The 72089-nt window shown below is 45.0% G+C and overlaps 3 protein-coding genes across 3 annotated transcripts in view; 1 reads left to right on the top strand and 2 right to left on the bottom strand.

The window, feature by feature from the left end:
• Positions 1-14882, bottom strand: part of LOC308302237 (cyclic nucleotide-gated cation channel-like) — a gene marked incomplete at both ends in the record, with an annotated part of 22730 nt that extends 7848 nt beyond the window's left edge. Inside the window, 6 exons of the mRNA XM_080746495.1 lie at positions 1300-1603; positions 2148-2254; positions 11429-11533; positions 12035-12229; positions 13947-14057; positions 14791-14882. Coding sequence (XP_080602621.1) covers positions 1300-1603; positions 2148-2254; positions 11429-11533; positions 12035-12229; positions 13947-14057; positions 14791-14882 — 914 coding nt within the window. The remainder of the gene's footprint in view (positions 1-1299; positions 1604-2147; positions 2255-11428; positions 11534-12034; positions 12230-13946; positions 14058-14790) is intronic.
• LOC308301885 (ubiquitin carboxyl-terminal hydrolase 32-like) lies at positions 3089-7870 on the top strand (the record flags this gene model as incomplete). The annotated part of the gene is made up of 1 exon (XM_080746035.1): positions 3089-7870. The coding sequence occupies one exon, from the start codon at positions 3089-3091 to the stop codon at positions 7868-7870; it is 4782 nt and encodes a 1593-aa protein (XP_080602161.1).
• A 14105-nt stretch (positions 14883-28987) lies between the features above and the next one.
• Positions 28988-66146, bottom strand: LOC308302613 (plastin-3-like; the record flags this gene model as incomplete). Its single annotated transcript, XM_080746869.1, has 17 exons — positions 66059-66146; positions 53577-53645; positions 50060-50211; positions 49116-49245; positions 47879-48011; positions 46761-46842; positions 46299-46464; positions 43515-43657; positions 41928-41954; positions 40902-40997; positions 35291-35477; positions 34742-34820; positions 34037-34154; positions 33049-33182; positions 32025-32148; positions 30881-31005; positions 28988-29120 (listed from the first exon to the last, which is right to left on the bottom strand). The coding sequence occupies exons 2-17, from the start codon at positions 53635-53637 to the stop codon at positions 28988-28990; spliced, it is 1890 nt and encodes a 629-aa protein (XP_080602995.1). The 5' UTR covers positions 53638-53645; positions 66059-66146.
• Positions 66147-72089: the final 5943 nt, after the last annotated feature.

Here is a 72089-nt window from a genome sequence, read left to right as displayed (position 1 = left end):
CATGACATCATTGTCCCCTATGCTCGATAACAAGCTTGATAAGCCCGACGATAAGTATTGATACCGGCGGATACTCGATAAATGTGTTATCGAGTTTGTAGCGGGCCCTTCTGTTGAGCTCCATCCCTTCCTGTAGTGAATGAATGCCTTGGAAGACTAACGTAATTTTCTCTACCCCACAATTCCAGTCTGCATATTCTCATCATACTCGTCGGCAAACTAACACCAGAGGTTTGGTGAATAACATTGGTGTCTATCAGAGCCGACTGGACAACTTATGAATAAACACTATTTCTGAACGATAGAGACCTCTATAAAATACTTGGCTCAGGAAAATAAAAGAAAACATGTCACACATTGTTTTCTGCTGTGTTGCTTTTCGGTGTGTACACTGTATACTTTTATAGAGGTATAAGAGCACAAAGTACGTTTCTGAACTAGTTAGTATCGCGAGACTGTCCACCATGTCCTGTCTGGAAACCAAATCTTGCGAGACAGAAACAACCCCTGCCCTGCCCCGTTTAGATCCCTCAATAAAATTATGTACTGTGCATGAAAAGCAAGTGATTGTAAAAATACCTTTGATATGTATTCTTTTATATTCCTGAAGTGATTATGTGGCAAAGGACTCAGTCGTTCATAAATAGTGTTTGTTCATGAGCTGATCCAGCTGTCTCCATTCACTGCCATGTATTCATCCAACCTCTGGTGCGAGTTTTGCCATCGAAAGTGCCATGGTGTATCGTCGTGGTCACGTTGTGTGTCTTTTCCTTGTGTCTTGCAAGGTATATAGGGAGGTAGGGACATCACGTGACAACGGGGATGTGCCATCGCCATGTCCAGCCATGAAGCTCACCATGGGTGCCAGTATCGCGAGACTAACCACCGTTTCTTGTCTGGGAACCAACTCTCGCGATACTTCAGAGACAGAAACGATTATTATTTACTGTTATTATTATTATTTAATTATGCACTGTGCACATAGAAAAGCAAGTGATCGTAAACATACCTTTGATATATTTTCTTTTATATTCATGAAAAGATTATATTACAAAGGTCTCAGTCGTTCATAAATAGTGTTTCTTCCAAGGTTTGTTCATGAGGTGATCTCAGCTGATCCAGCCGGCTCCATTCACTGTCACAAATTTCAACTCACTTCCGTTGCGAGTTCTGGCACCCATGGTGAGCTTCATGGCCGGACATGGCGCATCCCCGTTGTCACGTGATATCCTTTCCTTCCTATCTTCCTTGGTGTCTTGTTCCTAGCCTGTAGTATCATTAGAAAGGAACCCGTCCTACCTGTAGTATCCGCAGGCGTTCCAGTGGATGATGACCAGGATGTAGAGGACCAGCTTGCAGATGCGGAAGGCGTTGGGGTATCCTGTGCGCGTCTCCGTGCGCTCGAAGAGCTCGAAGAGGCGCGGCAGGCGCAGCAGGCGGTTGAAGCGCAGCGGGGCGGCGTGCGCGGCGCCCCCGGCCGTGGCGAAGGTGAGCAGGTCGGTGGGCAGCACAGATGCCAGGTCCAGGCGGCACTGCGCCGTGCGCACGTAGCGCTCCCTCAGGCGACGCACGTCCTTCACCAGCAGACCCTGCTCCAAGAAACCTGACAGTGATGGAAAAAGTAGAATTATTGAATGCTTTAACCAGTGAAAAATAGCAGATATACAAGCTCACAGCACGGCACCGAGTGCCGCGCTGCGAGCTTGTAGATCTGCTATTTTTTGGAAAAAGTCGTGAAAATGTGTGCAAATCTTTGAATATATCTATTTTCAAAGCGAACATTTGTAACTCAAATTTTGCTTCTGGGGGTGGTCCCAGAGTGATTCTCAACCTTTTCAGGCCGTGACCCCCAAAACAATCATATTTTAACTGGGGAGCCCCCCACCCACCCTGACGAGCACTAAGAGTTGAGGCATTACATTTTGTACAACTATTGTGAAAATACCCGATCTACATGCTCGCACCGCCTCGCCTCAAGTTTGGACAAGGCATGGCATGGAAAGAGGGGGCATTTGCATTTTTTTCACCATAGTAAAAACTGCATTCATGGTCTAGAGAGGGCTTTTTTTTTACAGACGGGTAAAAAGGCAGGGGCTCAAGCCCCTTTGATGTCTATGTGTGCACGTGCCTGGCCTGTAGCGTTATACCTGTGCGGAGGCGAACAGCCATGTCCAGGATGTAGACTCCATCACAGAGGTAGTCCAGCACCATCCACACCAGCACGCCTTTCCTCTGTAGCTCGTCAAAACAGGCCCTGAACGAACACACACACACACACACACACACACACACACACACACACACACACACACACACACACACACACGTGCACACACACGCGTGCACACACACACACACACACACACACACACACACACACACACACACACACACACACACACACACACACACACACACACGTTAATATACTTGGACTCGGACCAAATATCAGAAAATACTAGAACTGTTCCTACAAAACAGTGTGGGCTCGCATGTAACACCATGTATGGGCACAAAGATCTACCCTTTGGCTGCACCTCATTGGCTAAGGGCCCTGCCTTTGTACTGTCGAGGAGAACTTGACTGATGGATAAATAATGAAGATAACATGAAGATAATATACAGGGGCCCCTGTACAAGATTTCTGTTAAAATGTTTTCGGGAATATTCAAAATGTGATGCAAATAGCAGATCTATAAGCTCACGTCGTGTCGCATTACAGCTCGTTGTGAGCTTGTAAAAGTATAGACAGTAGCGTTAAAGTGGTTAAAGTGATTTTGATGCTAGATCAGCACATTTAGCTGGGGACACCCTGGAAGCCACTAAAGGACGGGCCCCTTGCCGGTCCCAGGGGCCCACTTTGAAAACCACTGGTCTTTCCCAAATATGGAGTCATGAGGACATTTAAGATGTCATGGGTGATGGCATAAAACCAAGAGGGACACTCGCGAACAGCGATTCTTTGACGTCATACATATCAACAAGGACGGCTTTCACAATAGACGGATACCACACATCGTTTTCCTCCTCGATTCAGCCCAACGACATCCCCCCTCCCCCTCACATCGCAATGACATGAGGGGACAGCATGGGCGCCACAGAGTCGCGGATAGGTTTCCTGTCGTACAAAGAGGCCACCAAGAGAGTCACGCAAGAGGAACTGCGGAGGCTGAAGGATGCCTTCAAGAGAGCCAGTGGCAACTGCCACTACATGACCCAGCAGTGCTTCTACCGGGACATCCTGGGGGTCGGCGTTCCTCCTAAAGTGGCCGAGGTGATCTACGCGTCGTTTGGAGGCTTGCCCGACAAGGGCCTGCACCAGGCCGACCTGATCGTGGGCCTGGTGCTGCTGATCCGGGGCCAGGACGACGAGAAGGCCCGCTACCTGTTCAGCCTGTTCGCTAGCCAGCCGGGCGGCTACGCGGGCCGCGACGACATGGAGGCCGTGCTGCGCGCGCTTGGCGGTGAGGTGCCGCCGTCGCTGCGGAAGTTCTTTGCGCAGGAGGTGAAGGTGAACTACAGCTGCTTCCGGGGCTGGCTCCTGCACAACAAGGAGGCGCTCACCTTCTCCCGGTGGCTGCTATCGGGATACATGTGGGCAGCCCTGACTGGCGGCGATGGCGGCGACGCCGGTCCCACCTTCTACCAGATTCTCACGGGCGTCACGCACCTCGAGGAGTCGGCCATCCTCGACTTGGAGAAGGGTTACCCCACGCTGCTGAAAAGCAGCAAGTCGGCGACCGGACGCTTGGACTTGAAAACCTTCGCCCCGCTGGTCTCCCCGCCCGTCCCCGCCTCGCTCAGCGAAGGCTTGTTCAACGCGTTTGACGAGACTCGGGACAATCACATCGACTTTGAAGAGCTCTCATGTGGCCTGTCCGCGTGCTGCAGGGGGACCCTCACGGAAAGGCAGACATTTTGTTTCAAGGTGTTTGACGCGGACCGAGACGGGGCTCTGTGTCGAGATGAGCTCCACGGGATGGTTGTGGCGCTACTGGAGGTGTGGAAAGACAACCGCACAGATCCACCCTCTGATTTGCAAGGCAGCGTGTCGGACACGGCGGAGGGTATCCTGAAGATGCACGACACCACCAAGTCGGGTCACCTGACCCTGGGGGACTACCTGACGTGGAGCGCGAAGAGTGCTCTGGCTAACGAGTTCCTCAGCCTGCTCTTCCGGGTTTGCCACATAGTCCTGTGGTTTAGGCCTGGGACCCCCGAAGAGGAGGGGCAGATGATCAGGGGTTGGTTGGAGAGGGAGAGCAGGCACGGACTACAGCCAGGTCAGCACTGGTTCCTCATATCCATGCTCTGGTGGCAGCAGTGGAAAGACTACGTAAAATATGAGCATGAGGGCTTTGTGTCAGAGCAGCCGCCCATTCTGAACTCTCCGAGGAGCCTGATGGCTGTGGCCAGCGTGGAACAGCAAGTCTGTTCAGGGTTGGGGAAGGGAGAAGGTCTTGGAGAACTGGGAAGCCCCTCCGAGGAGAGGTCCCGGGATGCCATGTCCAGCGCTTCTGTGGCAGCTCTGAGCAGCCCCCAGTCATCTCCCCCGGCTACAGAGAGCTGCTGTGTTCATAACCACGTGTCGGACAACAACAACAACCAGTGTTCCCCTGGAGCCACCGATCACCTGCCCTGTCGTCTCGCAGCACAGAAGCCCGGGGTCATCGACAACCGGCCCCTGGTCAGCGCCGACCCGGTGAAGGCCCCCCATCTGACCGGTCACGGTGGGAGGCTGAAACGGCAGCTTGTGCCAGGCAGAGACTTCGAGACGGTCCCGAAACCTGTTTGGAATGCGCTGCACCATTGGTACGGTGCCAGCCTCGGCCTGCCGCGGGTGGTGATTCGGCAGAGCAAGACGGGCCAAGAGGAGCTGGAGCTCTTCCCGTGCTACCTGATGTTCCTGCGGCAGCAGGAGCAGCGGCACTCCCAACCCCACGCACGCGTCAACATGGCGGGCAACGTGGCCTCCCGCAACAACGCCCCTCTGAAGCGGGTGCTTCACTCCACGGGCTGTTTCAGCCGCATGGCCACCGTGAAGCAGATCCACGTCCACCTGTCCCAGAGGATCTGCATCAAAGAGGAGGACATGAGACTCTGGCTGTACAACGGCGAGAGCGACCTCGCCCTCCTGGACGACGAAGACCACACGCTGGAGAGCCTGAAGATCCGGGACGAACAGTACATGTTCATCGAGGAGCGGAACAAAGACATGAGCTGGCCGGAGGAGATGATCTTCATCGCCGGCAGCCGGAAGATGCAGAGGCACAGCTTCCGGCCCACGGAGAAAGGAGCCACGGGCCTCAGCAACCTGGGCAACAGCTGCTTCATGAACTCCAGCATCCAGTGCGTGAGCAACACCAGGCCTCTCACCGACTACTTCATGGCCGGGAGGCACCTGTACGAGCTCAACAGGACCAACCCCATCGGCATGCAAGGGCACATGGCCAAGAGCTACGGCGACCTGGTGGCGGAGCTGTGGAGCGGCACACAGGCCAACGTGGCGCCGCTCAAGCTGCGGTGGACGCTGGCCAAGTACGCGCCACGTTTCAACGACCTGCAGCAGCAGGACTCCCAGGAGCTGCTGGCCTTCCTGCTGGACGGCCTTCACGAGGACCTGAACCGCGTCCACGACAAGCCCTACACCGAGCTGGAGGACAGCGACGGTCGGCCCGACCGCGAGGTTGCCGCAGAGGCCTGGGAGAACCACCTGCGCCGGAACCGCTCCGTGGTGGTGGACCTGTTCCATGGGCAGCTCAAGTCCCAGGTGGAGTGCAAGATGTGCGGCCACGTCAGCGCCCGCTTTGACCCGTTCAACCTGCTGTCGCTGCCCCTGCCCATGACCAGCTCCGTGCACCTGGAGATCCTGGTGGTCAGGCTGGACGGCTCCGTCCCGGTGCAGTACGGCCTGAGGCTGAAACTGGACGAGAAGTACGCCGGGCTGAAGGGGGAGCTGAGCGAACTCTGTGGCCTCGACCCGGAGCAGATCCTGCTGGCGGAGGTCCACGCCTCCAGCATGAGAAGCGGACCCCAGGACCACCAGAAGGTGTGTCTGTCCGACAACCGATTTCTGCACGCGTACGAGATCCCAGTGCTTGGCTCGGCCACCTCGCTCAACGTGCCCACAGCGATAGATATCGCCCACGTTGGCACCAAACCGGTCCTCATCCCCAACAATGTGCCCAGCAGCCCAGAGAGTCCATTGGCTAAATGCGTGCCCAGTGGTCATGTCACACCGCTCCAGGAGAGACCTTTGGTCGGTTACGTCGTCGCCATGCACAGGAGAATGCGGATGCATAACTACCTCCTGTTGTTTCAGAAGAACCGGCCCAGTCTGTTTGGAACGCCGCTGATCCTCCCCTACACCGTGCACACCAGCAAGAGGGACCTCTACGACGCTGTGTGGATCCAGGTGTCCAGACTGGTCAGGCCCCTGCCGCCGCAGGAGGCCGGCGGAGGCAACCACGTCCAGGCCTGTGACGGCAGCGTTGGTGGTGCGGGCCACCGTTATCCCTTCACGCTGCGAGCGGTGGACAAGGACGGCAACCTGTGCGCCTGCTGTAGCTGGTTAAGGCACTGCCAGGGCTGCACCATAGAGTGCACGGAGGACAAGGCCTCCGTGGGGCACGGTGGCTCCATCGCCGTGGACTGGGACCCCGCGGTGCTGCACCGCCGCTACCTGCCCTCGCAGGAGAGGGCGCTGCAGGAGCACTGCAGCGTGCCGCAGTCCCGCCGGGCGCAGGCCGAGCCCGTCACCCTAGACAGCTGCCTGAAGGCCTTCACCAGCGAGGAGGAGCTGGGTGAGGACGAGCTCTACCACTGCTCCAAATGCAAGGCCCGCCGCCTGGCCACCAAGAAGCTGGAGCTCTGGAGGCTCCCTCCCGTCCTGATCGTTCACCTGAAGCGCTTCCAGTTCGTCAACGGCCGCTGGATCAAGTACAACAAGATCGTCAAGTTTCCCCACAGCAGTTTCAACCCCGGCGCCTTCCTGGCACCCAGGGATCGCGCGGAGGAGCGTCGGCGCGGTCACCTCCGCTCCTCCTGCAGTGATGCGGAGGAGCCGGCGGCGAAGGTCGGGGAGGACGGCCCACCGCCGGTGCCCACGGTGCCTGCCCCGGCTGGCCTCAGCCACCACCTCCCCGAAGCTTCGGGCACGAAGTCGGCACGTTCGCAGCGTTTGCTCAGTCGGAGCCCTCCGAGAAGCCCTCCAAGAAGCCCTTCCAAGAGCGGTTCTGGAGGAGAAGGAGGAGGAGTAGGAGGTCCCAAACGGGCCCGGCTCCACTTGCCCCAGCCCAGCAGACACCGCTTCTCCAGGTTCAGCGGCAAGCGAAGCCTGGACGGCGGCGCTAGTCGACAGGCATCAGCGTCATCTACGGGGTCCGCCAGGGCTTCAGACGGACCCTTCCGTAACTCTGACCACGAACAAACAGAAACTCCTACCCGGTGCTCTGGTGACGGGTTGTCAGGGTCGGAGGCCCCCGCTGCTGCTACTGCTGCCGACCCAGACGTTTCTCCGCCGCGGCACAGGGACGACGAAGGTCCGCGAGAGGAGGAAGAGGAGCAGGAAGAGGAAACCACGTACAACCTGTACGCCATCTCCTGTCACTCGGGGATGATGGGACGAGGCCACTACGTCACCTACGCCAAGAACCCCAACGGGAAGTGGTACTGCTACAACGACAGCAGCTGCCGGGAGGTGCGCGCCGAGCAGATCGACACCGACTCGGCCTACATCCTCTTCTACGAGCGCCAGGGCGTCGACTACAGCCGCTTCCTGCCGGCCACGGACGGCAAGCAGGTGGCCGACACCGGCGGCATGGACGAGGACTTTGAGTCCGACTACAAGAAGTCCTGCGTTCTCCAGTGATCGCGCTCTGTCGTCCGTCGAAGCCAGCGCTGAAAGGCGCCGGTTACATTTCTGTCCTCTCATTTTCGGCTGTCATGCAGACATCATAGATGGATGATTATTAATCGTTTGAATTTGGAGGACCCTCGGTTTGATTTATAGGGCCCTATATTTTCTCAGAGCAAAACTTCTCTGCCTTTTTTTTACTTTCAGTTCATATAGCTGATCTACAAGCTCACAACGTGACATTGTTTTTCGGCTATTTAAAGTATTTTAAAATGTTTTTCAAAATAATAAAACAAAGGCAAAGAGGTTTAGGGGTTCAGGGTTTAACATGGGACGAAAATATGGCCCAACTGAGCGACGTGTACCGTACCGTACCGTACCGTGTAATGTAATGTGTATTTAACAGGTTATAGGTTTGTTTTCCATACATGCTTTTGCAATTTCATCACATCCTTGAAGTCATTTTTTTTCCCCCTTTACATCACCCGCTTCGACTGGTATCTTCGCATTCAACCGGACTTTATCACCCTTTTTCAGACGTTTGAACGCAGATAGTATCCACAGTGTATCCACGGAGGAGTATCTACTTTGAAGTACGCATGCGCCGATATCTCTCGCCTTGAATATTAGTCCCCTCAGGGGAATCGAACCCAAACCGTGGGTTTGTTGCATCCGTGCTCTACTGACTGAGCTAATGAACGGATGAAGTGACTCCTTTTTTGTGCATTTATCTATGACGTGGATATCTATGACGTGGATAGTGGGGTAGATGTTGATAGTGAGGGACTGAATATTTACTATTCTGTCCATAACGGCACATAACTCGGTAACGCGGCTGAGTGGGATTGGGCGCCGTTCGCACCGCTCGTCGCGGCAACTCGGCTCGCTAGCGCTCGCCTCGGTGGCGACTCACGGGGCTCATCGGCGCCCAATACCGCGCCGCTCCGTCAGGGTCAGTGGCGTGGAGCATTACACTGGGGAACAGAGCACACTTGGCATCTGGTTCGAGGCTGGGAGTCACCTCAGGTTTTATTTTTGCGCTCCTCTGAGGTTGACCACTAGATGTCGTCATTTTACTCTGCCTTGGTGAGATACTTCTCTGCATTGGTGAGATACTAGTATGCTGTATCTATGGATACCTCTGCATTGAAGAGTCTGAAAGCACGTGAATATTTCGCATTAAGTGCGTTGATATCATTAGAAGCAGGTGTTTACATTGTTCCATTGTGCGATCACTGGAGGGCAGAGATCGCACTTTTGGATTTCTTGATGTCAGGCTCAAAAACAGAACTAACTAGAAATGCTGTTCCTACGAAACAGTGTGGGTTCGCATATAACACCATGTATGGGCACAAAGATCTACCCTTTGGCTGCACCTCATTGGCTAAGGGCCCCGCCTTTGTACTGTCGGTACAAAGTTTTGAGAGAACTTGACAGATATATAAAGAAATAATGAAGATAACATATGTGAAAGATGCATTTCTGGGAAAGTGTGGTCCACCTGTTTCTGTGAGAATTTACTGTAGCATTATCTATGGGACACTTCCGGAGAACAGCAGACATACAAGCTCATGTCGCGTCGCAGATGCAACCGTTGTGAGCTTGTAGATCATTCTCGGCTGCGGCGCCGGGAACTGCCGCACAACTTCAGCGCAATGCACGACGGGACGTGGGAAAGTTGTGGATAGAGTAACTTTGGGCCAACGAGGAAGCAGAAAAAAAAACGTAGAGCAACTCTTGTCACAATGTCATGCGAAGCTTGACCAATCCTTTGGAGTTTATAGAGTGACATTTAGCCTATGAGGAAGCAGCGAAAACTACTTTCAGCCAATGAGGAGTCACGAGAATGCTGGCTAAATGTTACTCTACAAACTGGAACCGACAACAATGGTGTGTCACCCTTCAGGCAACCACACTAACTAGAAAGGTGGAATTCTGGGAAATTGTATGTGGACGCGAGACGTGAGCCAATAGGGCGATAGCAAGAGGGTGGAAAAGACCCGTACTTCCCGTTTCTGTGTGACGTAGGTAGATATCTTTTTAGGAGGCGGAAGCATGTTTGGAGTCTATTGGAGAGCTAACGTGAACACAGAGCAAAATAATAGTTCAGAAGCTATGGTCACTGAACTAAATATTGGACCAGATCATCACAAGCCACATAATATTAACAAAATTGTCTTACTAAAGTGGCTTTTTTCAGCGACACAACAACTGAGAAAATCTGCTTTATTATTGCTCTTTAGCTGTCCCACAGTGTCCCAGCAACACACTCTCACGGGATCTATAGCACCAGTAAACAGGACGTGCGCGAGATTTGCCGTCAGAGCCGGCGCCCACTTAGGAGTCTATTTGTAGGCTTTGTGTACCATGTCGCACTCTAGTGGATCCAATGAGGATGAGCTATCTTCATTAATTAAATATCTTTGACATGAGGACTCCGTTGGGAAATTAATCTGTCTCACCGTTTATATCAGAGGTCTTCAACAGGGGGTCCGGGACCCCTAAGGGGTCCTCAGAGTTAATACAGGGTTGGCCGCACAAATCTTTGTGTGATAGGATCATGTTTTTTTACATTAATCACCGGAACCCTATAGAAAAATGCAGATCTACTAGCTCACAAACGACTCGCAGCGTGAGGCGTTGTGAGCTTGTAGGTCGGCAATTTTTTGGCACAGAGGATTGGCCTCTGTGCCAAAAAATAGCTGATCTACAAGCTCACAACGCTCCCGCGGTGACTCGGGGAAACAAAGAGCAAACTAGTAGGTATTGACAGTTCAAGTGGTTAAATGTATGAAAATACACAATACTCCAAACTACACAGATGATACTGTGCAAGTTCTCCTTTAAGAAAACCACTTACCCTAGCTTTAAACCAATCAATCATTCAATCAATCAATCAATCAATCAATCAATCAATCAATCAATCAATCAATCAATATCGATCAAGAGCAAATGCAGTTGTCACATTACTACCAGTAAGACTCCCTAAATCGGGAGATAAGTGACCATCAGGTCACATACACGAACTTTAGATGGTAATGGTAATGGTATAGCCAATCAGGAGGGAATATGGGAAATGGGACAGATCCATGTTGATGACATGACTTTAGAGATACTGTGTACCGCTGTGTGTGATTTTAGGGCAAAAGCTGTAGGAGCAGTGTCCAAAAATGTGTTTTGCTAAAATCGGCCTGATGGTGGCGCTAGATGGGACAGATGCATGTTGATGACATGACTGTAGAGATACTGTGTACCGCTTTGCATGATTTTAGGGCAAAATCTGTATAGGAGCAGTGTCCAAAAATGTGTTTTGCAAGAATCGGCCTCATGGTGGCGCTAGAATAGGGCCATGTGAGACATGAGGGGTGGAGGTTGTGGTTTGGCAGCCAAGGAGTGTGTGTGCAAAGTTTGGCATCGATTGGGGCAACGGTGGCGGAGATGTGAGTAGGGGAAAAGTGTGACACGACATGATGTCGTGGCGTGACGTGACTGACAGACAGCCGGTGGAGGTTTTGATAATAACTGCGACCTGACAGTCGCAATCATTACTATTGGTGGCATGCAGTTACTGACCTCACCACCAGGAGGCTCCAGTTATACAGAACAGCAGCACCAATCACCATCAGCCAGTAGTAGTACGCATCATCAGAAGGGGACAAAACAAGCGCCTTAGACCAGCTGCACTTCCTGAGACAAAACAACAGCAAAAAGGTGCTTGTAGGCCTGTCACGATTATTACATAATCGTCTAATCTCAATTATTTAACATAATCGCAATTATTTTTGTCATAATCGTCATAATCGTTTCCATGTTGAAAAATGAACATTTTCAACAAGTGGCAGTAGCAGATCTACAAGCTCACTAATGAGTCACATCGCAACGCGTTGTGAGCTTTTAAATCGGCTATTTCCACTATCAATGTTCTTGTTTTAAGTATAAAGTTGTCAAATATGTCAGTAATTTCTTTGTATTTAGGTTATGTGTCATATCTGCCATGTGCAACTTCAAAGCCTACAAGCCAAACAGAAATGTAATTGTCAACGACAAAAAACACAATTCAATCGCTAATCTCAATTATTTGAGTCACAATTAATCGTCACGTAAAATGTCACAATTGTGACAGCCCTATGCTTGTGTGCATGTGTGCGTGCGTGCGTGCGTGCGTGCATGCACTCTCACGTGTGTCTGGCGGGTCTGCTGTCGACGTCCGCGTCAGAGTCTGTGTGGGCGTGGCTGAACCTACTGGGAGGGGCTTGCATGTCCAATAAGGGGGCGGGGCCTCTGAAGCGCTCCAGGAAGGAATCGGGCCTCTCCGCCTCTTCCACCAGACCCTTATGGGCCCATTCCCTCAGTGTCATCACCATGCTAACTATCCTGTAGACACAAAGATAATAAAAACAAAGATATCAGCGTCATCACCATGCTAACTAACCTGCAGAAACAAAGATAACAAAAACAAAGATATCAGCGTCATCACCATGCTAACTAACCTGTAGATACAAAGATAACAAAAACAAAGATATCAGCGTCATCACCATGCTAAGTAACCTGTAGAAACAAAGATAACAAAAACAAAGATATCAGCGTCATCACCATGCTAACTAACCTGTAGAAACAAAGATAATAAAAACAAAGATATCAGCGTCATCACCATGCTAACTAACCTGTACTAACGCACACACACGCACGCACGCACGCACGCACGCACGCACGCACGCACGCACGCACGCACGGAAACAATGATCTGCTTTAGGGATGCAACAGTTAATTGGACTAATAAAATCTATGTATTAAAGAAAGAAAAAACGTTTCCACAAGTTTCCTGTGTCCCATGAGCCCTTGCGTGAAAGTTGTGCATCACTTCCTGTTCCTCTTAGCTGCTTCACTCATAGTGGTTGCTGTTGCTGCTGCTGTAGAAACAAAGATAACAAAAACAAAGATATCAGCGTCATCACCATGCTAACTAACCTGTAGAAACAAAGATAACAAAAACAAAGATATCAGTGTCATCACCATGCTAACTAACCTGTAGAAACAAAGATAACAAAAACAAAGATATCAGCGTCATCACCATGCTAACTAACCTGTAGAAACAAAGATAACAAAAACAAAGATATCAGCGTCATCACCATGCTAACTAACCTGTAGAAACAAAGATAATAAAAACAAATATATCAGCGTCATCACCATGCTAACTAACCTGTAAACAAAGACAACAAAAACAAAGATATCAGCGTCATCACCATGCTAACTAACCTGTAGAAACAAAGATAATAAAAACAAAGATATCAGCGTCATCACCATGCTAACTAACCTGTAGAAACAAAGATAACAAAAACAAAGATATCAGCGTCATCACCATGCTAACTAACCTGTAGAAACAAAGATAATAAAAACAAAGATATCAGCTTCATCACCATGCTAACTAACCTGTAGAAACAAAGATAATAAAAACAAAGATATCAGCTTCATCACCATGCTAACTAACCTGTAGAAACAAAGATAACAAAAACAAAGATATCAGCGTCATCACCATGCTAACTAACCTGTAAACAAAGATAACAAAAACAAAGATATCAGTGTCATCACCATGCTAACTAACCTGTAGAAACAAAGATAACAAAAACAAAGATATCAGCGTAATCACCATGCTAACTAACCTGTAAACAAAGATAACAAAAACAAAGATATCAGCGTCATCACCATGCTAACTAACCTGTAAACAAAGATAACAAAAACAAAGATATCAGCGTCATCACCATGCTAACTAACCTGTAGAAACAAAGATAATAAAAACAAAGATATCAGCGTTATCACCATGCTAACTAACCTGTGAAAACAAAGATATCAAAAACAACGATACCAGTGTCATCAACATGCTAACTATCCTATAGAAACAAAGATAATAAAAACAAAGGTATCAGTGTCATCACCATGCTAATGCTAACTAAGCTGTAGAAATAAAGATAATAAAAACAAAGATATCAGCGTCATCATCAGGACAGAGACATTGAGAATGTCATCAACTGGACAGACACATAGATTTAATGACATCACCTGGACAGAGACATTGATATAATGACATCATCACCTGGACAGAGCTCCTCGTCCATGTAAGGAGTTCTGGGAGTTGTTTTCTCTCCTGTCGATGACCGCCATCCTCTGGAGCTCCGAGCAGGTGTCATCACACATGGACTGGCCCCTGTGCACACACGCACACACGCACGCACGCACACGCACGCACGCACGCACGCACGCACGCACAGAAACAATGATCTGCTTTAGGGATGCAACAGTTAATTGGACTAATAAAATCTATGTATTAAAGAAAGAAAAAACGTGTCCACAAGTTTCCTGTGTCCCATGAGCCCTTGCGTGAAAGTTGTGCATCACTTCCTGTTCCTCTTAGCTGCTTCACTCATATTGGTTGCTGTTGCTGCTGTGAGCCTGTGACACCTGAATGGTGATTACTTGGTGCTTTGTTAAGTGATTTGAATCAGCTGTGTGGACGAAGTGGAGCACACATTAACACATCCCCTTGTCCCCTGTAAGCTCACTGGGAAACTTGTGGATAAGCAATGTTAAAAGAATAATCAATTTTATTACGACATTATAAACACGTAAACTAGAGCAGTGGTTCTCAACCCTTTCAGGCCTCGACCCCCAAAGTAATCGTATTTTAACTAAGGACTCCCCCCCAGCTCACACAACGCCTCGTGCTGCGAGGCGTTGTGAGCTTATCGGCTATTTTCGGCAAAGAGGTTTGGTGTAGAGGGGAAAAAGAGCAGACCAAGTACAGAGTAAAAGGTCAAGTTTATTAAGTATTGATGGTTCAAGTGGTTAAATATCTGAAAACCCCTGTATTAGTGTATATGGGGCCTCAGTAGAAGCGGCCACATGGTGGCAGCAGAGAGAGGGGAGGGGTTTAACATTACCTGCTGAGGACCACACTGTCAGCTCTGTCACTCTCCTCTTCTGTCCATGTTCTGACAGACAGCCTCTGGGAAGCCTCTAGCGGAGCACTCATACTACACGCACGCGCGCACACACACACACACACACACACACACACACACACACACACACACACACACACACACACACACACACACACACACATACAGGTCACCGCGGTCTACATCAGTAATCACAACATGGCCATGGAAGCCAAATAACAGCATGGCAACAAGAATTAAGTGGCCTGGTTGTCATGACGACGGATGATGATGATGATGGGTCAGATGAAACATGAGTGAAGCGGATCTACAAGCTCGATCTATTCTACAAGCGGTAGATTTTTGAAAAATCTTAAAAATGTACCTGTGCAAATCTTTGAATATATAATTTTCAAAGCAAACCTTTGAAAATGAGTCTTTGCTACTGGGGGCAAGTCTTACTGGGGGTCCCTGGAACAAGATATTTGAGATGGGGGTCCGCGGCCAAATACCTATAATTTTGGCGGTCCTTGACAGGAAAAAGTTTACTGATGATAGAAACATAAGTTTAAAATAAAGAATAATATTAATTCGATAATATTCAAAGACAATAATAGCAGATCTACAAGCTTGCAGCATGCCACTGTGCTTGTATATCTGCTATTGTTCAATAGTTAAAGCATAAAATAGTGGTTTAAGTAATAATGCGTTCCCAGTCTAAATGGCTTGCTAAAACAGCAGATCTACAAGCTGTAGTATGTCTGTGGGCTTTCAGATCCATTGGAACACGACAGAGCGTATGTTTGGCTTCACAGAAAGCAAAGAAAGTAAGGAAAGGCAACAAACCTGAGAATTCTGATGTCAAATTAATGTCATTCAGCTTTTAATCATTAAATAATTCATCTGTCAACTTCTTTCTTTCTTTCTCTTTCTATTTGCCCATCTATGTATTCATCCATCCATCCATTTACAGTACCTACAGATCAATCTCGAAACATTTGAATATTTTGTAAAAATAAATCTTCTTGAAAATGTCATATATTCTAGTCTAGATCCATTGCACATGCATTGAATCATTCCAAACCTTTTTTTAAGAATTGAATTTTTATGGCACACAGGCATGACATGAATATCAAAAGTCCATATACACACATACAAAATATTACACGAGACCACTCAAAACAAGGATTTATAATAGAGAAATGTCAACCTTCTGAAGTCAGAGTTGCTTGAAGTCCAGTGGGAAGTTTCCTCAGTCAGAATATGATTTGGGGTGCTATGGCAACTGCAATGCTTTTATACACAATATTCTAATTTGTTTTAGATTGATCTGCATCTACAGTATCCATCTATAGTATCTATCCATCCATATCTCCCTCTCCCTCTCTCTCTCTCTCTCTCTCTCTCTCTCTCTCTCTCTCTCTCTCTCTCTCTCAATCTCTCTCTCCTGTGCCTCTGTCAGTCCACTGTGTAGGCGGCAGTCGATAGAGCCACATAAGATTATTAACGATGGATGGATGGATATCGATGGAGGGATGGATGGATGGATGGATGGACGGACGGACGGACGGCAGTGAACAAACGAACACACTCAGATAAAAGGAATGGTCACATGGCACTCCACACAGGCAGCTTCCTTTTAATTGCAAATAGCCACTCTGTGTGTGTGTGTGTGTGTGTGTGTGTGTGTGTGTGTGTGTGTGTGTGTGTGTGTGTGTGTGTGTGTGTGTGTGTGTGTGTGTGTGGGGGTGTGTGTGTGTGTGTGTGTGTGTGTGTGTGTGTGTGTGTGTGTGTGTGGGTGGGTGCGTGTACCAGCTAAAGCTCATCTGAATTCAAAGAGCTCCGGTGAAGAGCCCTCATCCTCATTATGCAGTGTTTTATGCCGTGTTCACATCTCTGATTACTGAGGTGTAATCAGAGACACACACAAGCACACACACCCACCCACCCACTCACACACACACACACACACACACACACACACACACACACACACACACACACACACACACACACACACACACACCAATGGCAGAGGAAACCATGCAAGGCACCAACAACCTGCTCACCGGGAGCAACTAGGAGTTCAGAGGGTTTGCTCAAGGACTCTTCCACACTAACTCTATGGTGGAGCCCAGGATCGAACTGATGGGAACCCTTCGGGAACCCTGCGTGTTCTAATGACGGTTTCTCTACCCCTGAGCCACTGCCGCCCCTAACGGCTCTCTTCTTTATTCCAGTGCACACATGGGGTGGCAGCCTGGATTACAAACCATTGTAAACAATGGAGCGATGGTCCCAAAATATGAGTTCTGTTCAACCAATTTCTTTTGACCAAATTGACAAATGGGCAGATGACAACATCAACATCCCAAAATGATTAAATAGAAGGGCTACAGTAACTGGATTGATTACATCCATGGTAATGATATTCAAGGTAAGTTCGGTTGCACCCTTACTGTGTACAAAGAAAAACTTCAGAGTTCACAGGTCGAAGAAGCATGGTCTGGTTTTAAAACCAAATATAATGCTACTTTAGACGACATGGCTCCCTTGAAAACCACCAGGGTTAAAGCCCGCCAAGAGCCATGGTTTAACTCAGATATTGACGAATCAATTAAACTCAGAGACAATAAATACGACGAAAAACTAAAGTGCTGCGTTAAACTAAAAAAAACTATGACCACATGACCTATGGAAGTTGCTTTACAACCATGGTTGTAATTGCAATTAGGCTTAAAACCTAAAACCACATGCCACAACATAAACATCAAAACAGACGCCGCTTTCATTTCTGACAAATATGAAGTGGCTACCCATCTTAACAAAACCTTTACCACCACAGCCCATTCACTGGTCAAAAGACTGGTCGCCCCATCTGGGCAGTTTGTTCTTTTAAAAACATGAACTTGCTCAGCCATGGCCTTTTGTCCCTTATTAACTGATTATAAGTCAGTTTGTAGCAGGATTTTATTGTAGTCGTCCAGCAGAGGGCAGTAGCCTGAAATGTGTGCACATGAGAGAAGAGGAGAAGAAGAGGATGTTGATAGATGGACAAGTGAGCATTTTAATCATGTCCTTATTGATCAAATACTATTTCTAGCTGTTGATGATAAATGAAATGAAATATAACTAGCCATCTATAGCTAGCTAACCAGCCATTGTGTAAGCAAATTCACCAACCCATTCACCATTAATTCCTCCAAAGAGTGTGTTATTGACAATTTTCTCACTAAATATGTACAAACATAAATAAATGTATGACATACTACCAATATACACTTACATATTCAACGTGGTATGTTTATGTGCTACAGGATTGTTGATACAGTAAGATACAGTCAAACCAAACTGCAGCGACGACAGAGGTCATTAGAAGAGGTGGAACAGTCTGTAGTATCCAAAGTTCACACACAGTCTGCTCACAGCCATGTCAGTACTAAAGACCCTGTGTGCTTCTTCTGCGACAAGCCCAGCAGGCTCTCAAATGCTAAATGAGGCATCAACTAAACAGTTGGACTTTAATGTTAGAAAAGCTGCTTTAGAGACAGAAGACACTGAGTTGCTAGCAAAACTTGCACCTGGGAACATGATAGCACTCGAGGCAAAGTATCATCTAAACTGCCTCCAGATGTTGTACAACAAAGCAAGACAGGCTCATTCAAAGGATGGACATGAGGAAGAGACTCAGCTGCATGGTATTCATGGGTTGCATTTGTAGTCCTACACCAGCCATGTTGAGGACCAACACAGGTGTTCTGATTGGCGTAGAACATTAGTTCCATGCCAATCAAACAAATTGAAACACCTTTGTTGGTCCTCAACATTAGCCTGATACTTCAGTCCGCACATCACCACCCCCTGTTGGTGGGTGGTGTGTAGTGTGGACTGAACCCGGAGATATTTTATTTTATTTCAAGCGGGCGCATTGAATGGGCCAATCAGGGCTGTAGACTTGAGGCACGTGGTATGCTGGTCCGGTCCCAGCCCCCTCCCTTCGGAGCTGTTCTGCCCACGTGAGATTCCGTATAGTGGACTCTGATTGGTGCTCTTCTGCCCACGTGAGCCGCTAGTGGACTCTGATTGGTCCGTGAAAACTGTCATGGCGGAGTCAGACTCGACTCGAATTCTTTTAATAAACAATACAATAGTGCCGTTTCATTACGTTTTAATACCATTTTGCACTAAAGTAAACATGCAGTCATATAATATGTTATGAGAAATAACGTATTTTTGCAATGTCACGCCGCGTCGCCGTCGGCGACACACGGGGCTGTATGTGTGTGTGTGTGTGTGTGTGTGTGTGTGTGTGTGTGTGTGTGTGTGTGTGTGACGTCAATAGGCTTTACCCCGCCCCCGCTGAAGTAGAATCTCCGTCCCCAGGCTCAGACTCAATCCCAAAACGAAGTGTGTGATTGAGTCTGGCGTAGAGGTCTTCACGGGTCCAATTGTAACTACCCGAACCCAAAAGGACCCGGGGAAAATGGAGCCGGACCCATTTGGACCCGTCTATAATTTGGAATTTCAGAACCGTTACCCGTCTCGCCCCGAAACGTGACGGACCCGGTCCGACGGCCCCGTACTATTAATAGGCAAATTAGATCCGATACCCGTGCAGAACGAGAGGTCCGAGACCCGAACCTGTGGCCCCGAAATGAGGGAATACCAACGTTATTATTAAGAGTTGTATGAGACTTCTTTCTTACCTAAACGTCGCCATGGTAATGGTTGCAGCTGCTGCTGCTGTCAGCGCGGCGCTGCGTCTCGTCACAACATGATCTTTTCCCAGACCAGTAAGTCAATCAATGTGGACAGTTTGTAAATACAAATAAATCCATGTCTTCTTTATTCCTTCTTCTTTGGCTAGCCAATGATGCTAATGCTATCATTTTCTGTCGCATGTTGTTGATAATAGTTAATTTGAAGTTTCCATTATGCTTTGCAGAGCATGACAAAACGCGATGACAACTCCATTGTGATTGTGAACCACAAACCAACACGTTACGTTAATATCTTTGATAATAATAATATAACTGCCCCAGACATGGCAGACAGTGTCCTCCTCCTGAGGCTGAGTTTCTAAACAACTTTATTTCACTATCTAGGCTTAAGATTACCTGCTGTATCTTTTAGGGCCATCTTGTGGCGAAATCGTTGTAGTGCACTTGTATGCATCTTTTTTCAATCTCGGCTGACTCGGTTCCCCTCGGGTATCAGGAACCGGCGATTTCACTATCAAATACCCAGGACCCGTGACATACGGCGGCGGCTCCGACCCGGCCCCGACCTCACTGTGCATAAACGGCCCCGTTACCCGGCTCGGGGCGGGTCGGACCCCGGGTAATTTCGGATCTCGGGCAGGTCCGAAGACCTCTAGTCTGGCGCTTGCAGTCAGGCTACCTCAACATGGCCGTTTAGGACTACAAATGTAACCCATGAATTGCTTTGCGTTTTTTGAGTTATTGGCCTTTATAGAGGAAAGCAAAGGTGATGGCTGTGCCCCAGTATTCAAGCTGGCAGACCTGGGTAAGCTCTACCTACTCTATATGAGTTACCTAATCAGGTAACTCAGATAGAAGCCTGTTCTTCAGTCTGGTTGAGTGGGCGCGATTCTCTACTGTAGCACCTAGCCGTTTAAAGGACCTACACCATGAAATTTCACTTTTTCTATTTTAAAACCTTTTTTTGGGGTCCCACTGGCACCTTCTATCCTCACAAAGTCCTATTTCTGACCATTGTGTCTTTCTCTGTTTTTGGGAAGGCAGAGTTGAAAAGCTTTCCACGGATTCTCAGAACAGTGCTGTTCTGAGAGTTGATCCGTGTGACCCCCCCCCCTTCAGGTAAAAACCAGAGCTACTGTTGTAAACCCAGCCCCTCATTTGTTTCTAATTTGCTTAGCCTCCACCTCCATCTGCAGCTGGCTTACTGTTCTGGGGCTGCTCACTCAGTGCTCTCACTCTGCCTCCCTGTATAGTAGACAGAGTGATTTCCTTCTTTTATTCTATCAACATTTTTGCTATCAACTTGTCCAAGGAGAAGTCTTAACGTTCCTGGATTGCACTATATATGTGACGTTATAGACTGCGAGGACCCAAGCTTCGTCCCTTCTATCAAGGAAACAAAATACTATTTTTAATGGCGATGGTCCTGTCTGTGGCTGTGAAGAAAAGCCCAGATCAATCTTGGCTTTGCCTTTGCCACAAACCACAAACAAGCCCCGGCCCACGCCGTTCCCCCGTTGCCCAGGTCTCTCTCCCCGGGCAGGGAGCAGACGGTGTCCCCGCCGCCCATGGAGCTTCCCTCCTCCCCGGCCGCTCCGAGTTCCAGTGCCGCTAAGCGGCCGCCGCTGGCCTCCTCCTCCTCCTGCTGCTCCCCGGCCCGCAGGGGGTCCATGCCGGTCGGACCCCCTTCCCTCCTCCTCCGTGTCCGTGATAGACCGCCTCTCCTATCGCTGTCCCACCCCCGGTTTCCCCCTCCCTGTCTCCGGCTTGAGAGAGCTTCACAGCCCGCCTCTTGTCACTGTCCGCGGCTAGAGTGAGCTAAAACACCCCGGTCCTTCCTTTCATTATCCCCGGCTATATAACAGCCCATTTCCAGGCTATATTCTTTTCTTCACTGCATACTACGTATCTCTCACGGTAGAACAATGTTTTTTGGCGATAATTAACCATCTGCGCTGCAGATGAAAACGCTCCAACCAGGAGGAAGAGGAGCGGGTCGAGCGACCAGACCGAGCGTAGGTGCCCGACGTAGCTGCACCATCTCGGGCTGCGCTCGCGGGGCGCCCCGCGATCCCCGGAGCTCGCGTGGCGAGCGAGCCGGGCTCCCGGGCCCCGCGAGCGGCCCACGAGCGCAGCCCGAGACGGTGCACATACGTCGGGCAACTACGCTCGGTCTGGTCGCTCGACCCGCTCCTCTTCCTCCTGGTTGGAGCGTTTTCATCTGCAGCGCAGATGGTTCATTATCGCCAAAATAAATAAATAAATGGGCCGTTATATTTCATACATTTTTATACATTATACATAAATGCGGGTGGGGTTGATTGTCTAATGTAGATTAACGTTCTCTAATGTCTGGTCTAGCAACGGTCGTCCTGTGTCATTTGACAGTAGGCTTATATCATACAACATAGGCCTACAGTAGGCTATAATCAGAGCTGCAACATTGTCCTATTTTTAATTGGCCCAATATATTTGTTGTCAACGTTGGAGAGGAGAGGAAAAAACCCCACTAGATGCGCCCCTGAGCAAACAAAGGCCGTTTTGGTATTGCAGCTAGTAGAAACAAAAGGAATGGTCAGAGTGTGTGTTTGAGGGTTAAGACCTGTCTAAGACTCAATTTTGAGCATATATTTATACAAAAAATATAGTTTTAAAAGCATGGTGTAGGCCCTTTAAGTTGGGCATGGTATCGGGCATTGAATCCTTTGAATGAGCCTGTCTTGCTTTGTTGTACAACATCTGGAGGCAGTTTAGATGATAGCTTTGCCTCGAGTGCTATCATGTCCCTAGGTGCAAGTTTTGCTAGCAACTCAGTGTCTTCTGTCTCTAAGGGGGTCTTTAAACGAGTTCGCTTGGAAACGCTGCCGGTCTCGTTTTTGATTTATTACCCAAAAAACGGCGCGTTTACACCTCGTTGTTGGTTCGTTTTTCTGCGTTTAAACGACAAGTTGACAACGCATGAATTCAAGCAAAATGTGTCATGTTCCCACTCCAGCCTACATAGGCCTAGCCTACTGTGTATTTACCCTTCAACTATAAAATATATATTGTTTTTAATGAGACATACTTTGTAGGCTATGCTCCCAAATCCATATTATTATCGTCTGTTCGTATATTCAATGAGTCCCGCAAAAGGAGGTTTTTTAGCGAGGTGAAGTGAAACACCAACAAAAGTCACCTGGAAGATGAAGGTCGGAACATTTATAGCCTATGGAGCATAGTTCTGGACATTATCTACGGGGATGGGCAATATAAAGTGAGTTCTGTCTTCTATCTGCAACACAGAAGTATAACGCATCATGCGAGGCAGCGAACGGAGTAGCCTACAGAGGCACATATGGGTATGGTAGTCTACCATACCTTGATTACAAGGGAAAATAATAATATGTACTTCTTAAAATAAATTCATCATGCCTGTTGCTAAGTATTGGCAACATGACTGTCTTGCAGCGTGCCTTCACATGTGCAAGACCAGATAACAGTCATGTTACCATACCTTAGCTCTTACTGAACTGACGCACTGGGATGCGGCGCACCGTTTCAAATGTTTTTTATTCGAGCAAATTACAGCAGAGATAAATGCAACAATGCATGCTTTTTATGATGAGCCGTCGCAAAATAAACTAACGGAATAAATTAATGAACTGACGCCATACGCCACTGGCAGTCTGTTATTTCACTTGCGTTATGGCTTTAAGTAAATTGCCTACTTTCTCTCTCTCAGTCTTAAACAAATGTCAAGTTTACTGAGTCTGATATTGATTAGTAAATACATTTGTTTAATTTCGCTGTTTTAATATTTAAATGGTTAATGGTATGATGATGATGAAAGCAACATGCGTGCCTTAAGAGGAGGCTGGACGCACTGGAGAGAAAAAGCGAAATAGCCGATCTGCAAGCTCATAATGAACATGATTTCTTTGACTGGAGGAGAGGGAGCGAGGACAGTAGGTCTAACAGTGGACTGACACACTGGACAGTTTCTGTTTATTCTGTCTGTCTGTCTGTCTGTCAGCAAGACTCAGCATATTACAATAACTCACTCATTACCTGAAGTCCGCTGCTTCTGTGATGTGATGCGGCGCATGAAGAATTAATCCAGTATTTGTTGGTGAGAAGTTGAAAAAGGGGAACGCAAAATATTAGTTTACTTTGCTTAGAATGGAATACCAATCCATAGCCTAATGGTTTAATTTAACTTTGCGGAGAGGAGAGCTGTTGCAACTCCGTCAGGCCAGCTATCCTACCAGGTGCGACTCATGCGTAATTATTGATCTGACTACTTCTGCGGGCAGTTGTAATTGATTATGTTGTCTAAACCAATAAATGTTTTATAGGCATTTTTAAAAGGCTTTCATATACTCCTGACATTTTTCAAATGAGGTTTGGGCTAATAAATCGCTATGTGTTCAGTTTGGGCTATTTTCTGGGTTTTAATTAGGCCTACAACAACATAAATAATAATAATACATTTTCGGTTAGTCTGACAGACTGACACTGTTATGCAGCAGGGGAAGGGGAGCAGGGGGGTGCTATGACATCATCGCACTCTCGATCCCTCGCTGCCGATTTCCTTTATTACACCGTTGCGAAAACGATGCAAAAACGCACTAATCCACTTCCAGAGCCGAATTCTGAAGAGTATCGTATTGGTTCATGAAAACGCGTCTCCGTGTGTCAAAATGGCCGAATCAATAGTAAAAGCTATCGTCTTACCTAAGATTCGTCCTCATGTAACAGCCACCTAAAGCAGCTTTTCTAACATTAAAGTCCAACTGTTTAGTTGATGCCTCATTTAGCATTTGAGAGCCTGCTGGGCTTGTCGCAGAAGAAGCACACAGGGTCTTTAGTACTGACATGGCTGTAGTACCTACGCGTACCCCTAGGGGTACACGTACCCCCATTTGAGAAACACTGATCTATGCCATTCCCATCATCCATCCTATTCAGGTCCAGCTCAGCAGGTATCTGTCCAAATTCTTGAAATTCAAGAAAATCCCTCACCAATGACACATTACTTGAGCGGGCAGTGCATTGCAAATCTTCCTTTTTTCCACTTGGCATAGAGCACAGAGTTCAAGCAATGAGGGCCTCTCCAACTCTTTTTCCCGGGCTGAATCAGGGGCCCAGCATGTCCCTGGCACGCACGCACACAACACTCACAGTTTGTCTGAACATAAATGAGCATCAAACCTTTCAGTTTTCAGGTGGAGCACAGCAGTCTTTATTTGGTGATAAAGTACTAATACCTTGTTGAGTCTCAGCTACCTTAGCAGCATGGCAGAGATTACACCATCTCTATATCTCACTTTTTTATTTGTTTTACAATCAATATTAATCGATAGCCGTTCTTTATGATAATGACAATAACAACAAAAAACAACAACGAATCAGTCCAAATATTCAGCCGAAGCATTTCATTGGTCTATATCCCCCACTTTAAACCAAGCATTTCATTGATCTACCCCTCACATTAAACCAAGCATTTCATTGGTCTAGCCCTGAATTAAATTCCCGGTTACTCATGACTCATGGCTTTGGTCGCATCGATAGTAACAGCTGTACTAAGGGTTGGGATAGTGTAGGATTTTAACAATTCCAGTTACTTATCGATTCCTACTGGGGGCTCCAAATGGACCCTTACAGATCTCACAGTTATGTTTGGTCCTTGACATGGACCCTTCCAGTAAAACGGAGTGCAGTTCTCCAACCCAGGACGTACAGTATAAGGGTGACGTCTCCGAAAAATAAAAAACAGTTAAAACGACGGAGGTGCTCTGTCTGCCATTTAAAGCAAAGAACCGCAATGAGCAATGAACTAAAAGATAAGTCATTTCATGTTTGGTCGCGCTCAAGTGTTGCGCTCTGAAAATAGCAGATCTACAAGCTCACAACGCGTCGCAGTGCGACACGTCGTGAGCTTGTAGATCTGCTATTTTCAGCATGGAGACAGGTGTAAAATCTGCCCTCACGGCGCCACGAAGGCACCGCCAAAATGCATTTGCGTCGCCAAAATCTACATTTTAGTCGACCGAAATCCTATGCTATTTAGTCGACTCAAACTGAAACATTTCAGTTGAAACTAGATGCTATTTATTCAAAAGACCATGACTATAACTAAATAAACATTTGCTGTCAAAATCATCAAAGCGTCAGTTTGATGACAAAATGCAGTCAGTGATTTATTTGCCTGGTCATTTTCGGACCCTATGGTTCCCTATATGGGTCGAAGTCCACACTGACACCGTAGAGGAATCCACGTCATCAGTCTGGCTAATGCCAGCCTAGCTAACATCCCCCTATATAGTCAATATGTGACTTTTCAGTCCCCCCTCCCAGTCAAACGCTTGACTTCTGGGGACGGTCTGCCCTCTTGGGAGCGAGAATTGGTCGATAAACCAGTTGCAGTTCCTCAATAACCTGAACGGCTACGGTCATAATGCATAGATCAATGTTATTATCATGGCATATTAAGTACAGTGAGTCATATGCTGATAATACAGGCGGCTGGCACGTTAGAAGGCACGAGTATAGTTTTCATTCTGCACGTGTCGGTTACTGCACGTGTCCGGTTAAACGGCACGTCTGAGGCAATAAACGTGAGGAATATATCGTCACTGTCGGGCAGAAACCTCGTATCTCCAAGTTTCAAATGTGTGTGTTATTTCGTAAAGCAAGGCCCTGCTTCATCACACAAGGCTGTCGCACAAAACTAGTGAAAATAGCGGATCTAGAAGCACACAACGCCTCGCGGTGCGAGGCGTTGTGTGCTTGTAGATCGGCTGTTTTCACTAGTGTTGAACATTTTGAAAATGATGAATACAAAACTAACGGTTTTGGACGTACAAGGTTTCAACCCGACAACGACGATATTCAAGGGGAGTGATCGGAATGAAGATTTTTCCCAACATCAGTGGTGTCCGTGAGGTGAGTCCTCTTACAAATCCGAAATAAAACAAAATGATCAAAAATAAAGATGAGAATAAAAATAATCACATATTAGGGATGAGTCCCGGTGGGGGAAACAAACCGTGAAGAAATACTACTGTGTATGGTGGAGGAATGTCTACATTTCAATACAATGCAAATATCAAAAAGAAAATGTACTTAAGTTTTGTCAATGTTTTAAAAGAAAGTGCTCCAGTACTTTCAATAATGATAATAATAATATTCGACCACGATGGGAGTACAGTATCTATACCTTTACTCAAGTAATGGAGTGGTTGAGTATTCAGAACCAACAGAAAATAAAAACACAAGGGGGCGCTATTTAGTTTCTTTTGTATGCAGTACACGTTATGTATATTTAATTTCTTTTATGCAGTGCTGCTAATGCAGGACAGGCAAATATAGCATGGACTTACAGTATACCCCGGCTACCCGCTGTACGTACGTATAAAAAAATATGTTCAATTAAAATGTATATTGTATCGTGTGTGTGTGTGTGTGTGTGTATTAGGGATGGGACGATAATCGCAATTATCGTTTATCGTGGTAAAAAAAAACATAATCATATCGTGGAGATTTAATTCATCGCGGATTCGCCCTCCATCGCACTGGGATCAATTCACCTCATATTTGCGGAGCTGCATATCCGGTACCACTTAAACCCTCTATAATTGGTCAAAACGTACCTGTAAATAACATACAAGTTGATAAAGTATTTTTTTTCCCCTCGCTCTACCAAATCGCTTTGCCAAAAAATAGCCGATCTACAAGGCAAATGTTCTGCCCTCAGGATAATGGATGTTGGGGATATTTAGATTATCGTGATAATATCGTAAATGTTTTTTGGTCGCAATAATCGTGATATGAAATGTTCATATCGTCCCATCCCTAGTGTGTGTGTGTGTGTGTGTGGTAGGACATTCACGAATAGTGATTTTTAGTGTTCGAATTATTCGACCTCAAAGTATTCGAATAGTCGAATATTCTACAGGACTGGCCAAACTGTCAAATATTAAAGTGATAGTTCACCTATTTTTGACATGAAGCTGTGTGAAATACTTGCCATTAAAATAGTGGTTACAAATGTATTAATCCATTACCAGAGTCCCGAGGTCAGAGTTCTGGTCAGTTTTAGATGAATATAAAGTAGTTCCGGTGATTTGGCTGGGGCTCATGGCCCAATCATTAAAAATAGATGAATCCACAAAACTAGCTTCATTTGTATTGTTGACCTATTTCTACCAAATAGACCAACTTTCGTTCAACTTTGACCCCTCTGTCACATGGTACTATTTTTTGTGTCCAGTATCACTACGCCGCTGCAACGTATTTCCCCAAAACAAGGTGCTTTGCAGGCAGCTGATCAGAACGAAACCTCGCTCTATATGGTAGAAATAGGCCAAAAATACAAATTACGCTAGTTTTGTGGATTAATCTATTTTCAATGATTGGGCCACGCCAAATGGCCCCCACCCCATTGGAACTACTTAACTCATTAACTGCCAAAAACGTGAATCCCTTAAAAATCCCGTTGTACCACCCTGCCACGCCCGTGAATCCCGTAAATAATTTTTTTTTTTTTTTTTTTTTTTTTTTCCAAATTTTTTTTTTTGGACCCCAAAAACGTTAGTAGGCATGATAGCGATCGCGAAATTGCTTGTTTAACCCCCATACAACCCCCATACAACTCAGGTAGCAGACCTCCAAGCTCACAACAGTGTAAAACATAATGGCTGCTATCTCATGAATGCCTGAACGGATTTCCATTCGGATTTTTTTGTTTGAAAGCTGTGAGCAATGTGGACACACGTGGTGCATTATCTAGGCATGGGTGTGCATGATCCGTGCACTATGAATTACATGGAAGTCTATGGAGACGAATGGCAGTTAAAGAGTACGAAGGTATTGTTAAATGGCAGCATATGAGTTAATATTCATTAGAAACTGATCAGAACTCTGACCACGGGACACTGGTAATCAATTAATACATTTTTAACCACTGTTTTAATGGCAAGTATTTCACGCAGCTTTATGTCAAAAATAGGTGAACTATCACTTTAAGTAAGCAAGAGGCGAACATTGAAAATAGCCGATCTACATGCTCATGTTGCCAGGCGTTGTGAGCATGTAGATCTGCTATTTTCACAATATTTATCTGTGGAACCAAGTCACATTAAATGTAATACCTACAATTCCAAGTGCCTGTCAGGGTGGGGGTCCCCAGTTCAAATACGTTTATTTTGGGGGTCACAGCCTAAAAAGGTTTGAGAAACATTGACACCTCATTCTTATGACTTCCTATCTAGCCAAGCTTTATAAACTATATCTTTTTTTAAAGAGAGAAAAAAAAATAAGCGAATATTCGACTTCGGTGAACAACGTAGAATAGTGACTTTGATATTCGAATATTCAAATATTAGAATATTTGGTGAATGCCCTAGTGTGTGTGTGTGTGTGTGTGTGTGTGTGTGTGTGTGTGTGTGTGTGTGTGTGTGTGTGTGTGTGTGTGTGACGGGACGGGGGTGTCTCTAAGCCCTCTTCATGCCCCGGCCCATCAAACAGGCGAACACGGTCATGGCCATCTTGGGGTTGACCTCCACCAGGTCCTCGGGCAGAGCGTACACCCGCGCCCCGATCTTCCTGGCCATGGAGACGGCATACCTGAAAGACACAGGGACGTGCAGAGGATGTTTAGTAGGGCATTCACGAATAGAGGGTATGCGCGTGACATCATCTGTTGCTGGAATCTATGTGGAAACGCCTACTGAGTGGCAAAAAACGAATTTCTGCCATTGAAATCCCATACATCCAAACAGAAAAGTCCTATCTGATTGTATTAAACAAAGTTAAACTCACCAACAGTGCAGCTGTACTGCTTGAATTCAAGCTGTAAGCTTGAATTATCCTCTTTCTATCAGCAAAGTTTTTGTTTCATAAAAATCCACCAAAGGCATGTTATGAGCTACTTTCTGTCAAGGCATTCTGTGCAGGTTTTTATTTTTCCAAGTGTCAGAGTTTGGAAGCACTTGTTTTCAACAACACAACATCCTGCTGCCTCCTGCATTATGTGCAAATTAGAAACAGGTGGTACGCAGGGCTGTTGAGTGATTTGCAACTAGCACTTCCAAACTCCAATGCTCCATGCTGCTCAATGTTTTGCCACTCAGTCTAGATTAGGGGGGCGGGTCCCAGTGGACGTGCATACCCTCTATAGTGATTTTTAGTATTCGAATGATTCGACCGAAGTATTCGAATAGTCGGATATTCGACAGGACTGGCCAAACTGTCAAATATTAAGTAAGCAAGAGGCGAACGTTGTGAAAATAGCAGATCTACATGCTCACAATGGCGTTGTGAGCATGTAGATTGGCTATTTTCACAATATTTATCTGTGGAACCAAGTCACATTAATACCTACAATGCCAAGTGCGTGTCAGGGTGGGGTTCAAATATGTTTATTTTGGCAGTCACGGCCTAAAAAGGTTTGAGAAGCCCTGGTATAGAGCATTAAGAAATGCATCCACCAGGGGCATTGAACTCATTCTTATGACTTCCTATCTAGCCAAGCTTTATAAACTATATATTTTCTAAAGAGAAAACGATAAATAAATAAAAATAAGCAAATATTCGACTTGGGTGAACAACATCGAATAGTGACTTTGATATTCGAATATTTGGTGAAGGCCCTAATGTTTAGAGAGGCAGGGGCTGAACTTTCTGAAAAGGGCCTTTTGGTGGAAAATATCAAAAATGGCAGACCTCCAAGCTCACAACGCGTTGCACTGCGACGCGTTGTGAGCTTGGAGGTTGGCTATTTTCGGTGCTTGATCCCACACAAAACTAAGCATAAAAAAGGCAATACTGGCGATGTGGAGTAACGGCAACGACAGAGAGGGCAATTCTTTCAACATAAGATGCTGCATTCAAGTTCAGGAGATTTTGGACGAGGCAATTCTTTTGAACGCTGCCTTCAGGTATTGCATGGAAAGAGGGGGCATTTGCATTTCTTTCACCATAGTAAGAACTGCATTCATGGTCTGGAGAGGGCACTTTTTACAGACGGTTAAAGGGCAGGGGCTCAAGCCCCCTTTGATGTCTATGTGTTCACGTGCCTGACAGACAGTGGTGAACAGCAACTAAGTATATTTACTTATATAGAAAAACTCTGTTACACGTAAAAATGTACTTAAGTAAAATAATGAAAGTGTTGGCATCAAAACGCCACATACTTAAAGTACCAAAAGAAAAAGCACAAAATGTTTGAACATGGCAGATCTGCAAGCTCACAAATAGCAGATCTGCAAGCTCAAAACGCAGCGTTGCGTGAGCTTGAATATCTGCTATATGCTCAAATAGCCATATATAACATATATAGATATACAATAGGGCTAAAGTGGTTTATGTATGTTTTATAATATTACTTTGCGTTGTCCAGTTTGTCCTCCTCTGACAGACTTCCTGTTTTGACCAGGTCAAAGTTCACGCTCTGCGGCTGCAGGGCGTCGATGAGTTCCAGGACCGGAAGACTGGTGCCGATCTCCCTGTCCTGGAGAGGACAAATACAATGAATTAAACCTTAATAAGAAGACTGGTGCCGATCTCCTTGTCCTGGAGGGGACAAATACAATAAAGGTTTATAGTGCAAAAAAGTAGATCAGAATAGCAACGTGGCGAGCTTGTAGATCTGCTATTTTCACTAGTTTGGGTCCTGGGCAAACATCATTTTCTCTCTTTCAGCTAAGGGGTCCCTGCTTCATCTCTCTCAGCTAAGGGGTCCCTGCTAGAGATGGGATTTATGGCTCTTTGAAGTGAGCCGAATCTCTGGGATCTGTTCCTTTCAAAGACACTGGCTCATTATAATTACAAATCACTTCAACCCAATATACATTTCCGCCATATATACATTTCCACCACTTGAAAATAGCCGATATAAAAGCTCACAATGCGTCGCGTCATTAAAAAAAGGAACAGCTCCCTACTGCGAACCGGATCCCATCGTTCATTTCAAAGAGCTGTTCAATCGACTCGATTCATTCGCGAACGTCCCACCTCTAGTCCCTGTTTCATGTCTCTCTCAGCTAAGGGGTCCCTGCTTCATCTCTCTCTCTCAGCTAAGGGGTCCCTGCTTCATCTCTCTCTCTCTCTCAGCTGAGGGGTCCCTGCTTCATCTGTCTATCAGCTAAGGGGTCCCTGCTTCATCTCTCTCTCTCTCTCTCTCTCTCTCTCTCTCTCTCTCTCTCTCTCAGCTAAGGGGTCCTTGCTTCATCTCTCTCTCAGCTAAGGGGTCCCTGCTTCATGTCTCTCTCAGCTAAGGGGTCCCTGCTTCATGTCTCTCTCAGCTAAGGGGTCCCTGCTTCATCTCTCTCTCTCTCTCAGCTAAGGGGTCCCTGCTTCATGTCTCTCTCAGCTAAGGGGTCCCTGTTTCATCTCTCTCTCTCTCTCTCAGCTAAGGGATCCCTTCTTCATCTCTCTCTCAGCTAAGGGGTCCCTGCTTCATCTCTCTCTCTCAGCTAAGGGGTCCTTGGCCTGCAGAAAGCTTGAGGACCCCCTGTGTCCTGGTCTCACCTTGAAGCTGCTGATAGAGGAGGTCTTGCCGGCCTCTGCCAGGGTCTTGTTGACCCAGCTGATGATCAGTTCGTCTCCCGCTGCCTCTCCGTCCCCCAGGTTCTCCAGGAGGTTTAGAGTGTACCTGCACACACACACACAACCAGAAGGTTAGACGAAAATGGTCTGTAGAGAGAACAGCAAAATGTCATTGCGTTCTTACATTTTAATCCAGTGTTCAGACGGAGACTCAACGTTGACTAAAACGAAGTAGTGTGCACACCAGGTCGCTATCTGGCAGTTACTAGTTACTATAGAGTGTTTGGACCATATTTGGACAAGGCGGCAGTGAGCAAACGCGATTGACATAACGTGAGTTTTTCTTTTCTTTTTTGCACCGACATTCACGCTGAAAAAACGCAGCAGTGTGCAAAGACCTTATTTGATCTAAAAGAACACAGGTTGAACACAAAAACAAAGGATTGTGTTTATTGTGTCCCAGACAACAATAAAATAAGATCTGGATGTCTCAGGGGTGAAATGGCTCTTTAACACAGTTAACACTCTTTAACAGTAGCTGCCAGGTATTAATTAATGATAAGGCTAAACCTTATCTCCCGTGGGGGGAAAAAAGCTGTTTCTGTTTTGGTGGAGCCCCTCCACCAAAACTGTTGGGTGACAAGCTTTCCTCCAATCATGGTCGAGTGCACCTTACGTGCCCCAAAGCCTGCCCCCACTTGATCATGATTGGTCACAATGATCACAATATGAATTATCATATCAATAGGCCGTGTGTTGCGCCCCAGCAAAATAAATAAATAATAATAATCTAAGTACAGTATGAACTTGACACTCAACACTTTTGTTTCAGTTCTGCTTGTGTGCGTGTGCATTAGAACTGGGATCAGGCTGATCTTATCAGCCCGGCTTCAGTCGGGTGTCCCAGCTCTGTGTGTGTGCGTGCGTGTGTGTGCGTGTGTGCGTGTGTGTGCGTGCTTGTGCGTGTGTGTGTGTGTGTGTGTGTGTGTGCGTGCGTGTGCGTCACCTCCTCATGAGCTGCCACACCAGGGCCAGGGTCAGCGTCTCGTTGCCGTCCTTCAGGTCTGCTCCAGCGATGCCCACCAGAGAGAACCCTGCTGAGGACTTCCCCAACTCCACCGCATAGTTACAGTTCTCTAGCTGTGGGGAGACACACACACACGCAGTCAGTATTACTATGAACCTCCAATCACACTAAGGAAAAACGTACAGTCTAAGCGCATAGGAACGCAATTCTGTGCGCCTCCAGTCCGCGATGGCTGTTGTCGGATCACTTCCCTGTCATTTCCCACAGCCACACCTACACGCAGAGCCGCGCTGCTTTCATTGGCTCACGCACGCACAAGATTTGAATAATGTTGGTTGAGACGAACTTCATTCAAATTAAATGTGTCCCGCCAGTCGGTCTGATGTGTGTGATCAGCATGAAATTGGGCGTATTTTTTCGTATCGCACTAGACGGGCTGCACGCAAGCCTTCATTGGAAATGAATGGGATGCGTGCGCTCACACACACAACACGTGAACAGTCTGAATGAGGCTTTAGAGTTGCCACCCGTCCCGCAAACGGTTTGTGATGTCCTGGCTATGGCCGTTGTTAACCCAAGGAGTGTTTTTCATGCAAATCAAATGCTTGCAATGGATTCAGAATCATGAAAAAACCCTAGTTTGATCCCTCACTTAAAGCAGATTTAGTTTTGTGTTTTTTCCTGTATAGTAAAGATAATGGGACCCCAACTTTCAGCAGCTCATATCACAGATTCCCCCCTAGGGAAACTGAATGTCAGTCTTTGAGAGATGTGTTTCTGGATACCTTCAAAAACACAGTGGTGAAGATATGTTTTGGTAAGGAATTTATTCCAAGATGTTTTTAATATCTACTAATTTAGAAGTGGAACTTGGAAGGAAGCCCAATATCAACTAAAGTTTAGGAACCACCGCTCCACCCGCTTGAGAAGGACAGATTGAATCCGTGCTCCGTCCATTCCATCCCACCTTTTTCATGTTGGCTCCCAGCTTGGAGTAGGGAGGCATGTTGACCCGGTGATCCCAATCCACTGGAACTCCACTCCGCTCGAACAGCTGGAGGATGACCAGCGCATCCAGCAGGTCACTGTGTACACACACACACACACACACACACACACACACACACACACACACACACACACACACACACACACACACACACACACACACACACACACACACACACACACACACACACACACACACACACACACACACACAAAACGATCGTCGAGTGCCTTTTCTCACCGACACAGCTAAAGTATGATAATATAATATTGGGGAAATTAATAATAAATTATGAAAATAAAATAAATTAAAAGATTATTACAAAATATTTTTCAATTAGTCTATCGTGGTTGTTTTAATGTTCTTCTGTTTCTGTCCCAAACTGAAAAGCAATAAAAAGTATTAATACAAAAAAAAAAAAAGAAGAAAGAAAGAAAAGAAAAAATCTAAATACTGAATCAAGCAACTAAAAACTGTCTGGGGTGCTCACAGAGAAGAAGATAAAATGATGCCAAACATGTCTGAAAGTGAAATATCCTTTTAGCCATTTAAGCCCTATTTGACAGAAACATATACTGATAGTGTACAATACATAGTAGTGTACTAACAGATGTGGTTGACTTAAAAGGTACAGATAGTGTACATGTTGTGTAGAGTACTAACCCATAGATGTGGTTGACATAAGGGTTGACTCCTAGAGAATTCATCCAGTTACGGAACGTTCGCTCCTCTCTTGTCTCACCTTAGAGAGAGAGAGAGAGACAGAGAGAGAGAGAGAGAGAGAGAGAGAGAGAGAGAGAGAGAGAGAGAGAGAGAGAGAGAGAGAGAGAGAGAGAGAGAGAGAGAGAGAGCGTCAGAGAGACAGACAGTTGGTTGGGAACTTCTGATGTGTAATACCAACGCTGCTCACTAGATGGGGGTAGAACCATGTCTTGTGTTGTTCAGCGTGTACACTGTGCTGGAAGTTGATTCAATGCAACACATTGTGTGTGTGTTCCTCCTTACTGGCCAGGTGGAAGTCCTGATTCTCTGGTTTCTCCAGGGCAGGGAACTTGTTGAAGAGGTTGTGTGTGTGTGTGTGTGTGTGTGTGTGTGTGTGTGTGTGTGTGTGTGTGTGTGTGTGTGTGTGTGTGTGTGTGTGTGTGTGTGTGTGTGTGTGTGTGTGTGTGTGTGTGTGTGTGTGTGTGTGGGTGCGTGCATGTGTGTACGTACTGGCCAGGTGGAAGTCCTGGTTCTCTGGCTTCTCCAGGGCAGGGAACTTGTTGAAGAGGTTGGCCACGAAGGCCAGGTTGAGCTTGGGGTTGCCGCTCACCACGTCTTGGGGCGTCACAAACTGCCGGCAGCCCAGCCGGTCAGCCTGGACCAGCATGCACTCTGCTCTCTGCAGGTCCTCTCTCTCCTGGAGGGACAACATGACAACTATCTATCAGTAAACTGATCAGAATGAGCTAAGATTAAATCCATTTGTGACCTTAAAGATGCAGTGAAAGGAAAAATACATTTTTTCACACATTTAGAGCAAACATGATTATCAGGTATTATGATTATACTAGGAGGAAGATTTTTTCAAAAAAGAAATGTACAGAAAGAGTTATGATTATATGATGTTACTCTATCTGTGTTTTTGGATCGGCACTTTTGACCCACAAGTTGGCAGCCTTCAGGAAGAAACCCCAAATACAAAGGGAAAACATAATTGCTCATAACAACCACACCAGGGGGTATAATTAGGTACTGCCAACCTCCTAGACACAACCTGAAAAAGTACAAAACTATGGCACCACCTCTTTAATAATTCATGAGGTAAGAATGATTGACAGGTGCCTGTGTCAATCAACTTCAACGTTTTTTTTTTTTATCTAAAAATATGTTGTTCCTTGGACTCTGAGAAAGAAAGATTTGAGTTATAAATGTTTGCTTTAAGAAAGATATATTCAAAGAAGAAAAAATATGATTTTCCCAAAATAGCGGATCTACAAGCTCGCAGCGCCGTGCTGCAGTGCCGTGCTGCGAGCTTGTAGATCTGTTATTTTTTAATCTATCTATCTATAAATGCGAGAAGTCTCTGCGTGTGTGTTTGTAATCCACGTATCTCGAGAACCGTTCGTCCCACCGGCTTCAGATTCGGCACGCGCGTTCCCCGCCGCGGCACGGAGTGCAGTGCCGGGCCTCGACCCGACCCGACGCGCGGTTTTCCCGAACCGGTGCGAAACATTCGGAATCTCCATATGCGGGCTGATTGTTGACATCAGGCTTTTCCGGAGGAAATCAGCGCAAGCGCTGACTCATTGTGACATCACTTCATAAAAGGCTCTGACATCACGTACGCCACATGAGTCAACAAAAAATGGACGCATAGTGCAGTGCTCTGCCTCGACCCGACCCGATACACGATTTTCTGCAACCAGCACGAAAGATTCGGATTCTGATGTCTGACATCAGCATTTTCCGGAACTGGCACTGTGTCTGCATAGATCTCCATATATGGGCATAAAATGGATGCAGACAGACAGAAAAAATGGACGCATAGTGCAGTGCTCGGCCTCGACCCGACCCGATACACGATTTTCTGGAACCAGCACGAAAGGTTCGGATTCTGATGTCTGACATCAGCATTTTCCGGAACTGGCACTGTGTCTGCATAGATCTCCATATATGGGCATAAAATGGATGCAGACAGACAGATACATATATCTCCATATATGGACATAAATGGACACAGGCAAACAGATGGTCAAAGATCTCCATATATGGGCATAAAGTGGACGCAGACAGACAGATACAGATATCTCCATATATGGGCATAAATGGACACAGGCAAACAGATGGTCAAAACGGGTCCTATGACAACAGGTATAATGGGGTTTGCATTAAAGGGGGAACCGGCACTGTGTCTGCAACACAGTCGGAGGCACAGACATATACTCCATATATGGGCATAAATGGACACAGGCAAACAGATGGTCAAAACGGGTCCTATGACAACAGGTATAATGGGGTTTGCATTAAAGGGGGAACCAGCACATGTGTCTGCAACACAGTCGGAGGCACAGACAGATACAGAGATCTCCATAATGGGGATAAAAGGGACACAGACAGACAGATACAGAGATCTCCATATATGGGCATAAAATGGACGCAGATAGACAGATAACTCCATATATGGGCATATATGGGCATAAAATGGACCCAGAACTATATCTGCAGTGATCTCCATATATGGACATAAAATGGACGTCTAGCGTCTAGTAGTATAAAATAATGGTTAAACGTGTGTACGTGCTTGAGCAGAAACACGAGACAACGTGACGTATCATTTGATGTGTCCTGCTCTGCCGACGGCGCCTCGGCCCAAGGTTATCGATTATTTCATAAATAAGCTCTCAAGTGTCCCAGTGTAAAATGAGACAAAGTAACCACATGTACAGCGTGGGACATTTGCGGAGCACTTAACTCTAAAAATATCCCTGAGCGCAACGCTGATGAGTGCACATCAGAAACAGCGCGCATCGTTCAAAGGTTCCACTGGGGCCGTTAACTAAGTCCTGTGTTCAGTGTGTGTTGTTCAGTGGTGCACAGAATACACTGTGTTAGACTATATTGGCATAGTATTTGGATTTTGGATTATTATATTTTTACGGAATTACATAAAATAACTAGAAATACTGTTCCTACGAAACAGTGTGGGCGCGCTTGTGACTATACCCACTCCCACTCCCACTCCCAGATTTTCCACACCTCAATTGCACCTCATTGGCCTTTGTACTGTCGTGGCGGAACTTGGGCTGTCGTGGCGGAACTTGGGCTCGCCTGATTTTCCACTTTTTTTCAAACCTGTAAGGCCAGCAACCTTTTTGAAATGAAGTACCATGTTTTTATTTTCTAGACAGTCAGTGTGCCATGTCAACTTACATTTTAATGACACGCCATCAAACATTCTGACATTTTGATTGGCAGGACATTGTTATAACGATTATTAGACTCAGAGCAATATCTCCATGACGGGGAGGGGAGGGAACAGGTGGTGGAGATTAACGGTACCCTGTCCCCCCCCCTCCCAGTAAGCTGTGGTGTTCCTCAAGGTAGCATACTGGGACCTCTGTTGTTCCTAATACGTGAACGACATGGCATCTGCTTGCGACTGCAACCTGTTCCTGTTCGCCGATGACTCGGCTCTCCTAGTCTCGGGCAAGGACCACTTGCAGGTTGAAAAGACACTTAACTCTGAACTAAGTAAGATCTGCACATGGCTTAACGACAACAAATTATCAATTCACCTGGGAAAAACGGAGTCCATCCTCTTTGGATCAAATCATAACCTCAAAAAAGTCGAAAACTTCACAATCAAAGTGGGTGACAAGGTCATAACACGAAAAAACGAAATCTCTTACTTAGGATGCATCCTTGAAGCTAATCTTTCCAGTGAAAAGATGACTTCTAAAGTAATAAATAAAATCAACCAACGAACTCGTTTCCTACAGAGGATCGCCCCGATGGTCAATTTCAACACACTGAAGACCATAGCTGGTGCAATAATCCAGCCCCTCTTTGACTACGGAGTCCACGTATGGTATCGTGACGCACCACAAGCCCTGAAAACTAAACTCCAAACAGCCCAAAATAAACTAATTAGGGTCCTGCTTATCCTTCCCTATCAGACTCACCTCACCGCTACTCACCAGTTAAGAGTGGGGTGGCTCAGAGTAGATGACAGAGTACAGCAACTTGCAATGGGCCTGGTGTACAAGATACACTACCCCACTATGATACCCAAGTACCTTTCAAAATACTTTATAAACATTAAGGATGTCCATAATTACAACACCAGAGGCAGCGCCACAGATCACTTTCAACCCAGAGTCAAAACCAACAAAGGGTCAAACTCTTTTTTCTGCTATACCACCAAAATGTGGAAAGCCTTACCGAAGGCCATAAAGGAGTGTGGATCACTAGCATCCTTTAAAATTGCCCTGAAAAACCACTTACAGGCAGCAGCCGTTCGCAACTGGTAAAAAATGAACCTAGCCCAACCCTACCCTCCCCTGCCCCTTCTTTGTATATACTGTTTGTTTTAGACTTACTGTCTTTTTTTTTTTGTTTTTCTTTACATATCTACTGCATAGTACCGTGTTCTATTTGTCTGTCATTCAATGTTATATGAGATACTTCAATGGTTTCCAGTGGAAATAAGCTTAGTCTTTTCATGGATCTCCTTTTAGTAGACCGTGTACCAGTGAACTGTACCGTCATGAAACTGTACCTTTTCCTATGCAAACTTCTAATAAAGTCTTCAATCAATCAATCCATGACTCCCTCCCCAGTCAGAGTTCAAAGTTTTAATGAATGTAGAATTATGTACACAGGCTGTAATATGCTGTAAATAGGTGACTTCATTTAATTGATGTTAAAAAAAAGATTTGATTTTAAAATATTAATCCTCTCTCTCACACTTCTGCCAGTGTGCCAGTGATCACCCTCCCCTGTGCCAATGTTGGCACCGTGCCTAAGGTTGCCTGCTGTAAGGTCAAAAAAATTACATCACATGAGCGGAAAACCCGCACGCACACACGCACGCACGCTGTAAGGCCAAAAAAATTACATCACATGAGCGGAAAACCCGCACGCACGCACGCACGCGCGCACACGCACACACACACACACACACACACACACACACACACACACACACACACACACACACACACACACACACACACACACACACACACACACACACACACACACACACAGCTGTGCAAGTGTGCATCCTGCTATTCAGTGCCAGGATGAGATGATGTCACGATGCTAAAACAGGCCGGCAGGAAACAGGAAGTCAGCTTCCATTCTGTCCCAAGAATGAATTCACCTTCCATGTGTCCATCTGTGCTGACAGAGATACCTTCTCCGATTTTAATGGGTTAATATGGCATAAAGTATCTGTTTTTTTCTGTGTGTCCTCCTCAGTGACTCCATAAAGCACCTCTCCTCTTCAATAGGTGCATTCAAAAGTCCACAGAAGCTCCAACCTATGCTAAATGCTCATTTGTATCTTGTACATTCTATTCTTTTTAGATGGATGATCTGTAAATCCCATTGAAATGAGGGGTCATACACTGCTGACAATTTCCCCTTTTTCTATACTGTAGCTATTGATGAAATGTAATTGTGACTGTCAGGTCACAGTTACTGTGAAAAGCTCCACCGGCTGTCAGTCAGTAAGTCTGTCAGTCACGCCACACTTTTCCCCTACTCATATCTCCACCACCGTTGGCCCTATCCATGCCAAACTCTCCGCCACCGTTGCCCCTATCCATGCCAAACTCTCCGCCACCGTTGCCCCTATCCATGCCAAACTTTGCACACACACTCCTTGGCTGACAAACCACAACCTCCTCATTTCTCACATGGCCCTCTTCTAGCGCCACCATGAGACAGATTCTTGGAAAACACATTTTTGGACACTGCTCCTGTACAGATTTTTCCCTAAATTCACGCAAAGCGGTACACAGTATCTCTACAGTCATGTCATCAACATGCATCTGTCCCATTCCCCATATTCCCTCCTGATTGGCTACCATTGCCTTCTAAAGTTTGCGTATTCGACGTGACGGTCGCTTATCTCCCGATTAGGGAGTCTTACTGGTATTACTGGCTCTGTTGCTTCATTGAATACATATCAGGATCATGGAAACAAGTCCTTTTTTGTGTTATCCTTTTAGCGCAAGTGTGTTACTGTATCCCCGTGCTGCTTACATCCATCGATCAATCAATCAATCAATCAATCAATCAATCAATGGGTTAAAAGTGTTACGTTTGAACTTACGTTCAGACCGTTCATGTCGATCTGGATCCGGGCGACGCCCTCTTTGCTGCCATCTGGGGCGATCTGCTGGAGGAGATGGTAGTACGCTCTGGAGTCCTGCACACACACACACACACACACACACACACACACACACACACACACACACACACACACACACACACACACACACACACACACACACACACACACACACACACACACACACACACACACGTTACTATCCACTTCAAACCGCAGATATGGTTGCTGTCAGGCTGAAATCTCCATATATAAACTTTTTTGTGTTTAATTTTTCGTAAATTAAACCAAAGCAGCAGATCTACAGGCACGAAATGCGCCTTGATCTGCTACTTTTGCTATTTATTTACTTGAATACTGAAAAGTATCAGTTTTTGGAGGTTTCCACGTGACAGAGACGGTATGCGGAAGAACAGAACGGTTGCCTAAAAAAACACCATATTTTATTTTCATTATGTTTTTTCTGACAATCGTTTTCTGAAAAGCCAAATGGTAAATAAATAATGACGCATTTTGACTTGCATTCATTCCAGTATAGGACGGATAAACATAGATCGGTGGTTTTCAAACGGCGGTCCGGGGACCACCAGTGGTCCTTGAGGGGGTTCCAGGTGGTCCCCAGCTAAACGATGTAGAGTTGGTAACCAAATGGACCCTTGTCGATTTTTAACTCTTGAGAGCATAACCGTAAAATGAATTAATTTCACGTTCTCAAGAGTAAAATTATTGTTGTACATCTGCATCACTTCATTTACCAGAAGTCCACACAAAAAAAAAAAATGTTATTTTGATAAACGTTTTTCCTGTTCTCTCTGCTATTGCTACCAACATCAATACAGCATGGAATTGTGGTCAAAATCTTATCCAACGATAACGAAATATTCTTTTTGGTTTCGCGTCTGAGTGGCTAAATCTCATCAAATGGTGATCCGCGGCTCAAGTGTGGAATAAATAGAGCATGCATTTAATGAAAAGACTGAAGAAAGATTGAAAGAGATGCGATACCTTCACCGAGTTTGAGAAGTCAGCTATCTGAGGCAGAATAGAAGAGAAACAGAGTGAGTTTGTCATAAAACAGAGAGATATGGAAATTCTAAATAAAGGTATGAGATGAGGACAGAAACACAGTCACACACGGTAATGAGTCAATAGCATGCACAGTATACATAATAAGTTAGTAGGTATTAGGGCATTAAAGATTTTTGCAAGTCGACTCGACTCAGTAAAAAGTTGAGTTGAAGTCGACTTTATCGCTTGATGACGTCCTCACATCACACACGACCCCCCAATTATTTTGGGGGGTCCCCGGATGATTAACTTAATGTGAAACTCAACTGTAAACAAACCAACATAAAGTTTAAGTGTATAGAGGGTATCTTCACATTTCTAAAGTGACAATTTAAGGACTTTTTAATACCTCTAAAATGGCAAATTAAACATTGGCCAAATTGTCAAATATATAGAGGCAGAAATTTTGAAAATAGCAGATCTACATGCTCACAACGCCTCGCATGTAGATCTGCTATTTTCACGATACTTTTTTTTTCAACTTCGACTTTCAACTTTCTCTGGTGGGAGTCAACTTAAATGAAGTCGACTGAGTCGACGTGTCGACTTTTTCGTTAATGCCCTGGTAGGTATACTGGAAAACCACAACGATACATGTGTAGATCCGAGTCCTGCAACGGGCCGGGTACCCACAGATACCAGCAGCAGGACACACAACACACACAACCACAGCACTCAGTAGCACCTTATCTAAAAGAATTAAGAGTGGCAGCCGACCCGGACCCGTGCAGGACTCTGGGTGTAGATTAGATTAGAAAATATAGACAGATGTGGTTAAGGACACAATCCCACAAATATAGGCAAATCTGCCTTTTGTCATTAGTAGAGGTGGAAAGAGTACTGAACAATCCTACTCAAAGCAAGAGTATTATTACCTTCGTGAAATACACAAAGTAAGAGCAAAAGTACTAGTCCATGAAATTACTCAAAAGTATGTCAGTTTATGGTCATGGCAAGTTTCCCAGTCGGTGCAAAACCGTCTGAAGATGACACGCTCTCTATGAGAGTAAACAGATTCTGGTATCAGGCAAGAAGGGGATATCCGCACTCTCTGAAGTAATTTCTTTCTTGTAGTTTTATTTCATTATAAAGCACAACAGCAGTCTCACCGTATGGCCTGTGGCCTTCCTCAGCGTCAGTAAAAACTTTTTACTGACAAAACTTTTTACTGACGCTGAGGAAGGCCACAGGCCGAAACCGGTCCGTCATACTGTGAGACTGCTGTTGTGCTTTATAATGAAATAAAACTACAAGAAAGAAATTACTTCAGAGAGTGCGGATATCCCCTTCTTGCCAGTTTATGGTCATGGTCATGGTGGATCAAGGTATTGTTTTACCTTATCATCAGAGCTCAAGTTGTTGATAGGAGTTAGGGTTAGGGGTTTTAGGATCATAGGGTATTTTTTACCTTAACGTCAGAGCTCAGGTTGTTGATGGGGTTTTAGGATCATAGGGTATTTTTTTACCTTAACGTCAGAGCTCAGGTTATTGATGGGGTTTTAGGATCATAGGGTATTTTTTTACCTTAACGTCAGAGCTCAGGTTGTTGATAGGAGGCAGACCAGCCCTGCTGAGGTGGAAGTTTGCCCAGCGCAGCAGCAGCTCCTCTGGACTGAGCTTCATCAGCTCCTCAAGCTCCTCCCCCTCTCGCAGCAGAGCCGCCAGGACTGCGCACGCACACACACACACACACACACACACACACACACACACACACACACACACACACACACACACACACACACACACACACACACACACACACACACACACACACACACACACACACACACACACACGCACACACGCGCACAGGGACGTGCAGAGAATGTTAGAGAGGCAGGGGCTGACATTTCTAACGCACAGGGACGTGCAGAGAATGTTAGAGAGGCAGGGGCTGACATTTCTAAAGGGGCCTTTTGGTGAAAATATCGAAAATAGCCGACCTCCAAGCTCACAACGCGTTGCAGCGCGACGCGTTGTGAGCTTGGAGGTCTGCTATTTTTTCAGTGCGTGATACCACACTGAACTAAGCATAATCAAGTCAATACTGGAGATGTGGCGTAACGGCATGGATTTCTACACAAGAGAGGGCAATTCTTTCAACATAAGATGCTGCGTTCAAGTTCAGGAGAGTTTGGACAAGGCAATGCTCTTAAATGCTGGCATGGAAAGAGCGCATGCATTTGCGTTTCTTTCACCATAGTGAAAACTACATTCAGGGTCTGGTGAGGGCACTTTTTACAGACGGATAAAAGGGCAGGGGCTCTTTGATGTGTACACACACACACACGCAAGCACGCACGCACAGGAAGAGGACTAGGAGTCTGTCTTTGGGAGAGACATTGATGCTGTTGTTTTTAATCAAGATAAGAGGCGGACAAGGCCGAGGTAAAGCTTATATTTGTATAACACATTATGAACAGCGAGGCAACGAGACGTGATTTACATAGATAGGACATTACGCTAAATAAACACCACATAAAAAGGACATTTGAATACAACAAAAAACAAAAAAAAGAAGTACAATTTAAATAGGAAAATAAAATGACAGCCCAGGAGATAGTAGCACAGTAAGGCAGGGGTGTTTCAAAGGGGGCCACATTAGAAAATATTAAAACACCCAAATGCCGACTACAGGGGTTAAAGCCAAAACAAATCCCAAGACTGAAATTTATTTTCCCTGAAGTTCTGAACTGCCTTCACTGAATGTGTGTGTGCCAATCCATGCTTCATTTAATAGAAGTATCTTCTGAAGCTCTGTTGTATTCTATTGCTAGTCTGGCCGATTCAAATACTCATATCTTGAAATCATAACCGCTTTTTAGTTTGGAGATCACTTGACTAGCGCTTTGTCATTCACGACTTTGTCATTCATGACTTTGTCATTCACGCCACTACCATCGCTACACCTCCCCCTGATTATTATTATTTATTTATTTTTGCAGATCTGCATTCTGCACTGATCTCAGAAATAGACCCTATGGGTCCCCAGGACTGAGAACTTTAACCCCTGCGACTACATCTCCTGACAACATGTAGCCTACTTTTGGTCGGACCATAACAAAGTCACATACATATGCATCGCAATATACTGTATATTTAACTATCATCAATATTTAATAACTAGAAGGACTTTTGGAGTGCTGTCTATTCTTGGTTTCTGACATTTGTGAGCGCTGCACTCGCTGCATGACGCTGGCGCTGACGCTGATGATGCTCGTTTTTATTTCTAACGCTTTCTTTCTCTCCCGTAATGAAGTTTGCGTGGCTCGGTTTCTGCAGCTAACGTTATCTCCTAATGACCACTGCCATAGGCGTATTTAGCCTCTGCTAATTTCAGCAATTTCTCAATTTTTTAAACGTGGAAACGATTATGACGAGTATGCAAAATAATGTGCGATTATCTCAAATAATTGCGATTTGACGTTTATGTAATAATTGTGACAGGCCTATGCGTGTGTGTGCGTGTGTGCATGCATGCATGCGTGCGTGCGTGCATGCATTTTGGGGGTCCTTGACATGAAAAGGTTTGAGCACCACTGACAGAAACATAGGTTTTTCAAAAAACCTTAGAAGGATTTGAAATATTCAAAAGACACTCTGTGTGAGCTTGTAGATCTGCTATTTTTCAATAGTTAAAGCACAAAATAATGCGTAATAATAATGCGTTCCCAGTCTAAATGGGTTAAACCTCCTCCCCCTATGAAGAACATTCATGGGGGGCCCGCAGTGAATCCTTATACCCATGGCTAGGGCATTCACCAAATATTCGAATATCAAAGTCACAATTCGACGATGTTCACCGAAGTCGAATATTCGCTTACCGGTATTTTTATTTTTTCATTGTTTTCTCTTTAAAAAAATATATAGTTTATAAAGCTTGGCTAGATAGGAAGTCATAAGAATGAGTTGTCAATGGTTCTCAAACCTTTTTAGGCCGTGACCCCCAAAATAAACATATTTGAACTGGGGAACCCCACCCTGACAAGCACTTGGAATTGTAGGTATTACATTTAATGTGACTCGGTTCCGCAGATAAATATTGTGAAAATAGCAGATCTACATGCTCACAACGCCTCGCAACGCGAGGCGTTGTGAGCATGTAGATCGGCTATTTTCAAAATGTTCGTCTCTTGCTTACTTAATATTCGACAGTTTGGCCAGTCCTGTCGAATATTCGACTATTCGAATACTTTGAGGTCGAATAATTTGAATACTAAAAATCACTATTTGTGAATTTGCCCTACCCATGGCTCAGAATTTGGTGCAACACCCCTGCGTGCGTGCGTATGTGCGGTAGCGTACCTTCGTTGCGGCTCAGCTCGATGTCGGCGAACAGGCCGATCTTGATGATCTGCCACAGCAGGCCCAGCACCAGGTGAGGCTTGCCCTCCCGCAGATCCTGGGCACCGATGTTCACCACGTGGCAGCCGATGGCGGAGGCAGAGTTCAGCGCCAGGTTGAGGTTCTCCTGCACACAGCGGAGGATTAAACACATTAAGACATGGAATTATTCTATGCTTTAGCTATTGGAAAATAGCAGATATACAAGCTCATAAATCATGAAAATGTGTGCAAATCTTTGAATATATTCGTGAACATTTGTCACATTTAATTTTGGAAGTCCCTGATATGAAGAAGTTTGACACTGATTTAGAAGAAGGATTTAGAAGACATTTATAGAATCTGGTCAAAAATATTCAAAGATGATTTTTCAAAAATAGCAGATCTACAAGCTCGCAGCATGGCACTCGTTTCAGAACCCACCTGTGTGGTGAAGGGAGTGAGTTTCTTCTTGTTGATGGTTCTCTCATCGATGGTGTCCGGTACAGACAGGTTGATCATCTTACTGCAAACAATGACATGGAAACGATTATACCCTTGTTACCCTGCATTTCTATTAACCTTATTCCTGGCCACTCCCAGGAGGTATAGGGCGAAACACCTGGGCTGGGCGAAAAACCCCAGTAGGAGCCAGATCATTTAGCGACCTCCAACCTGGTCGCAAACTGGTCGGTAGTTTTCACCGACCCGGTCGCTAAATCTACCAACCGGGCTGCAAAATCAGCGACCGGTCCAGGTCGGTGATTTAGCGGCCCGGTCGGTAGATTTAGCGACCCAGTTGGTGATTTAGTGGCCCGGTCGGTAGATTTAGCGACCCGGTCGGTAGATTTAGCGACCCGGTCGGTAGATTTAGCGACCCGGTCGGTGATTTTGCGGCCCGGTCGGTAGATTTAGCGTTAGCGACCCGGTCGGTGATTTAGGGTTAGGCTTAGGGTTAGGGTTAGGGTTAGGGTTAGGGTTTGGGTTAGGGTTAGCAGCCCGGTCGGTGGATAAGCGACCCGGTCGGTCGATTTACCGGCCGGGTCGGTAGATTTAGCGACCCGGTCGGTAGATTTAGCGACCCGGTCGGTAGATTTTGCGGCCCGGTCGGTGATTTAGCGACCCGGTCGGTAGATTTAGCGACCCGGTCGCTGAAAACTACCGACCAGGTTGCAACCCGGTTGGAGGTCGCTAAATGATCTCGCCCTCTCTCGAAAAACCTGGGAAAGTGTTAAACAAGTGGTAAACAGGAAACTCAATGATGTTGGACTCTGGGTGAACCTGTGTTGCCATGTCAGCTTATACTGTAATAAGACATTTGATTTGGGTCTTTTTTTTAAGGTTTAGTTGCTTATTGGGCTTGCTTTCTAATGTTTTTTTAAAACAGTGATTCCAAAAATAAAGCAGATGTACAAAATACTGTAGCTTGTACATCGGATATTTTCTTAAAAATGATGAAAATATAATATTAATATTAATTTCATGTTTTCTTTAATCACAGATCTTCTGTTCTGGGAGGTCCGTGGTGTTCAGTGTTACGGGGTTAATGTCTTAACTCTTACCAGAGCAGGATGCCGTCTGCTACGGCGGTGAACAGAGCGTCCGTGTTGGGGTCGATGGGGAGAACGTGTTTACAGTCTGGGTCTTTCTCCAGCGCCGAGTTGATCCAGTTGGAGAAGGCATAGCGCTCCTCCTCTGTAGCACACATGCACACACACACACACACACGCACGCACGCACGCACGCACACACAACGCACAAGCGCACACGCACACACACACAGCCAATTAGCTAATGCATCCTTCAGTTCGTGCCCACGCGGGCTTCAGCAGCACTTGCTTCCCAAGCCCCCTCCTACACTGTCTGTCTCTCCTAAACTGTCTCTCTCTCTCAGCTGTCCTACTGTCTGTCTCTCCTACACCACTGTTTCTCAAACAGTGGGTCAGGACCCATTTGTGGGTCGCAGACAGATTTGTATGGGTCCTTTTGTTTAGTTTTTTGTGTCTTAGATTTATTATTCAAAATATTGTCAATACATATTCCCCAAAAAAGCTTTTTTTGTCATGTAGAAAACAAAAAAAAATCTACAAACTCACAACACGATGCGAAGCGTTGTGAGCTTGTAGGTCTGCTATTTTCCCCAATCCCTATTTAAATGCTCGAGAAGTGTTCAGTCATTGGACTAAAAGATGGATACTCCAAACAAACTTTTCCAAAATAAGCAAAACTATACACCGCATGAAGGGGTTTATTAGGTAGGCCCTAAATTCATGCTCTTATGCGCAGGGAATTATTTTGGGTTAAAACTGGTTCAAGTATGGTAGTTCCGGCCAAAGTGTAGTCCGTCTGATGACTACAACATGACGTAGGTTGTTTCTGATGACTACAACATGACATGAGGTTGTTTCTGAGGACTACAACATGACATGAGGTTGTTTCTGAGGACTACAACATGACGTAGGCTGTTTCTGATGACTACAACAGGACGTAGGCTGTTTCTGATGACTACAACATGACGTAGGCTGTTTCTGATGACTACAACATGACGTAGGCTGTTTCTGATGACTACAACATGACGTAGGCTGTTTCTGATGACTACAACATGGCGTAGGCTGTTTCTGATGACTACAACATGACGTAGGCTGTTTCTGATGACTACAACATGGCGTAGGCTGTTTCTGATGACTACAACATGACGTAGGCTGTTTCTGATGACTACAACATGACGTAGGTTGTTTCCGCTCCCGACCGGATCGGAAACCCCAAATAATACTGATACCAGGCTAGTTATTTACTAACCGGAGAAGGAGTGCTGAGTTCCTGCACAGGAGAGCTCACTGGTGCCCCCGAAGGCCAGGAGGCCTTCCTTCTTGTTAATGGCCTTTCTGAAACTCTGGGCCACGTGGTCGTTCTTCAGGTCCTGACAGATCTGCACACACACACACACACACACACACACACACACACACACACACACACACACACACACACACACACACACACACACACACACACACACACACACACACACACACACACACACACACACACACACACACACACACACGCACAGCCAGCCACAAACACACACACACACACACAATGTTGAGAAACAGTGACAGTAGACATTCTGTTGCATTACTTCTCGGAGAGTCAATTATTTAAGTAAAATTGTTTTCACTATTAAAGTTTGAATGTCGGAAGGCTTTAAGCCTGTCAAAATAATGATTTTTTGTCTCAATTCAGACACCCAAAGACCAACAAATCTAAGACCTTTACCAATTATAGTATATGTATTAGTGAGTGAGTGAGTCAGCTAGTTAATTAGTTAGTGAGCTACCGTAGTTAGTTTGTTAGTTAATTCGTTAATTAGTTAGCTACAGTAATTAGTTAGTTAATTAGCAATCTCTCGAGACAAGAGCCAATGATGGCTACGAAAAGGGACAAGTGGGTGGTCCCTTTTCGTGACGATGGCTAGCCCGAATGGTTAAAGCTATACTGTGTAAGTTGCTAAACTAGTGGTCAGTATTGCTTTTTTTTCGGCCGTTTTTCGCCCGGAGGCTTTAGAAGCTGAAATTAATGGAGTGGGTGTTCTAAAACTTTAACAGTTAGGACAATTTAAGATATGTTTTATAAAAAAGGTTACATAGTATAGCTTTAATAAGTGACTTAGTGAGTTAGTTAGTTAGTTAGCTAGTTAGTTAGTGTGTAAGTGAGTTAGTTAGTTAGCTAGTGTTACCTACAGAGGTGAACTCCACAAAGTTGATCTGGTTGTCTTTGTCGCGGTCCAGTTTCTGGATGAGTTCTCTGATCTTGAAGCCCGGCATGGCCAGGTTGACCTCCTTGAAGAGGTCTCCCAGCTCCGTGTCACAGATGAAGCCGTTAGCGTTGGTATCTGTAAGACATTAACAACAACACGTTACCGTTGGTATCTGAAAAATATTACAGATATTACAGGTCTTCAACAGGGGGTCCGGGACCCCTAGGGGGTCCTCAGAGTTACTACAGGGGGTCCTCAAAATCTTTGTGTGAACCCTAGCGTCCATATTCTGAGAAGAGTAGCCAAAAATAGCAGATACAAGGTTGTAGATCGGCTATTTTCGGCAAAGATGTTCGGTGTAGAGGGGAAAAAGAGCAGACTAAGTACAGAGTGAAAGGTCAAGTTCATTATTAAGTATTGACGGTTCAAGTGGTTAAATATCTGAAAACGCAAATGTACATGAATCCAAAATACATTGATGATTGTCAAACGATGAAACTACTGTATATGGAATCTATGAAAAGGTTGTGGGGGTCCCTGCTTCTACTCGCTCTCAACTAAGGGGTCCTTGGCCTGAAAAGGTTGAATAAGAAAAGCAAGAGTTCTGAGTCACAGATGAAACCATTTAGTTGTTCCGATACTGACACCAGTACCAGACAGGCTGCAGATACCGCTGTTGATTTTGACAGCAAAGTTTGATTTAGTTTCAATTTGATTTCGATGTCGCGGTGGCATGGAAACGGCTGTCGAGCATTTTGTCATAGTTTTTAGTCGACGCACCACCGGCAGACACTGCCTAAAATGCAGGTGTCGGCTAGCCTGGTAAACCAGTCGCGGAAATCACATTTCTGTAAGGGTCCATTTGGTTCTAAATTTGTTACACTTTCAGAGTCACAGGCTTGTAAGGGACCGCTGGTGGTCCCCGGGGCCGCACATTGAGAACCAGTGGGCCGTGACACAAACTGGGGGTCCTTGGAGTTAAAATGGTTGAGAATCACTGCTAGAGCCCTAAAAACCTTCTATAATGGGGATCCCAGCAAGTCTTTTCAAATAGGGGTCCGTGGGCTAATAAGTGTCAATTTGGGGGTCCTTGACATGAAAAAGATTGAGAACCACTGATCTACAAGACCTGTGAGGGTCCATCTTGGACCCCATCACGGAACTCTGAGGCCTCATGGTGGAGCTATAAAAGGCTGATGTGAAAAATGCAGGAAAAATGTTTTTTTTTTCCCTTGGCCTCTAGGAAGTGCGGGTAGAAACCTGTGTGTCCAAAACCGTTCGTGCTGTATTTATCTTAATTTTAAAAAAATGATTTAAAACCAGTGAAAATAGCAGATCTACAAGCACACAACGCCTCGAGGTGCGAGGCGTTCTGTGCTTGTAGATCGACTATTTTCGCTAGTTTTGTGCGACAATCTTGTATGACGAAGCAGGGCTTTACATTACGAAATAACGTACAAATTTGAAGTTTGGAGTTACGAGGTTTCTGCCAGACAGTGATCATATGAAGATGTAGTGTTTAGTGTCAGGGCGAAGCTGTCCTGATTTTCAACAGTGTACATGAGTAAGTGGACTTAGTTACTTTACACCACTGACGATGAAAGATTCAAGTAAATGTCCTTAGTTCTGATGATGATGAAAGGTTCTTGCAAAGAAAACCAGTTGTTATCTGAGAAGTAGAGAAACCACCACACCCTAAGCTACACACAGTCTGCAGCATGGCACAAAGCTCTGGATTCAATGTCTCCTGTGTGTGTGCGTGTGCGTGCGTGTGCGTGTGTGTAGCAGCAGCTGACGGACAGATGTTCGTTGCTGGGATTTGAAGAGATATGGAACCTTTGATCCTGACGCACCCACGCATGCACACACACACACACACACACACACACACACACACACACACACATAGAGTGCAAGTGCACACACCTCGCAATCATTTCTGTACACAGTAACACTTATTAATGCACACATGCGCAAACACACACACACACGCAAACACACACACACACACACACACACACACACACACACACACACACACACACACACACACACACACACACACACACACACACACACACACACACACACACACACACACACACACACACACACACACACACAGTATAGTTCTTCTGTGGACATCATACTTTTAGGGACATCATTGAAAGTCACAAGGCACTGCAGCAAGACAATGCCGCACACACTAAGTTTAAAGTAGCGATTAGCGAAAGCTCTAAAGCCCTTAGACTGAACCTGAAACTTTACTTTCTATCCACAAGTTTCCAACATCCCATCGTGCATTGCACAGAAATTGGACAGAGCTTCCGGAGCCGCAGCCGAGTGTGATCTACAAGCTCACAACGGCTGCATCTGCGACGCGACATGAGCTTGTATGTCTGCTGTTAACCGGAAGTGTGGTGCAGTGTGGTGCAAAACATTCTCCAGTAAATTCCAGCGGAAAGAGGTGGATAGTAAAAAATATATATAATTTCTATTCATTATCTTGGAAAGTGGTTCTCACTATGTCTAGCTCTGAAATTCTACAATACTTGTGGGACTCAGGTACAGCAGTACAGGCACACCCACACCCGCATGCACGCACGCGCGCGCGCACACACACACACACACACACACACACACACACACACACACACACACACACACACACACACACACACACACACACACACACACACACACACACACACACACACACACACACACACACACACACACACACACACACACACACACACAGGAGTGTGTGTGGCATCAAGCTGCGGCATAAATCTATAGGGCCCTATTATCATTCATGCCTTACTTTCTCGCCACTTTTTATTATTTTGAAAAACTTTTTTGAATATTTCCAATAGCTGATCTATAAGCTCACAACATGTCGATGTAGATCAGCTATTTGAAGTGTTTAAAATGTTTTTCAAAATAGTATAAAAAGCAAATACGAGGGTAAGGGCTAAGGCATGGATGGAAACATAGCAGTGTTATTTCTTCAACAGCAGATGGAAGTAATCTGATTACTGCTTGGGATTTTGTCAAATGACTCTTAGGCTCCACGCACACATTCCACACATGTGCACACACGCGCGCGCGCACACACACACACACACACACACACACACACACACACACACACACACACACACACACACACACACACACACACACACACACACACACACACACACACACACACACACACACAAGTGCTACTTTGTGGGGACATTACACATAGTCTACTATCTTTGTGGGGACATTCCATTCATTTTAACCCTAACCCTAAACCCTAACCCTAACCCTAACCCTTAACCTAACCCCTAAAGACCTAGTGGGGACCTATTAATAAGTACCCACAAGGTATTGTGCAAGGATTGTACTATCTTTGTGGGGACATGAGGTCCCCACAAAGATAGCTTTGCAAGCCCACACACACACACACACACACACACACACGAACGCGCGCACGCACACATAATACTCACCGATTTTCTGGAATGCTTCCCTGAGCTCCTCCATCTCTTCAGGGCTGATCTTCTCCGACATGATGACGCCTGAGAGACAAGAAAATATCACATTAACCACATGAACCCAACGATCCTACATTTTCCCCAAAATAGAGGGTATGTGTGACATCATCATCGCCTACTGAGTGGCAAAAAAGCCTTGACAGCCCATAAATCCAAACAGAAAAGTCCTATCTGATTGCATTAAACTACGTTAAACTACGTTAAACTCACATTGCCACTCTATTTGCCACTCACTTTATGCATGCCCATACCCTCTAGTCAACCGACAAACATCATCGCGGCGCGACAATCTCGCGTCGCGAGATCGTAGATCACACAGAGAGATTAGGTGTAGAGGGGAAAGCAGGGCCGGAGTGGGCCTGTCTGGGCCATAGGGACCCATACACCCTTCCAGGCCACCCTACCCAAACGCTAGGCAACATGAAAACACATTAACGTGCCTACCACCCGCACTCACACACATGTGACAGCCTTACAGAGCTTCAGTTCTGTTTGGCTGAGATGTTTCTTGTAAAACAAAACACATAAAAAACGAATATACTAATATATACCACCCACTGTAGGCCTACAGAAGTAGTCACTACAACACTCGCTTCTGTGCAGACAGTGCAGTATGTCACAGGAGCAATCATATGAAGACAACAGTTACAGCATGTTTCCTTTCCACATGGGCTAAGTAATCACTGAAAATCATTATTCCATATATACCAACAGTCACACTAGAAAGTGTTCTATATCCAGTCCATATTATTTATATGGTATGCAATTAAATAAAAATATAGTATTATTTTGTCAGCAAAGCATTTAGATGTCAGCTTACTATATCAATATTATATGCAAACGCCAATGTTCAATGTAAAACTGTACAATCTAGTACTGTACTGTATTATCACTGAGTAGAGCTCTGCATGCACCTCTCCCCCGGAATAATCTTATATTCAGTTAGAATCATCATTATCTGCTAGTAGTTCCATTCTGCTAGTAGTGCTATGGAACCTCCTATTCAGTTAGGAAGACATTGTGGAATAATTACTGGAACTAACAAGCACTGGCCTCCACCCTACAAACAACATACCACATAGCTGGCTTACAGATTGTCTGTTTCAACAGCACAGCAGCTTCACATTTTTCTCTATCCCACAAAAACATCAATCAATCAGGTAGCCACATGTATCACAGTCAAGCTCAAATTATATATAAAATGACAACAATAGTGTAGAATATGCCTGAAGATGGTGTATGAAACTCCAACTCAGTACAATGTTTCCCATTTCTTAACTTCTGTCCATACATTAGCATAATCAGTAATCACTTAGTAGTGTGATCTCCGGGATAGATAGCACCTTAACTCTGCAGCCGCACAGACACACAACACAAAATTGCACCAGTTATTTTAGAGTTGTGCATACTAGTATCCACCAAATGTTTCCTCCAAACCCTAAAGTGTAACTTGCATCATTCTTACTAGAAGACTGCATGCTGAAGCTTTGAACATTTCAGTCAGTATAATATTCCCCCCCATCCTTCTCTCCCTTCAGCTCCATGTTTTCTCTTTTTCTTTGTGGGGCTATGCGGCTGGGGTTGGGGTCCATAATTTAACTATTTATTTTGTCGCCTTCTTCTCTCTGCTGTCTGGCCACTATCCTCAGTCAGATGTGTGTTTGTGTGCTGCCTTCCTTAGCCGGTAGGTCTGTCTGTGAGCACGCTTGTGGTAGGGCCTGGCCAGAAAGCCAAACTAACCAATCACGCATTGATTCTTCTAAAAAAAAAGTTGATTGCTGTCCTTTTTGACCAATCCCTTGGGGATAAAACACACGTTGCTTTTCTGTTTAGAGAGGGGAGGGGGCGAGTAGCTGTCAGCACAGGCCAGCTGTGGTGTCAAGTTACACAGGCAGGGCTGCTGTATGAAGCCCTGCTGCTGCTGGCTATGTGGCCTGCGCAAAGGGGATCTTTTACTTTTTTTCAGGAGGCACCAGGCCAGTCCACCAGGCCAGTCCACCGGGAATCGTCCCCCTACTCCCTACTGTCAATCCGGGCCTGGGGGAAAGGAGTGGACCAAGTACAGAGCCCTGTGGGGGACGGTCCCCGACCAAATAAGGACACTGTCGCGTCCGGCAGAATCATTGTTTTATATATAATCGTACATGAGTGCCCTATAACATTCCAGAGCAATGGAGAGAGTGGAAAAGAGGTGAAGAAATGAGTGCAAGCAGGCTGGAATGGCTGGAGAAAAGTGTCAGGTGTGATGTGTGATAGGAAAGTTTCAGCAAGAAAGAAAGGGAAGGTGTAAGATGATGGTGAGAACAGCTATGTTGTACGGTTTGGAGACGCACTGAGGAAAAGACAGAGCTGGAGGTAGCAGAGACTAAAATGTTGAGGTTCTCTCTGGTTGTAACAAGGATGGATAGGATCAGGAACGAGTACATTAGAGCAGTGATTCTCAAACTTTTTGGGCTTCAGTACCCCCTTGTCCTGATTGCCGAATCCAAGTACCCCCTTTAAACGACAACAACATTTTGACAAGAAAATACTGACATCAAAAGTCCAAAAGTTTTTATGTCAATATGTTGAACATAAAAGTAAGCAGCCTGTTTTCTATTCAGTAACAGTAAAATTCATACTTAATTTGGTTTAAAGCTTTATGGAGCAGCACGTTCACATACATTTGTCAATGAGTCATTAAACATAACAGTAAAATAAATGTTTCCATTTTCCATTTTCTCTGAAGTACCCCCTGTAGTACCTCTGCGTACCCCTAGGGGTACACGTACCCCCATTTGAGAAACACTGCATTAGAGGGACAGCGCATGTCAGATGTTTTGGAGATAAAGCCAGAGAGGCCAGACTGAAATTGTTTGGACATGTACAGACTAGAGGAGGGACAGTGAGATGGTTTGGACATGTACAGAGGAGGGATAGTGAGATGGTTTGGACATGTACAGAGGAGGGATAGTGAGATGGTTTGGACATGTACAGAGGAGGGATAGTGAGATGGTTTGGACATGTACAGAGGAGGGATAGTGAGATGGTTTGGACATGTACAGAGGAGGGATAGTGAGATGGTTTGGACATGTACAGAGGAGGGATAGTGAGATGGTTTGGACATGTACAGAGGAGGGACAGTGAGATGGTTTGGACATGTACAGAGGAGGGATAGTGAGCATGTCGGTAGAAGGATGCTGAGGTTGGAACTTCCAGGCAGGAGGCCTAGAGGAAGACCAAAGAGGAGATTTATGGATGTTGTGAAAGAGGACATGAAGTTAGTCTTTGTGAAAGAAGAGGCAGAGGACAGGGTGAGATGGAGACAGATGATTGGCTGTGACCGCCGAAAGGAAAAGAAGAAAGAAGAGTGCCCTATACTTCATCATACAAGTGTGTCTCACAAAAGTGAAAATAGACATGGGGCGATTCAGATAATGCCTTCTAAAATCCTAACAGTTCTCTGATGAACTTATGATGCGATATATATATATCGGATAAGAAAGAGGGAGTCTATCCCCCTTTGCAATGTGCTAGAGTCTAGACCCACCCCTGGGAGATGGGTTGCTGAAGAACCAAACCAACCATGACAATAGCAGTTTAGATTAGTCAGGCAGTACAGACAGTGGAGTTTAGATCAGTCAGGGAGGCGTGATTGGAAAGGACGCCCGGGCTCCAGGGAAACCCCGCCCACCGAAGCTTTTGATTGGCTGAAGCGGAGCTAGGGAGCGCTCAATTGTAGTCGCTTGGACAGGGCGTTTATCGTGGGCTTGCCCAGGCCTTACGGCCTGGGCATAAATATAACGATTGCATTCACCACGGCTTCGTAACTCGCGCGGCGCTCCGCCGGCCGCGCGGCCCTGGCCCGCTCTTCGCCCCCGAGCGCCGCAGGCGCGAGTGGCCAAGGTCCGCTGGCCTTCGCGCCGCTTGCAGTGTCGTGGACAATCGAGCGGCTCCGTCTGGAGCCCGGGTGTCATTTCCAATCACGCGTCAGGGAGACAGCGGAGTGAACAGATGTGGTGAGTAAACATTTCACCATCCAGGAGGTGAGAAGTGAAAGAGGCGTTCCTGAACACCTACAGTAATACACACATAGTCACACCTAATCCTGTGCAGAAATGAAGCTATGGTGAAAGGCAGCAGGTGATGCAAGTAGACCCTGAGTAACTCATCTAAAGATGAACCATGTTGGATGAACGGGAACTGGAACACATACCTGAACTAGGAAATGTACTCAGTAGAGTCTGGAACTAAGGCTCATTTTTACTTTTATTTAGTTTACACTTTTTCTTATTTTAATTTGTTTTGATTAGTTTTCAAAATGTGTTTGCTAGTTTAGTTAAATTTGAATAATCTTGGTTTTAGTTTATATATTGTTTTATTGTATTTAGTTAGTTAGTTTGCTTGGAGATCTGCTATTTTCGAACAAGTTTGTAGATCTGCTATTTTCGAACAAGTTTGTGGGTTTAACTTAGCCACTTGTAAGTATATTTAGATTTTTATGACAATACTTTGGTACTTGTATTCAAGTCAATGTATTTATAGATCTTCTACATCTACATTGTGGAAATGCTTTGTTTACCAAAGTAAAACATGAATAGAAATGTGCTTGTTTGGCCATGAAAACAACCCTGTTCACTATGAGACAGCAGCGCAGTGATAGCCTCCAGCAGCTTACACCACACTGAATCATCTGGTGGAGGCGACAGAGAGGCGTAGATTGGGTATGCCAAGGTATGGCAGCATACCTTGGCTCCAGGGGGGGAAATAAATAAATTCACAAATGTCTCTATGACTATCTGCATTGATTATTCCATTATTTAATCACTTTAAACTAACTACAATGCAAAATAAAACAAAATGATGGCTTTCACAAGGTATTATATTCTCCACAAAACTTGTATCTGCCCCTATCTTGACAAAAAGCTAAGGTATGGCAACATGACTGGTGTCTTGCACGCACGCCTTTGCACGTGTGCATGACACCAGTCATGTTGCCATACCTTGGCTTTTTATTTGCTGCACTGACGCCACCAGCCTACATGGGGGCGTGGCAGTACCACCAGCTTCACATTCCACAGATTCATGTTTCCACATAGGCTACAATGGTACAGATGTTAGCACACCAGAGCAATGTTCAACTCTGGGCTACGACAGGACAGTTACATCAATTCATTCATATGTATCTGTGTCACAATTAAAACCTATTTGTTCAAAGCTTTAAAGCAGGGGTCTTCAACAAGGGGTCCGGGACCCCTAGGGGCTCCTCAGAGTTACTACAGGGGGTCCTCCAAATTGTCCAATCCTTGTTATATTAACAACTTGAACCCTAGCGTCCATAGAGAGAACTTTAGCCAAAAATTGCAGATCTACAAGCTCTTGTAGATCGGCTGTTTTTGTTTGGTGTAGAGGGGAAAAAGAGGGGAGTACAGAGTGAAATTTCAAGTTATGTATTGACGATTCAAGTGGTTAAATACTTAATACATCTGAAAACACAAATTGACATGAATCCAAAATATTCATTGATTGTGCTATCAAACAATGAAACTATATGGAATCTATGAACAGGTTGTGGGGGTCCCTGCTTCATCTCTCTCTCAACTAAGGGGTCCTTGGCCTGCCCCCCCCCCCCCCCCCAAAAAAAAAGTCACATGTACAGCAAGTGTTAAAATTATGTTTTTAACACACTGCAGAAACACACAACTGCAGAGGGGCAGTGGCTCAGGGGTAGAGTGGCCGCTTGGCAACTGGAAGGTTCCCAGTTAAATCAGGTTAAAGCTTAATCCTTCTTGGTGCAACCGGTCCTAGGTGTTAATATATCAATTTCACCAGTGGGCTCAGGCATACAGGTTGGAATCTGTAGGTGTTAATATCATAAGGGAGCCCATAGCTTTACACAATACATATATAGGCCTACATAGCAAGACACCTTTACTATGGTACTTGGTTCATATGGTTCATAGTATGTCCAAAACTACTGAATACTTACTTTTCAGGATTCATATTCAAAACTGGCAAACGTAGCAGATCTACAAGCTCGAAACTCTTGCAGATCTGCTACTTTTGAGTGCCGTTGCAGTATAGTATGATCACAAGACAAGTACGTTAATTCACGAAAAAACAAACATGTTTTAATATGAAGATAAGAGATTTCTGCCCGACACAACAGCAATGATATAGGCTATAGTTTTGTAATTGGCACCGAATCAAATCTACGGGATGAACATTCTCCAGCTCTGTGATCAGAGAGAGAACACACATTGCCTCAGCAGACATGGTGAACATACGTAGTTACACAGCAGGGCAGGAATTTCATGGAGGCCATGAAGGCCATGGCAATCAATGCCAATCAGTTTGGCCTTGTGCCCCTCAAACCAATGGCATGACCTGAGGCCACGGTGGCCTTAATGCCCCAGCTGACTGTACCACTTTCTCTTCCGTCTCTTTCTTGTCAATATGTAGACAACAGTGTCTTGTTGAGTCCCCATTTTTAAACCAATTCAATCAATTATTTCAAAGGACTAAAATCTTGTTTTATTTGATGGCCTTCCTGCACTGGCATTTGGCCTTTGTGCCCTCAAAAAATGAACAACCCCAAAGGCCCAAATGACGAAATTCCAGGCTTGTTATACTAACCCCACTGCAGACATAGTGAACATAGTTACACAGTATATCATCCCCACTACCAGACAAGACAAGACGAGGCAAGTCAACGCAGGTAGTAGGAACACCACCGCACACTACCTGCCAGTCACCTCACATCCACTCCTGTTAGTGTCCAAACACGTTAACTAACCGCCTGTTTCCAAACAGTTAACTGACTGCAAAGAAGAATATTGCGTTATCTTCAACGACCTCGCCCCGTGAAAGAAGAGGTGAAGCAGGGCTGTGGCCGTCTTGATTTTTTTTACTTCACGATTAATTGTCATAATTGCTAGTAAGACCTTGCAGTTCTCCATCCAGCCGGCCACCCTGAGCCACTGCCGCCCAAAAAACATGATCTCAAGTAATCTCAAGCGGCCAGGCGGTTATGTAATAATAATAATAGTGGTGACAAGCCTAGAAAGGATAGTTCCTTGTTGTCAACGCAGCATAGAAATGTAATAGGAGCCTCTTTACTTCAGATGGTGATTTAAAGTTGTACCATGTAACTTTTTTTATAAAACAAATCTTAAAATTGTCCTAACTCTTAAATCGCTAAAGTTTTAGAACACCCACTCCGTTATTTTCAGCTTCTGAAGCCTTCTCTTTATATGTTTTCTATGATCCTGACCGGGGTCCGGTTTTCGCGCAAAAATTACGTCATCATACACTATCGGCCAATCACAGCGAGGGTTATACACTGCCGGCCAATCACAGCACATCTCTAAGTGGGGTCGCTAGCTATCACAATAGGGCGGCCATATTTGTAGGCGCCCGTGTGTCTCTATCTATACTCGGGTGAAACACTCCGTTTCTCCGGAATGCCTGAACGCACAGGAACCAGGGACCCCTCTAAAGATAGATCTCGGCGAGGTGGAGGCAGACGCGGGGGTGACGCGGGGGTGTGAGGCCCGGTCCGCGGCGAAAAACGGCCGAAAGACGCGGACGCTACTGACCACTAGTTGAGCAACTTACACAGTATAGCTTTAAAAGATGTCGAGGAGTTAATGTGATCATCTGTGTTAACCCAAAACCTGGAAAATAGCAGATATATAAGCTCACAGCGCAGTGAAAGGTTGTGCAAATCTTTGAATAGATGTTTTTCAAAGCAACCTTTTGTAACTCAAATCTCTGCTTCTGGGGGTCCCTGGAACAACATATTTTGAGACGGGGGGGTTTGCGGCCATAATACATGTTATTCCGGGGGGTCCTTGACATGAAAAGGTTTGAGAACCACTGATTTAGAAGAAGGATTTAGAAGACATTATTTATAGAATCGGGTCAAAACTATTAAAAGAAAAAGCAGATCTACAAGTATATCTGCTATTTTTCAAAAGTTAGAGCAAAGAATAATGGCTAATGGTTTTGTGTTAAGGCCCATTCCCACTGGGCCAGATACAGATATCAACATATCTGTCTCCATTGAAGTGGATGAGACTGGACTTCCATCCACTTGAATGGACACAGATATTTTTTATCTGTTGCAGATAAAAAATACAAATCTCCCAATATACATTAAAGATTTGCACAAAACTTCCACGATTTTTCAAAAATAGCAGATCTACAAGCTCATGCGGCACAAAGTGACTACGAAGCGCTATGTTTTAATAGCCAAAGTATAAAATATATATATTAAAGTGGTTGAAATGACTGAGCTGCTATATGAAATAATTTAGCTGGGACCCATTGGTTTTATTATCGCGATAACATTGTTAAGCGAGATTATGATTGTCTACAAATTCTCCAACTCCCCATTGCTCATTATGTTTGGTTGAGGCTTTATTTGTATTAATCATATTGTTGTTGATGGTGCATTTATATAGCGCCTTTATCCAAGAAGGCGCTTTAAATAGATTGTGCATTACATTCACCCCTTCATTCACACTCCGATGGTAGAGGAAACCATGCAAGGCACCAACCTGCTCCCTGGGAGCAACTAGGGGTTCAGAGTCTTGCTCAAGGACTCTTCAACACTAACTCTATCGGGGAGCCCGGGATCGAACTGGGAACCCTTCGTGTTCTAAGACGGACACTGTACCCCTAAGCTAGGGATGTCACTAACGGTTTATCCAGTAACCAGTTAGCCGTCAGCATTAACCGGTTAATTAACGTTTTTTAATTATTATTATTATTATATTGTTTGTATTATTATAGTTTTTTTAACCCAAAATTGTATATATAAGTACACAGAATTAATGTTGGTAGACGAATGGTAGACATTTAGTTATGCTCCTTTGAAAGACGGATTTAACAATAAAAATAAATTGTTCTAGGCTTAATCATCAATAAACAACAAGCATTGCCTGCGCGTTTCAACAAGTGGTCGGCGGCGGTGCCTATTCTGCCTTTCAAACAAACAAGCTCTAGCCTAGGCTGAGCATTTATATTGAGAACCATTAACATGACGACGAGTTCTGTTGTGTACGAGTCTGTTGACTCGCGCTGCAGAGAAAACTCTTCCGAGATGAAAATGGCAGATCTACAAGCTCACAGCGCGTCGCGTTCTGCGACTCACGGCTTGTGATTGAGCATCGCTGCTGCCTCATGTCGCTGCTGTATTTGAGAAAGATACTGTCGTCTACACTCCTTTCCTTTTGAAATGCTCCCAGACCGAAATACCTCTGTTGGCTACGTGTTCTGTTTTGTGTATTCCGACGCTCGTTGTCTGATCCTCCCCGGACCACACTGTGGCACAGACCCCACTGCGTAACACAAAAACAGCTGTCTCTCATTCACTGTTCGATTGGACATGACATAAGACTACTTACTCTCTTGCGCCTCCCAGAGTCTGTTTGACAAAATCACATCTCCATAGCCAAAAACACTATGCAGGTCCAGGGAAAATGCGATCATATTATTATGAAAATTAACCGTGAAACCGTTAAGCATGACCGGTTATTTCTTAACGGTCGGCTAACCGGTTAACCGGTTAACCGCTGACATCCCTGCCCTAAGCCACTGCATTGTTGTTGTTAAATAAATATCACAATTAAAAGTACTTAGATGTAAATAATATGCTCTTCGACAAACAACCAGCTACAGCCTGAAGACAAGAGTATTGTTGGATTTCAGTCTAAAGAAACGTCCCTAAAATCCGCAAAAAATGTAATCGAAGGTTGACAATGGACAAAGGCTACAGTGTTTGGGTCGTTTTTAGCGGGTCCGCATCAGAGTTCCGACGGGCCGGTATTCCGACACTAAAACCATAACCCTAGCTCTACCCCCAACCCTAAACCTAACCTCAGTAAACCTTACCTCAGTAACTAACCTGCCGACGCTAAGTGACTAACCTGCCTTACGCTAAGTAACTAACCTGCCTTACGCTAAGTAACTAACCTGCCGACCATGTCGGAACAGCGGATAGTCGGGATAGTGAGCGCTTCCCGTTTTTAGCTGCATTAACCCTAGACCTGCATGGGACGCATTTGCATTGTTAACCACTTTAACCATCATTTTATGCTTTAACAATTGAAAAACAGCAGATATACAAGCTCACATTGCATCTCAGATATGTTGATCCAGGGAACCCCCAGAAGTAGAGATTTGAGTTTTTGCTTTGAAAAATATATATTCAAAGATTTGCAAAGGTTTTCACGATTTTGCCGTGCTGTGAGCCTGTAGATCTGCTATTTTTAAGTTAAAGCATAAAATAATCCCCCATTTGAAATGAAAATGTGAGGCTGATTTGTCTTTCTAATGAAGTTATGTGTGAGTCATCACCTCGTGCACTGAATGAATTACACACACACACACACGCACGCACGCACGCACGCACGCACGCACGCACACAGTGTAAAATGGACATGTGTGGAGCAGTGGTGAAAAGTAATGAGTACATTTACTCAAGTACTGTACTTGCAGTACAACTTTGTTTGAGTCACTTTTACTTTACAGGAGGAGCATTTCAAATTTGCTGTACTTTTACTTCTACTCCACTCCATCTCAGAGGCAAATATTGTACTTTTAATCCACGACAATTATTTGAAAACTTGAATTACTGTATTTGGACTATTATTACAAAACATACATTAACCACTTTAGCCCTATCATTTCTGATTGAAAATAGCCATTAGCCAACGTACAAGTTGTCAATGAGTCGCGATGCTACACATTGTGAGCTTGTAGATCTGCTATTTTTGTACATTTTCATACTAATACTTTTGTACTTTTATTCAAGTACATTTGGAATTCCGGACCTTTACTTGTAGGCCTAACATATTGTAGAGTATTTCTACGTTACAGTATTGATACTTTTACTTAAAAGTAAAACATGTGAGTAGCCTATCTGGTACATGTGGACCCAAATGAACCCTTTAAGGGTTTGTAACTCTGAGACATTTAAATATCCACACAAATGTGGTTACATTTTCAAGCTTGTCAAAGTGATTTATTTATTTCATTTATTTTTTGTAATGTCCTTTATTGTGTAGGCCTAGCTATAGCTGTAATTTAGCTAACATAGTGTGTTGTTGTCTTGGACATCTAAAGACCAGTAGGCTTCTCAAAGTGGGGTCTGTGGGCCGCCAGGGGTCCTTGAGGAGGTTCCAGGCTCCCTGGCCAAATGTGTCAATACATTAAGCATATTATTGGTCTGTGAGTGAGCTTGTAGCATAGCCAATACATCTGCAATGTTTGAAAATATCACGGTATCTGACAGGGGAGAGAAGGGGAGGGGAGGGGGGAGGAGAGGTCCTACTCTCACTCACCTCTAGCTCTGGTCCAGAGCTAGCCATGAAACATGACAGTCGTATCTCCCAACCGTCACGGATGGACTTCAACTTGATGTTGAGCAGTTTAACCAATTTGCCTCGCACGTCTACAAAAACGTTCGGATTTCAAAAGTAAAGTGCTTACTGAATGCTCAAGGATGTCACGATATGGTACGCTCAAGCACAATTACCCGTATCTTCCGTATTGATTAATAAAAAGCATTTCAATCCGATCGGCGGCTATTCTCAATATGCTTTCACTACGCGACCCCATCGGTTGGGGAGGTGTACTACACTCTGATATATTAAAACCTTTCTTAGAGAAAAGGCTTCCCATCAGATTAAATGCTTCTTATTAAACAAGACGGAAGATACGGGTAATTCTGGTTGAGCGGAACATAATTATGGTGATTTTCTTGAACCTTTATTAAGCACTTTATTTTTGAAATCTGAACGTTTTTTTTTGTAGACGTAGGTGGACAATTAGCAAAACTGCTCAACGCAAGGACGAACCTCGTCCATGACGGTCGTTTCGTTTCAGTGCTATAATAAAAGTCCAGACCAGAGCTATCTCACGACCAGGTCCAATCTGCGTCTTTCCTGGGTGACAAGTCCGATGACAACCACTGAAAATGACCCATGCTGGGTCAGCTGAGTGTCAGTGGGTGAGCGTTATTAATAACTCCGTTTATTCACCAAAAACCTAACGTCAAAAGACAAAGCACGGATCACTTTGATTGCCTCGCCCGTACACATCCATTCACAACAATAATAATACACGCACGTTGTTCTTGCAAACGGAGCAGTGTATGTGGATGATAGTGGGAGAGGTGGAGAACATGGATTTCAGCTCGCTTCTTTTATTTCACTGAGGTAAGGTTTATTTGCGACACCCTAACATTGTCTCATATTTCAATAGGTGTCTGAATCGGGGAAGTAGGCAGTGCTGCAAAGAAGGTCAACTATCATCAACACCATTATTATTATTAATAATATTATTATTCCAGTTTGTTTGTCCCTCTGCGTTTAAGGCAGCTAAAAGCTCGACACGCAGCAGGCGATGTTATATAAGCTCTGATATGATATGTTTGTAATTGTCTGTCTTACCTGAGTTGTTGGAAGCTGCTGGAAAATCACAGAGTCATCCGAGAGGAGAGGAGAAAGAACAGGCAGTGAATCCAGCAGCGTGTGCGTGTGTGTGTGTGTGTGTGTGTGTGTGTGTGCGTGCGTGCGCGTGTGTGTGTGCGTGCGTGCATGTCCCGCAACTCGCATTGAGGGAAGCATGCAGAAGCCCCGCCCCCTCTCTGCCACTCCCTGAGTCACTCCTCCTTCCTTGTTTCTCTCCTCTTGTCCTGCCCTGGAGCAGGGCTTCTCAACCCGTGGGTCCCGGACCCCCACGGGGGTCCCCACAGTATTTTAGAGGGGGGGATCCCCAGAAGATTAAAGGAGTAGTTCACCCCCCAAAAGGATTTTTTTCCCCCTCCTATTGATCAATCGAATACCAGAAAACTCGCCCTCTTTCAAAGTCGCCGCAGACTCGTTTCCCAACGGGTCTGTGGCCTTAAGCTAGATGCAGATTAGACTAAAATCAAATCTGTGCTTCTGGGGGTCCCTGGAACAAAGATTTTGCTATAGGGGTCCATCCGTGGAACAAAATATTTTGAGATGGGGGTCCACGGCCAAAAAACACTGATCCTTAACCACTGATAGGCACATTCTACAAATGTCTTCTAAATCCTAACAATTTTCTGAAAAAAACTTATGTTGCGCATGAGTGTTTCTCAAACTTTGTCATGTGAAGGACCCCCAGAATGATATGTATTTGGCTACGGACCCCCATCACAAAATATTTTGTTCCAGGGACCCCCAGAAGCAAATATTTGATTTTAGTCTATTCTGCATCTATGGCTTAAGGCCACAGACCCGTTGGGAAACGAGTTTAGGGGCGACTTTGAAAGAGGGCGACTTATCTGGCTACCGATCAATCATGCTATGTTGACTTGAGTTCAATAATATATTTGTGTATACCGGTATGTCACATTCCTAAGACAAACATGTGATTATAGTAAATTTGGGGTAAATGTATTGTAATCAATTGTTTGACTTAGGAATGTGACAAAAACTAAAAAACTAAAGTCTCCATGGTGTGAGTAATCAACAGGAAAAAGTCATTTTTGGGGTGAACTACTCCTTCAGGTTAATGTGCAACATTAAACAAACCAACATAAAGTTTAAGTGTATAGAAGGTATGTACACATTTCTAAAGTGAAAAAGACTTCTTAATACTGTACCTCTAAAATGACAAATTAAACATTGGTCAAATATTAGAGGCAGAAATTGTGAAAATAGCCGATCTACATGCTCACAACACCTCGCGTTGGATTCATTTAGAAGACATTTAGGCTATAGAATCGGGTCAAACATTTTCACGATAAAAAAAAATAGCAGATCTACAAGCTCGCAGCGTGGCACTTGGTGCTGCGCTGTGAGCTTGTATATATATATATATATATATATATATAGAGAGAGAGAGAGAGAGAGAGAGAGAGAGAGATGCACGATAAACAACTGCATCAGAATTGATGACACTAAAGAAAACGAGCAGACTAAATCGGAACTGGAGACAATATAAAACGTAAGCTGATTAAATGGGTACTCTCGTCTGATTGGCTGAAATTGGCAGCAACCCACCAATAAATGTGTTTTATGTAAGAACATTGGCACCAAAATATACAGTATCAAAATAAAAGTACTAAAGTTTATTTGAAAATAGCCCATCAGCTGTTGTTGTTATTGTTTAATGATTTAAATGTGCAAACAAAGGAACTATACAGCAACTAAGTACAATATTTGCTTGTGAGTATTGAAAAAATGGAAACACTCTAGAAAAAGTTACAAAATATTTTAGTAAAACAGTATACTTGAGTTGAGTAATCCATCCATCCACCCTCCCTCCCTCCTCCAGGCTGATGTGTTGGATCTTGTCCGATCGTAAATTCCTCTTTCATGGCAGAAAGCCAGGACAAGGCATGACTCTGTCTGTACAGCACATAACCATACATGCAGGCCATGCACAATGCACATGAATACTAATACACTATATCAGGGTTCCCCAATAGGCTGCCTTCCCCAATAGCCGGCCCCCACCAACCCCAGTAATAATGGTGGTATAAGAGCAGCAACAACACTAGTATATCGTCGTTGTCAGGTGGAGACCTTGTATCTCCAAATTTGTACGTTCTTTCGCAAAGTAAAGCCCTGCTTCATCATTCAAGGCCGTCTCACAAAAGTAGTCAAAACAGCAGACAGCACACAACGCCTCGCGGTGCAAGGCGTAGATCGGCTGTTTTCACTAGTTTAAATCATTTTTAAAATGATAAATGCAAAACGAACGATTTTGGACGTACAAGGTTTTCACCCGTCAACGGTGATAACTGAACTGTCGCTGGAGTAGCGGGAACGCCACCGTCGCCCCCTGCAATGTAGTGGCCTTGGCTTGGTACCCTAGACATGATTCGGCCCTTGGGGAAAACTAATTGGGGAACCTTGCACTATATGGTGCAAGATTACAAATTAACACGTTTATGAGAAAGATAAAAGAGCAAAATAATAATAATAATAATACTAATAATGAGTAGTAGTGGTAGCAGTAGCAGTAGTAAGGGGGGGGAGGGGGGCATTCCGCCAAATTAAGGACAATGTTTAACTATAGTTAAAACTAAAAATGTTGACATTTGTTTCCAAAAAAACTGCAGATCTCCAAGCTCACAGTGTCGCCTACATGGTGAGGCGCGTGACTGCACGATCAGGCTATACAGTTGGATGTTAAAGCTTATGTTCATATAATTGATGCTCACTAATGCTCATGATATGATGGCACGATTTCCATCTCCTCACTCTGTGTCATTAGTGCAGTGGTTCTCAACCTTTTCAGGCTGCGACCCCTTCAAAATAGTCATATTTGAACTGGGGACCCCCCAGCCCCACCCTGCACAAGCACTCGGAATTGTAGGAGTTGGCATGACATTTAGTTTGACTCGATTAAGCTGATCTACGTGCTCACAACGCCTCGCAACGCTCCTGTTTCCACAATTTCTGCCTCCAATGTTTGACAATTTGACCAAATGTTTGACCAGAGGTACTAAAAAGGTCTTTACAGTCCTTAAAGTAGGACTGTCATCTAAAGGGGTATTGTCACTTTAAAAAGTAATCTTAAAATATTAGTTAATATGTTTATGATGTCATTGTGAGAATGCGCAATTATAAGCCAATCAAATTAATTGACTGTACTTAGACTACTTACTGTACTGGTCCGCTGTTGTTGGGGAGCGAAGGGCAGATACACTGTGACATGAGTTTCAGACTATTTCAGACCATTTTCAGAGACCACGTGACCTACTGTGCAGATCCCAGCTGTATACACTTATACTGTATGTTGGTCTGTTTACTGTTGAGTGAGAAAACAATGTTAACATTTAGCTATAAACATCTGGTGACCCCCCCAAAATAATTTGGGGACTCCTCAGGGGGGTCCCGGCCCACAGGTTGAGAACCATTGCATCAGCGGGGATTCAGAGCAAATAGAAACTGTCTGTGTATCCTTTCTCTTCAGTGGAATGTCAGCGTGCTGAGGTAGAAGCCATTAGTCATTCTGTGGAATGACCAAACATGCCCACCAGTCACAATGATGTCACTGGTATCATCACATCACATGGTTTCTGAACTGCCCACAGCCCTCCTCTGCTCCGAGACACACAGACAGACAGACAGACTGACAGACAGACGGAGAGGCCAGGAATGCTGTCACCTTTATAATGAGCATTAGTGAGGACCAATTTTATGAAGATAGCCTACACCAGGGGTAGGAAACCTTGGGCACACGGGTGCCAACATTGGCACAGGGGAGGGTGATGTCTTGTATGCAAATGACATCCTGGACATAATTCTACATTCATTCAAACTCTTTAACTCTGACTTGGGAGGGAGTCTGGGAGATATAGGAGGGTAATTGCTCTTGCTATAGTAGTCTAATGAATCTAATGACGTGAAAGAAAGAAGAAGAATAGGCCTACATAAACATTGTTATGTATATGTTGGAAATATTTTACTTCTGATGGAGTGTCATAATTAAACGTTATTCGATTTGGTTTTCAAGAAAATAGAGAAACATGGCACTTCATGTCAAAAAGGTTGCCGACCCATGGCCTACACTGTAGGGTCAGGCCCTGCAGGTGGAAAAGGGTTAAAATAAATGTTCCTTTTTAAAGTGGTTAACCACTTACTACATGTTGCATTCTCCTCTCTCTCTCTCTCTCTCTCTCTCTCTCTCTCTCTCTCTCTCTCTCTCTCTCTCTCTCACTCTCTCTTTCACCTGCTCTTGTCTTTGTTTTTTGTTTTTTTTCCCCTCTTATCTATCTTTTCTTACGTCTCTGTAACTTTGTAAATACCGGTAACTGTATACTGCTGTGCTTCTACTGGACAACTGAATTTCCCCCTTGGGATAATAAAGGTATCTATCTATCTATCACCTGTGGAATCGAATGGGACATTCTGCACAATGAGTGCTTTCTAGTTTTCCTGACTTTTATTCGAAAACCGAGTATTTCTACATTGCGGTATTGTACTTTTACTTTTACTTGTGAGCACTTTTTACGCTAATGCTAGCTATGCCTTGGTCCTTCCCACTCACTCCATACAACCACCAGAGACAGATAAGGATCTCCTGCAGAGATCTTCCCGTGAGAAATATCTTTGTCTGCTTGGCAATAGGCCTTCTAGCGTAGCGGGTTCTCATTATCAGGCATAATGAAGCTCCTATCTGTAAATCTGACTTCTCCCACAACAGACACCTGGCAGTGTACCTAACAACGCATGGCATCTCACTAAACAACTGTGTCTAACACTGATCGTAAAGGTGTCCCAGAACTCGGCACACTTAACCCATTTAGGCCTAGAATTATTGAATGCTTTAACTATTGAAAAATAGCAGATATACAAGCTCACAGCGCGGCACCGAGTGCCGCGCTGCGAGCTTGTAGATCTGCTATTTTTGAAAAATCGTGAAAATGTGTGCACATTTTTCAATATATGTTTTTCAACGCAAACTTTTGTAACTCAAATGTCTGCTTCTGGGGGGTCCCTGGAACAACATATTTTGAGATGGGGGTCTGCGGCCAAATAAATGTAATTTTGGGGGGGTCCTTGACATGCAAAGGTTTGAGAACCACTGATTTAGAGGAAGGGTTTAGAAGTCGGGTCAAAAGATCGGGTCAAAGATATTCAAAGACTCGCACATATTTTCACGATTCTTCAAAAATAGCAGGTCTACAAGCTTGCAGCGCGGCACTCGGTGCCGTGCTGTGAGCTTGTAGATCTGCTATTTTTCAATAGTTAAAGCATTCAATAATGGTTAAAGTGGTTAACATCTAACGTGACTCGGGCGAGTTCCAGGTCTTTGAGTTAAAGTGTACATTTTGACAGAAAATCATGATTTAGTCTTATTACACACAGTTGGTTTCAGTCTTATAGTTTTGTGAAATTGTTGAGTCTTAGTCTGGTCTTAGCCGACTCTTTTAAATCTTGTTGTGTTCAGCATCGAGCCCTGAGGGCCTCCTCTCAACCACATAGTAGTGGGAGAAATATGTGAAAAAGGTGTTCACTTCCGGCAGAAAGCGTGAAAATTTGCACCTAGGGGTATTTTTGTGCGCTGAATTAAAAAATCACACCCGTGTGAACTGAGCGGTGGTCGTGGAAGCTGTGCAACAGCACTACTGGGTGGGTGCAGCGGGGTTAGTGTGCTTTACAATGCTGTAGTTTCTTCACACACTCTAATTTATTTGACCCTAAAACATTCAGTTTGTTAATAATAATAATAATACCCTTCCCCCCTGTGTGTGTGTGTGTGTGTGTGTGTGTGTGTGTGTGTGTGTGTGTGTGTGTGTGTGTGTGTGTGTGAGAAAAACAGCGCCCCTCCCTTAACATGTGTGGTCAGAAAAGGTACTGCAGGCTTGAGGCTACATACACGGCCGGACGGCCGGACGGATACCCACACACACGGCCACGTATAGGAGACGGTGTGACCACCGCTCAAAAATTAACGGTCCCAAGCACTTTTCTCAAATTCACTTTTCTCTCATTC

This window comes from Nannobrachium achirus (genome assembly GCF_963921795.1).
Source record: "Nannobrachium achirus genome assembly, chromosome: 17".
In the NCBI taxonomy this organism is placed as follows: domain Eukaryota; kingdom Metazoa; phylum Chordata; class Actinopteri; order Myctophiformes; family Myctophidae; genus Nannobrachium; species Nannobrachium achirus.
Note: the sequence above shows the minus strand (reverse complement) of the source record. Positions and strands in the feature narration are given on the sequence as shown.